Raw genomic sequence first — 72,089 nt, forward strand, 5'->3', positions numbered from 1 at the left:
CCGTCCCTGAGCTAGATAGCAGCCAACCATGGCGATATTGGAACAGGACGCTCGAGCAGACGGAGGGGGACACGTCCCACCGCGGCGCCCTGAGTTGGGATTATTCCGAACTTGCTCCGTGGAAAGAGCCAACGGAAGTTCCTGAACAAAGTTGGGAGCAGCTGCAAGGTCGCACCCATGCTGTAGATACCGGCATCTCGGCAGTGACGGGCCTGGCCAAGGGTATTCTAGCAGCGAGATCGCGAGTCGTTCAAGGAGACCCTCCGCCCTGGGGCCCCTTTTCCCCGGTGAGTGCAACGAATGAAGGTTCCGTGAGGGAGCAACCGGGGCCAAGTCGAATGCAACAGTTAGAAGCTAAATTGATGGATATGGAAGAAAGTTTGGCTCATGCCATTCATCTAATCTCAGCAATGGGAGCAGGAGAGAGACTGTCCCCAGAAGAGATGGCGGTGCAGATAGCTACACTCCAAAGTGTCATCTCCTATCCGGTGGAGGGAGTCCAGCAACAGTCGTCACCTACGGGAGAGGGGGACGCCTGCCCTGGCGAATCGGGAGAACAACCCAAGGAATTTCCCAAACTGCACGAAATTCCACCGAGAGGGGTTAACCCGGTTGAGCCACCCGGAGAAACTCCCACCGAACCTCCTAACTCGGGAGGGGATTTACCGCCAGACGAGACTCCAGTTGAGCGGCCTACGGAAGGGGAAGAAAAGCCAAGTGGGACACCGGTGATACCCCCTCATACTTCTCCAATAACGGTCCGGCCGGACCAATTGGGAGAACACCCGGCTCCATCCGAGGCGGGAGCCCCTCGTCAACCGCGGGAAACTGTCCCCGTCGGGCAAACTTCAGGGGACGGTCTACCAGCGCCACGAGGCCAGCTTTTGCTTCCCAGAATAACGACGCCTGGAGGGGCAAGCCCGCGCGGCCTTCCACCCATCCGGCCTTCGCCGCTGCGGCCCCTCCCGCCTCGACCGCAGCTCACACCGTTGCAGCAGCCACAGGACCAGCCCGTCTTACCACCCCCGAATCAACCAGGAAGGCCCGCACCACTACGACATCTCCAACCCCCTCCTCCGCGGCCGACCCCCACTCAACCACACCAGCCTCCTCCACCTCGACAGTTACCGCCGACGCCTCCCGTGTTACCAGCCAGACCAAGACTGCCACCACCTGCTCGCCCGCCACTGCAGCCTCCGGCCCAACCAAGACCACCCCCGGCAGCCCAACCACGGCAACCTCTGCCAGCACCGCCGGTGTTGCCGCCGCCAGTACAACCGCCACCGTTGCCCCAACCGGGGCCCCAGTTACCTCCTCCCGTGCCCCAGGCGCAATTAAGACTGCCAATGGACTTCTACCCAGAGCCTGCTCCGAGACAAGAACTCCCGATGGGCTGGGTGAAACTGGAAGCCACTTTCGATGGGGATCCCTCCAAACTAGGATTTTTCCTGGTGCAAGTGGTACAATTTTTCAACCGGTGGGGACACCTCTTCGGCAGCGAGGCCAGTCAAATTGAACATCTTGGATCCCGCTTACAAGGCAAGGCAGCGGACTGGTATGTAGGACTATACAATGTTGGGGCCCCAGAACTCGATACTCTCCAGGGGTTGGTGGATGCTATCCGAGCGCAATATGAAGACCCCTTAGAGGAAACCAGGGCCAGAACAGAATTGCAAGCCATTAAACAAGGCAGCATGTCAGCAAGAGACTATGTTACAAAATTCCGGCAATTGGCAGCCAAGTGCCCTAGGTGTGAGGAGTCCACCAAGATTATTCTGTTCAAGCAAGGACTAAACCCGAGACTTTTGGACAGAGCCCTTATGCAGGACAATCCCCCTACGTTGTTAGGTTGGATCCAACTTGCATGCGAAGTGGAGAACCGCATTCTGGAGGTCCGTTTGGTTGAACAACAACAACAAACGGGACAGAGAAGACCATTGACTTTACAGAAGGGAGGACGGGGAACTGGCTACGCCACCCGTGGAGCGAGAGATGCTAGATGGCAACAAGGGCTGTGTTTGCAATGCGGACAAGCAGGTCACTTTGCAGCACAATGCCCCTACCGGCCTGTGCAAAGACCTCCGCTTCAACTACGGCGTCCAACCCTTGCTCCGTTTCCTACTCTCCAACGCCCAATTCCCGCGCCACGAGCGAATAGAGGCCGCGGCGCTTCCCAAAGGCCTGCCTCAGAGAGAGGGCTGGAAGCGGAAGAAGTTATGGAATACGACCCCGCTTCCCCAACCGCAGAAGTCAATCCAGAAAGCCCCCAGTCGGGAAACGAGATGGATCTGTCGTAAAAGGGCCCAAACGACAGATCCGCCCCAAGCCAGTCCCTGCACGGAACCGGCCACCTGGGTCCATCTTATTCATGCCAGTGACTCTAATCAACCCAGAGAGACAAATGCATATTCGGGTGCAAGCCCTTATCGACTCGGGCTGTTCGAGAGACATCATCGCCCCAGCTTTAGTCAATGGACTGGTCTTACCAACTCGGGAATTACAAAACCCAGTAATCTTTGAACAAATGGATGGCACCAATATGAACCCTGTCACAACTGAGACCATCCCAGTGATCACAGGCATGGGACAACATTGGGAAAAGAGGTCTTTTGTCATCAGCTCTACTGCCAAGTACCCGTTAATTCTAGGCAGCAAGTGGCTATGTGATCACAATCCCTACATAGACTGGGCACAAGGATGTATCACCTTCAGTCATGCCAACTGTAAAAGTCACCGTTGGAACCCAAACTGGGGTGATGATCCAACTCATACTGAAAAGGCCCTTCTCACTCAAGAAGAAGTCAACCAAATACCCGAACCGTATTGGCCTTTTCTAAATGCTTTTTCTGAGGAGGAAGCTGATACTCTTCCCCCGCACCGACGAACGGATTGCGCGGTGGAAATTTTACCCGGAGCCTCACTGCCCAAAGGACGACTCTATCCCATGAGTCTCCATGAACGAGAAGAGCTCCGGAAATTCATCGACACCAACCTCCAACGAGGGTTCATCCGCCCAGCCAATAGTCCCCACGCCGCTCCGGTCCTCTTCGTGAAAAAGAAGGATGGGGGACTCCGACTGTGCACAGATTTCCGAGGACTGAATGCAGTGTCCACCAACAACGCCTATCCTATACCACTCATCCGAGACCTTCTCAACGTCGTGGCTCAAGGTAAGATCTTTACGAAATTAGATCTAAAAGATGCTTACTTCCACGTTCGTATCAAAGCAGGGGATGAGTGGAAAACCGCGTTTAATACGCCCCTCGGACAATATGAATACCTTGTTATGCCTTTTGGATTGACGGGAGCCCCGTCTGTATTCATGTCCATGATAAACGAAGTTCTACATGAATTTTTGTACAAAGGGGTGGTGGTGTACCTTGATGATGTTTTAATTTATTCAGACACCGAGGAAGAACATATTCAAATGGTACAAAAGGTCCTGGCCACCTTGATGAATAATAAACTGCCCATCAAGTTGTCCAAATGTGAATTCCATAAAACCGAACTCACTTACCTTGGGTATTGCATCTCCCCAGAGGGTTTAAAAATGGATCCAGCCAAAATACAAGCGATCCAAGAGTGGCAAACACCCACCACCCGTAAAGAACTGCAATCCTTCCTGGGTTTTGCCAACTTCTATAGAGACTTTATAGCAAATTTCGCCCAAATCACGCTCCCCTTAACGGAACTGCTGAAAACAAAAGATAAAGGGGACCAAGCTAAAAGACCCTCCTCCAAACTACAATGGACCCCCGATTGCCAAACTGCTTTCGAATGCCTAAAAAAGCAATTTGTAACGGAACCCATCCTCTCCCACCCCAACGAACAATCCCCTTTCATAGTGCAAGTCGACGCCAGCGATACGGCAATAGGGGGAGTTTTACTGCAAAAGGGGGAGGATGGAAGATTGCGGCCTTGTGCGTTCTTGTCTAGAAAGTTTTCGGAGGCGGAAAGGAATTGGAATGTGTGGGAGAAGGAGGCTTTTGCAGTGAAAGCAGCTCTTACTAACTGGAGGCATTGGCTGGAGGGGGCGCGATACCCTTTCGAGGTCTGGACAGATCATAAAAATCTGGAGGCCCTCCGAAGCCCACGCAGACTGAATGCCAAGCAATTGCGATGGGCGGAATTCTTTTCCAAATTCAACTTCACTCTAAATTATCTCCCGGGCAAAACTAACTTTTTGGCGGACGCCCTATCGCGCATGCCCCAACATAAGAGCAAACGGGAGGAGACGGTCGACACGGTCTTCTCGCCTACGCAACTTGGGGGCGTGGTAACTACTCGCAGTCGTGCCAAGCCGCCCCTCCCGGCCAACCAAGAGTGGAAATCGAAACTTAAAACTGAAGTGGAAAGGGAGGGGGATAAAGCTCCGCGAAACAAACTGACCCAATCCCCACAAGGGGATTGGCTAGCGGGGAACAAGTTTTATGTCCCTGACAGCCTCAGGCTGGAGGTCTTGCAACGCTGTCATGATGCTCCCACTGCTGGTCATTATGGATATTTGAAAACATTGCACCTAGTCCAAAGGCAATTCTGGTGGCCGGGCCTGCGCAAAGACATTTCCCAATATGTTAGTTCCTGCCCCGTTTGCCTCAGCGCCAAAACCAGAAAAGGAAAACCTCCGGGTCTCCTGCAACCATTGGAAACGCCAAACAGACCTTGGGAAATAATATCTATGGACTTTATCACTGATCTACCTATTTCAAAAGGACATAATTGTATTTTAGTCGTGGTAGATCTGTTCTCCAAACAAGCTCATTTTATTCCCTGTACTGCTATACCCTCCGCTCGGAAACTAGCGGATTTGTTTTTAAAACACATCGTAAAATTACATTCTTTTCCGTCCAAGGTGATTTCGGATCGCGGCGGACAGTTCGTTGCCAACTTCTGGCGGGAGCTTTTGAAAATGTTGAATATTGAGCAAGGAATCAGTTCAAGCCACCACCCACAAACCGACGGACAATCCGAAAAAACAAACCAAATACTAGAGCAGTTCCTTCGTTGCTACATTAATTTTCAACAAGATAATTGGGTGGACCTTCTCCCTCTAGCCGAATTCTCATATAACAACAGTGTACACGCTTCAACTGGAGAGGCCCCTTTCAAAATTGTCTATGGAGCTCACTTCAATCCCTTCCCGTTGGACGCTCCCCCTCTCCATTCCTCTAACTTGCCAGATGTATCTTCATGGTGGGGGGAGGCGGCGCAACAGTGGACTCTTATTAAGAAACACCTTGAAAAAGCCAAACTAGATTACAAAAAATACGCAGATCGCCATCGTGTGGCCGAATGGGATTTACAACCGGGAGATCATGTGTATATTTCCACAAAGAACCTAAAACTAGCTCAAACAAGCCGCAAACTAGCTCTAAAATTCCTGGGACCTTTTCCTGTGCGCAAGATAATAAATAAAGTGACTGTTGCTGTAACTTTGCCCAAGAACTTGCGCCATGTTCATGACACGTTCCATGTCAGTCTTTTAAAGAGAGCTCCCACCGATGACAAATGGCACATCAGAGCTCCACCCATTCCAACTTTGATTGACGATCAAATACACTATGAGGTACAACAAATTTTGGACTCTAAACTTAAGCGAAATCAGCTCTTTTACCTCATTAGATGGAAGGACTTTGATTCTGGTTACGATGAATGGGTGAACTCTGCACATGTTCATGCTCCTAGATTAACCAAAGCTTTTCATACTCGCTACCCATATAAGCCAGGGGGGGATCTGTTTTAAGGGGGGCAGAATGTCAGGTCTAGTGTATATCTAAACTGTACTGACTCCATTTTCTAATGCTTCTAGTGTTTAAGTGCTTTCTTCCCAGGTGCACCAGTTCCCAGGCAGCATTCCCACCGGAGGAGACTGTTTTGTCTAACACCGTTCCACCAAGCATTGGCCTTGAAGAGAGCAGCTTCCCAGGACTGAGCGATGTTGTTTTGAGAACTGTGGGGGGAGGCTAATCCAAATGGGGATTGTTACTCTGTACCTTATGCTTGCCCTTCATTGGTAACAATGATCATGTACCATCCTGATTCTCCTATTCAGGACAGTGGACTATAATGGACCTTTTCTGCAGTAAAGTTTCCTTTCTCAAACAATGGACTTGTGTTTGCTTCTAAAGGGAATTCTGTAGAGAGAGCCTTATTTAGCCACAGTCTGACAGTCACCAAAGGCCTGTCAAAACATCTTCAGGCGTTACCTAAAACTCAAGATTTAATGCCAGCTGTAGTGTGAAAATGGTTTCCGTCTTCTCAGTGAAGGCCTTTTTAGTCAGAACAACTGAGGTAGTTTCAGTTCCAAAACCAAGTCAGAAAGGAGATCAAAATGGGTCTGGATAATGTCTCATTCAGGAAAGAATGGAGCTGCACATCCATGCACCTGATAAAACCTTTGCACAGAAAGAGGATATATGCCAAGAGTTGTTACAACTGTCCAAAGAGGTCTTCTTCAGTCAAACTTTGGAAGAACCCATCCCTCACAGAAGCATTAGCTCATTCTCTGCTCCACTACAAGCTACAAAAAGCCTGAATGGGCAGGGTCTAGCACAGAGGGGTAGACCAACTCTTTCCAAACAATTTGTCATCTTTTCCAGGCAGCCTTGCTTAAAATCTAAGCAACTGCAGCAAAATTGGACTTTGGGATTGTCCTGCAGGAATGGTGGAGTCCAGATCAGAGCGAACTGCAGCAAATTACTTGCTTACAAGCTACAGCCTGTCATGTCATGATGAGTTGTGTATCTGGAGTGCATTTTTCTTACTGTGATTTTACTCGTACCTGACTGCTTATATATTGAAGACGGACTTTGGGCAGTGGTTATTTGGCGATCAACCATAGATCTGGAGAATAAAACAGGATTCCATTTGCTATAACACTACAGACTTTTTCAAATGTTTATTGAATTCTGGGGCCACAAGACCACCTCAGGTTCTGTTCCTTGATCATGACAACAATGAAACATTTATAATGGACTTTTTCCTCTAATATTTTGGATGGCTCCTCCTACTTCCTGAACAGTATAGCTATTCCAGGTGCCCTCAAATACCGCAATTGGTACTATTCAACATTAACAGTGCTGTTTTCTGTCCACATATAGAAACAAATTTGCTTCCATTTTAACTCCTTTAAAATACGTTCTTATTGATGGCTTTTTCTAATCTGCAGAACATAATAAAGTCAATCTCTCTTGGTGTGCACCACCACAGGTCTCTTCTTCCCTTTGTACTCCATGACCTGTGTTCTCTCTGCACACCATCCAAGGTTTTCTCTGAACCATCTGCTGTTACACTGCTTTTCCTCCACTCTCAAACTCCACAGGTCTCTCGGCATCCTGTGTGACTTCCTATTGGGATTTTGCAAGTGTCATTCTCTTCAGTCACGAAAGAGTTAATCTGTTTGTGTTTAGTTAGACACAGCTAGTTAGCATAAGACCAGTTAAATGTCCAGTTGTTCTTCCCGCCAGGGTAAAGGGGAGTTGCATACTTAATGAACAGATCTAGGATTGATTATTGGCTGACCAGGTTTATTGGCGGGGGGGGGGGGGGCAATAAACATTCTTTCCTTTTCTCAGGATGCCATTGCTCTCCAGTGAGTTAGACCATTATCTCCAGGGATGTAAGGATGTAGGAACTAAGTTAGCTCTTTATTTTATCTTCAATGTAATCTTTATTATTTTACCCTATATGTAGTAAACACTTATTTTAGAAGCTGAACACACAAGTGTCTGTGATTCTTTATCTGCTGTGCAAATTCTCTACTCTGCAACAACTAAATTTACCCAACACCTCCTTTCCTCTGTGTGCCATGTACAGGTCTCTCCATTCCCATCTCCTTTAGCTTCCTTCAGCTTTTTTCTCCTCATCCCCGTCTCTTTTCCTCCTCACTGGATTTTGTGGCAACAGCCTACCAGGCTATTTTTTTTCCATCCCTGAAACTCACATGACATGAAGAGAGCTTTAACTCTTGAAAGTTTATACCCTGGAAATCTTGTTTGTCTTATTGATCTTGGAGCTTGAGGACTGTAGTGCTTATGTACTGAATGAACTAAGTGCTGGGCCTACAGTGTCTTCCCCATCCTCACAAACGTTTGCAACACACATGGTTCCTGTGGGAGATGTGCAGGGGTTCCTCAGTGGGTGAGTGAATGTGGAATGGTCCCCTGAAAGTCTGAAGGAAACCACTGCTTGAGAACAAAGTGTGGCACAAAGAAATTACACTTAATGCACATGTTACCACCAGCCAAAGAAATCAACACAAACTCTCTCTTCCTTGTGTATTAGCTTGAACTGTGCTTACATGCATGTTGAATTTTTTGGCTCCTTTCATTTCCACCCAGCTGTGCTAGTTTGTGCCTAGCCAACATGGCTTGAAATAAGTTAATTTTTTCCATCAACTTACATTTCAAGATGGGGAAGAGGGAGAGAGAGAGAGAGAGAGAAAGAGAGAAAGAGAGAGAAGGCTAAGCCGTTTAGTAAAATTTGAAATCTTTCTCTTCAAAGCTAAAGTTGCACTCATGTATGTTCTTACCTGGGTGCAAAACCTACTGAACTGCACTGTGTAACATAAGTTCCATTAGAATTCATGAGATCTGATCTCAACTAAGGCTGTTTACGCACACCCTTAAAGGGACAGCCCACTCACTGAATGTTGCCAGCTTTTCCCCAGGAATCCAGACATCTCAGAGCTAAGCTAAAAGTGACGCCTGACACAGGTTGGACACTTGTCAGCTTCCCTGAAGTTCTGATGGGAAATGTAGGCATCCTGGTCTTGCAGCTGTAATGGAGAGCCAAGCTGTAAACCAGGACGCCTACATTTCCCATCAAAACTTGAGGGAAGCTGACAAGTTTGCAAAATGGTTGTGGTCCATTTGGTTTCCATTTTTTTGGTGCATTTTCTGGGAACGCACTTTCTGTGGTCACAGAAAAGGCACCAAAAAAAGGAAGCCAAATAGCCCGCAAACTTTTTGCAAATGGAGAGGTCACTAGCATTCCCTGAGAGGGCCATCCATTTAAGAGCATGTGGAAATGGACTAAATGTAGTTAGTAAGGGAGGGGGGAGTCATGGGAGCCCTCACTTGAGTATGTGTTATGTGCCGCCAAGTTGCAATCGACTTATGGCGTCCCCAGCAAGGAGCTTTCAAGGCAAGTGAGATACAGAGGGGGTTTGCCAGTGCCCTCCTCTGCAGAGTTTTCTTGGTGGTGGTGGTGACCCATTCAAACACTGACGGTGCTTTGCTTCTGAGATCCGATGAGACTGGGCTATACCATTCCACCTTCCCTTTTTCCTCTGGAGTACAGCCTAGAAAAAATCACCTCAGGGAGGGTCAAACAACTTATTGAGGAGGGAATATCAGAGAGATAATTTGACCCTAAAGAAGTGTGTGCGTGGGGGGGCGCAGTGGGCTACAGACTAGGGAAAGTTCTTCTAAACTGTTGCGTTCATGCTATTTCCATGGTCTGAATGGTCCCATGCAGGCTGTTATAAGCCCCAGTCAGGAAAAGGGCTCCTTTGCCTCCCCAGTCAAGGCTTAAAGAGGTGTGGAGGATTTCCAGTTGGATGTGTAGGGGATGAGTTAAAAACCTCACCCCCTCCCATACTGTGACTCCAATCCATATTGGGACTCTCCCAATGGCTGCTATCTGAGGCTAAATTTAGATATCAGAGGTATGCTTGCATGTCTTATTTGTACTATCAAATTTAGGAATGTTGCTTAAACTTCTAGTCCTTCAGAACTTGTGCCACAATAAATGTGTCAGTCTTCTAAAAGTGTCACAAACTCATTGTTTTTCCTAACTGCAGCCATACTTCTAAAGACATAAGTGGCTAACTATATTCTTTAGTTAGTAACCCAAAAGCAAATTTTTACAAGATTTTGTACCAATAGTCCTAAACTCTGCTTAAAATAAAAAGGGGGGGGGGAGAAATGAAATGAGCCCAGTCAGATGTTGAAAATATAATCATAAACTGATTTAAGTCGTATTTGGTGTAAATGTAAATATGCAGAACTCCTTTTGAAAAAAATCCTGTTAAAAACAATTTTACACACAAAATTTTATTAAGACCCATGACAACTCTTCTGGGCTACTGTAGGACATTTGGGGGGGGGCGGGGTGAGTGGAGGCAGAAATTTATTAACCAACACCCAAATTACACTTGCAATACTAGAAGAAGAGACAACTGATGATGGAGGAAAAGATCAAATAGGTTCAAGCCAAAATAATCCTCAAGTCCGCCATTCTGTTTGGAAGCTGTACATAAAGCCATCCTCTTTCTAAGGGTTTTTGAGGAGCCCTGTGAATTGTGGGTTATACTGCTGGTGAAACCGCACTTCCCACTGCAGATGGGTGCAATTTTTCCTCCTGTTTTTACTGGCACCAATATAATGGTAGGAAGCAGTGCCCTCGCTCAGATTTGGACTGAGATTAATTAAATAGTAATTGACTCACGGAACATAGGGCCAAACTAGCCGTTTTCTTGAGTAGAAACAGTGCACGTGTGGTGTGTGTGTGTTTCCCCTTTATGGCTGCTCTACGTGTACAGAATACTGTATGTGGAACATCCGAAGGGTGGAAATTACTCCCTGCTTTGGTGCTATCTCTGGTCAGGAAAATGGCAGGGAGGGGAAGACAAGATCCCCTCCTCATCCCACGTTACAATTCAATTAGAATCCCCTTTATTTTTAAACAAACAGTCTTTCTAGTTGCTAAGTGGCTGCAGGGAGAAAGAGTCAAGTCTGGAGAATCTGGAGTCAACTCTTTAAAAAAAATATAACGTCTCCTTTGGTCCTTATTGCTACTAAATGTAGTGATGAGTTGACTCCTAGTTTGGTTAGCTTTCAAAAGAGATTAGACAAATTTAGGGAGGAGAGATCCACTGATGGCTATTCACCCTAATGATTAAATGGCACCTCCACATTCAGAGGCAGAAACCCTCTGAGTAACAGTGTGGTGGGAAGACTTGTTTTCTCTGCCCTGATTGAAGGCCTTCTGGTAGGAGGTATCTGTAATATTTCTGGGGACACAGATAAGGCTCCCAGAATGAGGAGTTATATATTATCGTTGACCTAAGAGCAGCAGTTCACAAGCAGAGAAACTTAAAGGAAAATTGAGAGATTGCTGAAATTGAGGGCCAAGCTACACATGACGAATGACACTTGAACAGCAAGTGTATTTCTCCCTGTTCACTTGCCCTCCACTCAATCCACTTGCCATTCAAGTGTCATTTGTCATGTGTAGCTTGGCCCTGAGTTTATTTGCAAATCTGGACGACAGGAGCCCCAAGGGCTGAATCTGGACACAGGGTTTTTATCGCATTACAGATGCTAATTGTCTGCACTTCACACTCAGGCTCTATCAAGCTAACTACAACTTGCAATAGAGCTAGCTTCCTGACACTCTAATTTACAATACTCTTCCCACCCTCTGCCTGGATTATAAGGACTCCTTCCTTTTTCCACAACTCGCATCTGGCAAAGGGAGCTCTGACTCTTGAAAATTCATACCTTGGAAATCTAATTGGCCTTTATGGTTCTCCTGGACCCAAATCTTGCTCTATACCAACAACTTTCCTGCAACAAAAACAGTGAACAATCCTGCTGATGCAACTTAATCCTTCTTCTCCTCAGCATATGTGTAAAGACTTCATCCCCTCCACCCTTCTCTTTACCTCAGGATTGTCTAGAAAGTTTTAGGAGTTTCTGTGAAATTGCACTGAACTTTTGGCTTAATATATTGGACAGGATCAACTATATCACAGGCACTCCCACCCTCCAATTGGGATCCAGCCCACATTTTGCTGTATTTTGGTTGTAGACGGGGCGATAAACCCAATCAGAGAATCTGCCCTTCTTTCTTGTTTATTGCTGGTAGCTAAGTTACAGTTGGCAACAAGATAGAACTCCTCCCACCCTCCTCCCATTCTTTAAGGCTTTGACAAAGTGTGGGATTTTTCTTCTCACTGCTGAGATTACAAATAGGTTAAAAGTCAGTCTGGATTGAGTGAAACCAGTGTGTGCCTTTCTCATTACCTGAAGCCCATTTCCTGATCATCCCAGAAATCTTGATAGATCTTTCTAAGACTGTGGTCTTGAAGTTCATATGACATGTTGAAAATGTCCTGTGTGTGGGTTATGGCTCAGTGGTGTGGCATCTGCTTTGCATGCATGTCCCAGGTACAACCTCTGGCTAGAGATGGGCATGAACAGCAATACGAACTAATAAAAAAGCCATGAACAGCCCAATCAGCTGTTCACAAACAAGCTGTTCCTGAGGCCCCATTCTAAACAAACAGGTGGTTGTTGTTTGCTGTTCATCAAGCCAGACAATCTGGCACCTGCAGTCAATTACCTTGGTAACTGGAGGCAGGGACGGCCTGAATTCTGTCTGAACTCCTGCTGTTGCCCTGGAAACCCCAATCTAAGCCCAATTTAGCTTGATGGGCAGGTCTTCCTTTTGGGTGTGGAGCTCCACATTTGTTACAAGGAAGCAAAGAGCAGTGGGGAGGGGGGCTCCCAGCTCTGGTTTTGCAGACAGTGAGGGAGAGACAGCTGCTGTTGGCATTTTGAGAGAGAGATAGGGTGAGTGCATTGGAGCTTGAATTTTCTTTGTGTGTGGTGGGATAGGGATCTACCTCTTCAAGTTCCAGGGTTGCTGACAGGCTCTGGGCCAAGCTATTATTTATTACTGGTACCTTTTCTGCTGCCTGCTCAGGTAGGATTTCTGGGAGTGGTGTGGTAGGGATCTACCCTTTCAGGTTCCAGGGCTGCTGCCAGGCTCTGGGGCCAAGCTATTATTTATTATTGGTACATTTCCTGCTGCCTAGGATTTCTGGGAGTGGTGTGGTAGGGATCTTGATGGCTGGAGGAGAGCCTGCTGGCCCCCACGAACAATGAACAACGAACATGTTCGTGAACAGGTCATGTTCGTCAATGTTCATTGTTCGTGGATGGCAACGAACAATGAACACCATGTTCAGTTTTTTTCTGTTCATGCCCATGTCTACCTCTGGAATCTTTGATAAAAAAGGATTTGATAGTAGGTGGTGTGAAAGACTGAGGGCTGAGACTGGACAGCCGCTGCCACTTGGAATAGACAACAGTGATCGTGATAGACCAAGGGTCTGATTCGAAGAAAGCAAGTCCACGTGTTCATACGTCCCTCAGCACTGAACTAGTTGCCTAAGCCTTTCACAAAACATCTGGTGTTCCTCCAGTGCAATTAGATTTAAGAGTTTGGGCAGGCAGAGACCAACACAAACATTTTGACATTAGCAAAGATCCCACTGAGGTAATATGAAATAGCAGGCGTTGTTTTGACTAGATTTCTCTAATGAGCGGAGGGAATGGGACACATTTTAAAATAAGAATGTTTGGGGAAAATGTCTGCCATTTCTTTTCAATTCTAAACAGGAGGAAAGCAACAATGGCCAGTGCGGTTAGGTACAGATGTAAAAACTAGGAGAGGTTTAAGATAATGTAAACAATCCAGTAAGGAGGCACATAGGGAAATCTGTCAAAATAAGCCAGAAGGAAGCTAAAAGGATATTGTATTTAGAGAAGCACGGAGAAATACTCAGTGCTGAAGTTTGGTGGATATCTCCAGCAGCTGTAGTGGATTCGTTATACATACATATATAATCTATGCTGTAGTCCAGAGGGAATAAAGAGAAAATTGCTCCATTAAAGAAAAAAAATAAAAGAAGTGCAGCCGGGGCTCAAACAGCTGAAAAAGGAAAGGAAATGAATTGTTCATTTAGTTTCCTGGTAGAATGGAAAAAACTCTCAAACAGTAATTACTATAATTACTAGTCAGTAGTAAGATTGGGGTATGGATGGGGTTGGATCCAGCCAGTTTTTTCATTCCCTCTCACCTAATTTCCTCTCCTGTCCCAAATAGATTTTGTCCATACATGTTCCATGACCCCCAGCTTAACCTTGATAATATTCAAAGAGGAACCTTTCCACCCTTTTTCACCATTGGAAAAGCTGATAGGATCCAACCCACAGAAAGGAGGAGCAGGGGCAAAGCCTCACACACGAAACCATCACAAACAGAACCTTCTCTACATTTCATTCTACTTCACTGATCCAAAACATACCACCACCACCACCACAAAACATGGTAATGCTACTCGTTTAGATGGCTTTAAAAAGGACAATTAGAAACATTCACGGAGGGATAGGTCCATCAAGTGTTAACCTTAATGACTAAGAGCCAAGCTATAAGTGACGAATTACACTTGCCTGGCAAGTAAACAGACTCACGTGTATTTCTCCCTGTTCACTTGCCATTCACTGGTGCTCCACTTGATCAAGTGTAATTCGTCACTTGTAGCTTGGCTCTGAATAGAGGCTCATATTTTTCTTCTTCCTTCTGTAATCTTGTTTGTAATGTATGTATTTCAGATGGTGGTTGTTCTTTTTTTGTTTGTAAAATTAATTTAAAAAAATTAAAAAACCCATTGGAGGAAACATGCGAACAACAAGTCTCTTGTATGGCTCACCCTATAACAGGCTGAAATAGCTGATTAAAATCACAAAAATGGTTCCGCAGAAGAAGGGCTAAATGGCAAACCTTGTCTTCCCACTGCTCTGATTCGGATCTGGACCAATCACAGACTTCCCAGCCCTGTCTTTCTCCTTCTACCTCTCTTCCCTATTGTTTCCATGAACTCTCCTCAGGCCAAATATATGAAGAGATTTATGAGGAAGAAAGGAGCGGTATAAATGAAATTAAGCCTTGAACTTCACTGGCTGACTTTCACAGTGAGCTATCAAAATCATTAGGGTACTTTTGGAAAATAGAGATAGAAAGCTGAAAATCGGTATATGAGTAATCCAAGACATTTCAGGGCTCTTTGTGTGTTCAAAAGTACACACACTCGGGTTTCCCCAGAAGGGGCCTTGAAATCTCCTGGAATTACAACTGATCTCCAGACTACAGAGATCAATTTGACCAGAGAAAATGGCTCCTGCCAAGGGAGGACTGTATTGAGTTATAGCCCACAGGGTCCTTTCCAGACCTCACCTCTAAATTTCCAGGAATTTCTCAACATGAAGTTGGCAGCCCTAGCTCACATCTATGTAGATGGGAGTGATTGCACACTCCCTATCCCTGCCACTTATCAAATGCAGTTTCAGTTGAATATCTGCAGAGAGCTTTTCATTAGACATGGGCACAAATTAAAACTCAAATAAAATTTTGTGAATTGAGCTGATTCATGTATCATGAAAACGCGTTTCATGGGGCTGCATTTTTCACGAAATCCACAACTTTTGGGGATGATTCGTTCAATTCGCGAATGCTTTGTGATGCCGGGCACACTGGCGCCAATCCGTTGATTCTCTAAGCAACATAGGCCCAGAATGTCTGCAGACCTTTTGTTGCTGTGGAAACCCCAATCTCAGCCCACATAACCTTGATAGGCAGCTCTCCCTGCCAACCTGAGAGGTCCTATTCTGTATAGTTAACTGTTTAGGCCCTCCTATTCTGTTCTATGAGAGCAATGAGCAGGGGACAGATGGGCCTTCTGTAGCTATGGGAACACCAATCTCATCCCTCCAAACCCTGTTAGGCGGGTCTGTCTGCCAACCAGACAGCTCCTGTTCTTCTTGTGAGGAGGGGGTAGCCCCCAACAGAACCCATCTGGTGGAATTGGTGGGCACCTGTTAGGGCACAGGGAGAGTGCTGCAGGCCCCCCTGAGCCCGTGGCACCTGTGGCATCCAGGGAACAGAAGGGAGGCGGTCCGGTCCGTTGACCACCTCCTGGTCAATGTATTGCAAATATTCACCAAACTTGGAGGGTGGCTGGAGGAGAGCCTGCTGAAGTCTCCCTGCAAGTTTGGCATATGAAACCATTCCTTCTATGCACATACAGTATACTTACTTTTCAATGCCTGCACAGCCCTTAAGATTACTGGACGTATCCAAAGATAGGAAATTAACACCACCACCACCACCAATTTTCATTGGTTGCTCAAAACTCATTAAGTGAAGACTGTTTTACAACAGTGGAGGAAGAAATAGCAAGAATCTAATCATATTTTATGCATCATTCATGGTGACAAATACAATATTATTTTTAAAAATCTTTATGTAAATTCTGGATTTTAAAAGAGAAGAACTCAGACTTTCTGTATTTGAGCCAAAGATAATTACTGGCCATTTCTAATAAACATTGTGACAGAATAAAAGATTAGCTTTCTTACAGCTGAGAAAACTATATAACGCATTTAAATCTTTCAAGCAATGTGACATTTCCAGTTAGCCTGCAAGTACAAGCAAGTCTCGATAAACAATTGTATAGCAGAATACTTCCATGAGATAAAGTTCTCTGTCGGTCCTTTTCAGTGATAATACCTTGGATTTTTTTATTTTTTTCTTTGGGAGGTATAAAAATGTGTTTCCCAGTTGCCCACATTCTGTACAGTAGAATGAATCTTCCTGAAGACACTGTCAGTTTCACCTCCTCTTCTAGGAGGCAAAGAGGAAATAAACAAACCCTCTGAGGAGCAATTTTTGCAGCTCTGTAGAGAGGGGAAATTGACAGAGCCTTCCGATCTGTCATTTAAAACTCAGCTTCCCGGCTAACATTGCGACTCCCTTCACATGAGTGTCCTCGTGTAATTCATCTTTTGTAGTTTTGCTCTCAGAGATTTGAGAGCTATCCTATCATCCAAGGGTTATTCAACAGGCTCCTCCAGTGGATTGCAACCCATGCCTAAATTGTAGGCAAAGGTCCATCTCATCTGGGCAACAGGGCTTCTTTAAAATGACTATGGTGCTTAAGTTACTGGAGCCCTGGCTATTTCTAATCCAGGATTACCAAAACAGGAACCAAGCTTGGGATCAAGCTACAGGTTCTCAAGAGGCATGGACAGATCAACGTGGGTTACAGGCTGCCAGAATTTTCTGAGCAGAGTTCTAGATAGAGTTGTGAGGCATGGCATGGCAACCAGCAGAAGGCTGGGGTGGGGGGCACAGACATGAGGCCCCAGTGGTGATGGTGTGATGTCACTTCTGGGAAAAACACAGAAGTGACACCACTTCTAGCTAGGAATTGCTGGAAACTCTATAGTAAAACCCTAGAGTTTCCAATAATTCCTAGGGAGGACTGACATCACATCTGAGTTTTTCCCAGAAGTGATATCACACTGTTGCTCAAAGGCCACTTTTTAGATTAAATTTCTCCCAACAACTGCAGTGGCAGTGGCAGGAAATGAAAGCCAGGGGGTGGAGGATGCTCTGCCCCTGGCAGGGGGTCCAACTGATTAGAATTGCAAGATCTGTAATTACATGAGTCATTTTCAGTTTGTGACAACTAGTTGGGCACCTGCTGTTGACCACTTATGTTTCTTTCAACACTTCTTCTGAATGACTTGCAAAGATTTTGTGGAAAAATTAAGAAACCAGTATTTCTGTTGGCCTCAATTTATCTATGCAAGGGGGCAACTTTCCATCACAACAGAAATAAACAATTTTTACAGACATGGTTATGCAGCAACAGATTTGCATGTATGTTTTAAAAATGTAAGGCACACTGAGTTCCAGTTGGGATAGCAGGTTATATGTTTTAACAAATAAAGATTCTTCCCAAATCTTAGTAATTTTACTCACTTTTAAAGAAACTCAGCAGCAAACGTAGAATTTTCTTTCCTTTTCCATTGCTTAGTAAGAGAATATAGTGTTTCAGTGTTCTGCCAGAATCAACGTTCCCCAGCCAGTTGTTCAAGCTGAAGAAGCCAGTAGGAAAGGTTGATTCTGGCACGGCAGCCAATAGCATAAACCTGTCAGCTCTTCCCAACCTGCCCATAGTATTATGTATGCCAACCATCCATCTGCACCAGTTCTTCCCATACCCCCCCCCTTTTCCTATTGGCATGGATGCCGCTCAATCTCAACCCTACTATAACAGACATCAGGAAATGTGCTCATTCCAATGTCTGGATAATTTTGCTTTTGAATTATACGATGTTGGCGTCACCTGCACAGAATTACTTTTCTTTTCTTTTTTTAAAAAACTTTATGAAGAGGTTCTCAAGTGTAACAAGGCATTTATTAAAATGCAATTTATCCAGACACAATTCATTAATGTAATGACTGTTGAGTACATATTGCTAACATTTGGCAGGTCGCGCTACATACACTTGTGTTATGTTGATTTCTCAATTAAATATGCTCCTGTTCAGGGAGGAGCTGTGGCTCAATAATAGAGAATCTGCTTTGCATGCGGAAAGTCTCTGGTTCAATCCTCAGCATCTCAAGTTAAAGAAAATCAGGCAGTAGGTAATGTGAAAGACCTCCACTTGATATTCTGGAGATCCACTACCAGTCAAAACAGAAAATATCACCTTTGGTAGATGAATGATCTAATTCAGTATAAGAGAGCTTCATGTTCTCAAGTAGTTCAGTATAGTGGGCATGAATGAACAATTTTCATGTCATGCAAATGTTATAAACCGCCAACGGATTCATATTTGGTAAACTTCGGGAATTGAAGGGGTTGGACTTCTGTGCACAGAAAATTCGTTGTTTTTGATGCTGGGCAGTGTTTCATAGGTACAACCGTAAGATGGAAAAGAATGGAGCAGCCCATGCTTGGAGAAGGGTGCGGCAGAGCATAAGATATGTATGCAGAAGTCCCAGTTTCAGTTCCCGGTATCTCTCTCTTGTTAAAAGGACTGACTCATAGGTGATAATAAAGACCTATGTCTGGAGAGTTGCTGCCAGACAGAGTAGACAATACCAACAATAATAGACAAATGGTTTGTAAGGCTAGAGACTTTTGGACCAAAATATGTGCCGAGATGTCTTTGATACTTCGCTATAATCTTGCTAGAATTCCAGAAATGTTGTTACTATCTTTGCATTTGGAAGATGTTAACAGAAATGATAAGATATTGTTATATTACATGATAACAGCAGCTAGAATAATATATGCTCAGTACTGGAAGAGAGAAGAGATACCTGAAATTGAAGAATGGACAAGGAAATTGTTCCACATGGCTGAAATGGACAAACTAACAAGAAACTTGAATCTTCCAAAAGCATTTTTGGAAGATTGGAAAAAGTTGAAAAAATATATGGAAAAGAAATGGGATGTTAAGGGACAATTATGGTCTTTTGAGGGGTTTTAATGATACTAAGTAAGATAAGATATAGTTAAGATCTTTACTAATAACAAGATAATAACAATTTTAGTATAGAAATAATGTGTTACTAATAACGGGGGGTTGGAGTGCTGTTGGAAGTCAACATTGGAAAGGGGGGAAGGGAGGGGGTGGGGAAATATATTCATGGGAATTGAAATGGATTATATTTGTATCTTAATTTGACTATATATTGACCCATCCAATAAAAAAATTATTATATAAAAATAATAATAATAGACAAATGGTTTGACTCAGTATAGGGCAAGTCTATGTGTTGCATGAAACGTTGCATGCATTCAATTTCCTGGATGTGTTCTATGAAAACTGGATCAGGCCAACAAAAAGAAATTCCTAAATGTCCAGAAATAATTTGTGTTCCAATCAGGATCATGAACCAATTACTCAAATCAGGATCTTGCAGCAAACATTCTACAAATCTAAAGTATTCTAACATTTAGATATTCTAACTTACAGGATTTCCAAACAAACATGCCAATTATGATGGTAGCATTGGGAGACTATCAGGATTTGAGTCCGGTGGCACCTTAGAGACCAACAAAATCTTCAGTGTGTAAACTTTTGAGAGTCAAAGCTCCCTTCTTCAGATACCAGGAAATCAGTAGTCTGAGAGCTGTCTGGTAGGTGTCCCTTCGATTACTGCATATCTGCTTCCAGATGGATAAGTATCCACCAAATAAGTGTTATTATTTTGCTGTGCCCTTTGCTTGTGTGTATAAGGTGTTGTCAAGTCACAGCCAACTCAGGGCAACCTCATAGGGTTTTCAAGGCAAGAGATGAACTGAAATGGTTTTCCATTGCCTGCCTCTATGTAGCGACTCTGGACTTCCTTGGAAGTCTCCCATCCAAATAGTAACCAAGGCTTAGTTTCTGAGATCTGATAAGACTGGGGTAGCTTGGACCAACCAAGTCAGAGTCCTTTTGCTTATGGAAAGTAGTAACACACCAAGAAAGTTTAGGTTCAGATCTAATATTGCATTGGTTGGTCCCATATTGCCACTTGGAATTAAGCCATGGTCCCTTAGGCAACAGTAACAAAGCAAATGATATCTTTTAAAAAGTGTTTTTAATGTGTTGGGTGGTTAGGAAGCACACATTATGGAGAAAATATGATCCATCTTGGTCCCAGTGCAGTTATGTCATATATACATTGATTCTTGGGGCTGAAACAAACAAGATGTTGGGAGATGTATGGAAAGAGATCCCAGAATTTCATTTTTCAGGGTACAAAGTGATCTTTTGGGGACCCCATTTAGATCAAGACTGTGATGCCAGGGAGAGAGGGTTTAAGCCATTCTTGTACAAATTTCCTGATCTAAAAAAGCCCTAGGAAGTTGATATTTGCCCCATTGGGGAAATGGCAGTTTTGATTAGGGAAAATCTTGCTGGAAGGGGAGACCCTTTTTCCTTTCTCTCAATAGCCCTGAGACCTCATATGTCCAAAAAGGAACTTTTTTTAAAAAAAAACTGGTCACTGATCTCTTAGCACCTTGCCTGTTAGGGGCCTGGATAGCAATTCTTCAATCCAAAACTGAAGGGGAAAGTTTCATTCTTTCAGATCTATGCCTAGACTCGAATTCTTTTGTCCACAATCAGAACAGCTGTAAAGAGAAAGGAGAAAATGGTGTTTGCTAATAATTATTAATATCCCTTCACCCTGATCCAGAAACGCCCAGCTGGATACATCGATGTGGTGCCTGTTTCTACTCGCTTCATGCAAGTGACTGCAAATGCTCACCCACTAAACAGATGTCTTGACTTCGGGGTAGAGGGGGCTCTCCAGAAGGTAAAGGAAGTTTAGAAAAGGGGAAGGCCAAGCGCCTCCCCCCAAATCCAAGAAGCACCATATTAAGCAGGAATTACTGAAGGTATTTAAGCTCAATCCTTATACAGGACTGGCCTTTATACATTTTATAAAGGAGTAAACCAAGGAGGAGGATAATTAAGTGGCTGAGCTGCCATTTCCTCCTGCCCTTCCTCCCTCAAACGACTGGCTTCTCTAAAAGAAGCTGGTGGCTTTATGATTCCTTGCAGGATTCTTATAATGTCATGACCTTTGTGTCAAAATGAGCGGCTGGTTGTGGATTTCCCTTGTCCTTGAAAGCTATACTTTCTCCCAAGACAAAGAGTCTCTTTTAGATCACTGTTAGGGTCTGCCATGAGGTGGGAGCAGAAAATGGTGCAAGTTCAGGCAGTGAGTGTGCTGCTGACATTTTTCATTCCTCATGTCCCACAAGTATTTCTCTTTCAACAGACCTTCTGTGTGAGGCGGGAAAAGGAACTTTTCTTTTTTGGTTAGCTCTAATACATTTGAAAATTCCGACAAGGTTCCCAATTTCCTTTTAAGAAGTTGCTTTGGTCATCCAAAAATATTTTTTCACCTACCCTTTCTTTCTTTCCCCTCCTCTCTGTCTTCCACAGTAGAAAATGTGTATTGTTTCTCCCTGCCTACCAACAAATAATATGATGAAGATGAATTTTTCCCTTCAGTGTCCAGAGAAGGTCATCTAAGCTCTTTTGCCACAACAGAGCGCTTATGGTCATGCACCTCAGCAATGCTCAAGTGGGCAGATCTGCCCCCCCACAACTGAAGCATTTCAAACCCTTGCCTCCTCTTTGTAAACACTAATGACCTATTCATGAGGAGAAGAGTTTTGAACAAAAGGAACATTCAGACACGTAGCAGACTGCCAAAGTCAGCAGAAGAAGTGATGTAAATCAGTTTGAGAGGAAATCAAAGACATTTTGAGGAAACAAGAACATTCTTAGGTACAATATGTGGGCTAATTTTATCGTTTTAGGTCTTATGAACAGCACTTCTCACTGAGCACGGTTCTCAACATTTGAGACAGACATGGACCCTTGAGATGAACATGGATTTATGATGGAAGGCCCTTCCAAGCTTATGTTTGACCTGCTCTGCAAGGATATTAGGCAGCGTCTTTACCTCCTGTACCACCAGAGAAGATTTTTGGCTAACAACAGGAACTGTGTTACTAAGAGCCAAACTACAAGTGACGCCTGACACAGGTTGGACACTTGTCAGCTTCCCTTAAGTTTTGTTGGGAAATGTAGGCATCCTGGTCTTGCAGCTTGGCTCTCCAACTGCTGTCCAATGGACTTTTCAACTGTCACTTGTCCAACATTCTGCCAAGCTGCCTACATTTCCCATCAAAACTTGAGGGAAGCTGACAAGTGTCCAACTAGTGTCAGGCGTCACTTGTAGTTTGGCTCTAAGACATAGAATTGCTGTTGGGCTTTTGATAAAGGACAAATCAAGTAATGACCATGTGATTCTCCTCAGTGTTCTGAACTGGTCCATGATCCTAACTCTCCTTGAACTCTCATTCCTGCTATTCCTTGGCTGTCTGACTGACCACCTTCTTCATAGGCTCCTTTAATTTTACCTCTGCGATTCCTCAAAAGTTCAGGGCATCCACAGCAGAGGGCCAAACTACAAGTAATGAATGACACAGGTTGGACACTTGTCAGTTTTGATGGGAAATGTAGGCAGCTTGGTGGAATGTTGGACAAGTGACAGTTGAAAAGTCCATTGGGCAGCAGTTGGAGAGCCAAGCTGCAAGACCAGGATGCCTACATTTCTCATCAAAACTTGAGGGAAGCTGACAAGTGTCCAACCTGTGTCATTCGTCATGTGTAGCTTGGCCCAGAGTCAGACAAGTTTGAGTGTTGTGGTTCTCTCCTGGTGGAACAGCCTTCCCCAAGCTTCCATCCATTCACATTATGTGTAAAATGGAGCTGTTCAAGAGGCATTTTTATAAAGGGAACAGGGATGTGGTAAAACTGAATTTTACATTTTCCATACTGGTAATCAAGTTGTAGTTAATTGCTTGTGAATTTTTTAGGCAGTTTTCTTTATTTCTTCCCTTTGCACGGTGTTGTTTATTGAGTATTTTATATTGTCTTTATTCCATTGTTCTCTAATTGTGGAATACTGTTTTAATTTAATTGTTCTTTAATTGGCAGTCTAGTTACCCACAATATTATCTACATTGTGCCTCAATGAAAAGGGGGGGGAAGTAAAGAAATAAATATTAGCTTTGTACTCTCTTGGCCTTATTTGTATATCAGAAACACATGACTTGTATCCTACTACTCTGATCAGCAAAGACTGAAGCCTTCCTCCAGCCAAAGGGGGCTTCCTCCAACAGATGTAGCTCTTCCACAGGAGAAAGGGCTACATCCATCAAAGGATGTGTCTTTATACTGGGCCCAGGCTTCAAACTTTGCTAAGGACACATGATAGTGTTTTCCTGCCTGTCTGAATCAGTTCAACATAAGCATCTGTGCTGTCAATTTCTCACCCATTTCCTCAGCTTTCTGATCTTGCCCAAGAGCTACTCAACCGATCCTGCCATTTCATTGGATTAATAAGGCTCTAAAAAGGTATCACATGTTCATCTGTCTCTGATCCAGAACATTATTGAGGGGCACGGGGCCAAGATGCTGCATTATGCATTACCATGGATGATAGCAAGGGGACCAAGTTTGGTCCAGCTGTTTACAGCTGGATATTTGGTACAGAATCCCACTCACTTGGGATGCTGGGATGGGGAAGCTATTGCTTGTAGGGAGTTTTTCTTTTCTGTCTTTTCCAGTGGAAAGAGACATTCATTTTCAATGTGTTTCTGGTGTCAGATAGACTTGGGTTCTTAGGCACGCTTAACAATGTGTTGGACTGTGGCCATACATGAAATTCACTCACAAATGGAGATAAATGAACTGCCACATTCAAAACAATGGCAAAGCACCCTCTGGTCCTGTGATAGCAGTCATTTGTTTACACATATTTTCTAGGATTTTCCTGTAACCTTTTTTTTTTTTTTGCATTTGATGTTCAAGGGCAAAAGGTTTTGACCTTAGGCTCCTCCTTCCATGTATTTTAAAGTGTGGTGAAACAGAAAATAGAACAGAACACACATTTCCATTTTGTAGTTAGGTATGATCAGAGCCAGTGTGGTATACTGTGGTGCTTTGGCTAAAGTGTGCACAATGCCACAACATCACTTCCAGTTACATACCTAGAAGTGATGTCATGGTCTCATGGTGGTGCTCTAGGCATTTCCCAAATTCTTAGAGCATCTCCATGATGCAACTTATGGGTATGTAACCAGAAGTGACATTGTGCAACACCAATTGTCCCCAAGCACCAGTGGAAACCTGAGAGCCAAGCTACAAGTGATGCCTGACACAGGTTGGACACTTGTCATCTTCCCTCAAGTTTTGATGGGAAATGTAGGCATCCTGGTCTTGCAGCTTGGCTCTCCAACTGCTGTTCAATGGACTTTTCAACTGTCACTTGTCCAACATTCCGCCAAGCTGCCTACATTTCCCATCAAAACTTGAGGGAAGCTGACAAGTGTCCAACTAGTGTCAGGCATCACTTGTAGTTTGGCTCTGAGCCTGGTACTCCTGGCATGCCTAAAATAAACCTTGCTGCTTTCCTTTGAAAACAGGTGGGATCAGTTCTTTGTAGAACCTAGAGGATCTTCCTACAGTTATAAGCATCACCACTCAAAAAGGACCTGAATGAATAGGACAATGAAGGCTCTTGCTTGAGGTTCTGAAAATGGGGCTGCCTGAACATAATGTAGCTCTCCACATGTTATTTCACTGCATATTTCTGTTCTGCAAAACTGTTCCTTGGGCTGTCTATCAGTTTATGATAGCCCTCTTTTTGTTCATGGAAAATTATGCCAACCAAGAATTTTTGCAAAGGAAGACATCTTCTCAGATGGGATGCTGTCTCTCTTCTACTCTGATTTACATTCTACTCCGCCGAACCAGCTCTGTCAAGCCCATAGTGGCTGTGCGTCCCTTTGCAGAGTATACAGTTCCCATCTATTTCTTGTAAATTGGACAAGGCTGCATGTCCGGATGTGATGATTCAACCCTGGAGAATTTTCATTTGGCGTTTGCAGTTCTTGAAATGTCAAGGCCTATAAGGACTGTTGCATGGAATTGGCAAATGAGTGGAGAAACACAGGATCTCGGCATCCATGATACAGAATGAAATGTGATGAGATGTTTCCGAGTTACTTGTTTCCTGTCTTCTCCCATCCCTCTAAAGTACTCGAAACTTCACTGGGGCAAATACTGTTCTCATACACTTAAATCAAATACAAACTTTCAGTAAGAAACCCATTTGTCCTATATTTAATGCATTTGGCATTTGGGGCTGATGGTGGTGAGGAAGTCTCTGGCAATGTTCGACAGAGGATCACGTAACGCTGGACAGCTGTGATCAGAATCCTAATTCTGGTGGGGGACACAGCAGATGGGGACTGGGAACAGAAACAGAGGGGCTACGGCTCCCCAATCCTTAATAAATAGGCAGTGCTAACCAGCACATATGCCCTGCAGACAATGGGACATCTCCTTCTGGTTTCCTGTTTCCAAGATCCCATATTTAGTTGAATGGATTAAAAAAAAGTGGTAGCACTGCAACCCCAGATATATTTATGTGAGACTTCTGCCTTTGATCCATTTTGATCCAGCTTTAGCCTGGTTTTGAAACAGAGCACTTCATTGCTCTGGGGGATGACCTCCAGCCGCAAATTGACGTGGGAATGCCTCCTTGTTGATTTTATCAGTTGTAATTCTGGGAGAACTTCATGCCCCACCTGAAGGTTGTCAACATTACTCCCTAAAGAAACTCTGTCCCATCATTGTTGATCTTGAGATGCCCCAGAGAGGTCTGGCTCACATGCCAGGTTGCCAGCATCCAGGTGGGGGCTGGAGTTAGGCTGACCAGGTTCTCACTTGTGGTGGACAATCTCCTGGTAATTTAATGTGTTGCCCACTGCCACTCCAAGCAGTATAAGGAGGAAAATAAGGAATGGGGGGAAAGCTCTGTGTTAGTTACCAGCATGTCACTTCCAGGCACAACTCAGAAGTGAAAATAGTAGCTCTAGGAATTGCTGAAACTCTCTGGTTTACCATAGAGTTGTGGGGATTCCTAGAGCTAGTATTGTCACTTCTAGGTACAACTGAGTACATTGGTGATGTCACTTATGTCACATGCCCTCCACATTTCGGTCCCCTATCCCTCCTATAAATTGCCAGGTTTGGCCTGGCAACCCTAGCTGGAGTTCTCCTAGAATTACAATTGATTTCCAGACCACAAAGATCAGATCCCCTGGAGAAAATGACTGCTTTGGAGTGCGGACTCTATGACATCACTTCCTTGTTGAGTTCCCTCTGTCTCCAGGCTCTGTCCCCAAATATTCAGGAATTTCCCAACTTACACTTGGCAACCCTATTTACACGCAGAGGAGAACAAGCTAAAAATGAGACGGTTGAATACTGGTGGTATTGGATTGGGAACTGGGATCCAGTTCTGAATATTTTTTTGCATCACAGACACCATGCATATTGAAAACATGCATGTAGGAAGAAAGGGTTCTACCCCCTCTCTTTGCTTGCAGTACTGGTTTTCTGAGCACAGGGAGTTTTTAACAGGTGAAAATATTTCAAAATATGATCTTCTATAATCCTCAGCCTGTAGTGTGAAGTATTAAAATCCATTCTACCACCTCAGCATTCCACCTGCATTTATGAATCAGGATCAAAATCATTTTATTTTGCAGGGTGTTTTATGTACTTTGTATACAAGGACTGACCTTGGCTTAGGATTGCCAGCCCAGTGCTGACAGCTTCTGGGAGATTGGGGGTATGGGGGAGAAATCTGGCAAAACAGCATTGTTCAACACTGCAATGTCATTTCTGAATGGGTACCTGTAAATGATGTCCCCCTTTGCATGGCACACTAGGATTTCTCTGAAACCCTACAGTAAAAACCATAGAGATCAGGGAAATTCCTAGAACGCCACACATTGTGGTGATATCATTTCTAGTCATGAAGCTGGAAGGGATGTTGTGGCATCTCCCAGTGCCATTTTGCCCTCTATTTCCCTTCTGCTGGCCTATGGAGCAGTAGCAGGAGACAGAGTTCCAGGGTAAGAGGGCAACCTAGTTACTCAGCACTGGCTGTTGGTGTAGTGGTTAAGAGCGGCAGGACTCTAATCTGGAGAAATAGGTTTGATTTCTCCACTCCTCCACTTGAAGCCAGCTGGGTGACCTTGGGGCAGTCACAGCTTCTAGAAGCTCTCTCAGCCCCCACAACATCACAGGGTGATTGTGATGAGGAAAATAACAACACACTTTGTAAAACGTTCTGAGTGGGCGTTACATTGTCCTGAAGAGCGGTATATAAATCAAATGTTATTATTGTTGTTGTTGTTGTTATTATTATTTATTGTTTCTGTTTACCTTGGGCTTTATATAGTGGCTTGGATCTAGAATAGCATTTCCATGGACTCACGGATTTCAACCCTGCAGGGCATAATTTTTCTGTCTCTCCTCTCTCATGGCAGCGTGAAATGCCCCCAATGTTCTGTTCCTGTGAGTCCCCTGTTCTCCAGGAACAGGACTTTGGGGGTCGTTTCAGACTGCTTTGGGATGGGCAAATAAGAAAATCATGCTTTATGGGTCCTTGCAACTTCAGAAACACTAGATGAGATACAAGCCAATTTACTATAGCTAGCTAGCTAGCTAGCTAGCTAGCTAGCTAGCTAGCTAGCTAGCTAGCTAGCTAGATAGATAGATAGATAGATAGATAGATAGATAGATTGTTAACATTTCTAAGTTGTCTTGGATTTTTTTTTAAGTGGGATGTACGTATTCAAGTTAAGAAATAAACACATGGTTTGCAAGGGCCAAGAACATTTTGAAGTTATACAAAAGCTTCGGGACACCAGAAATGTTCGTAATTTGTAACTTTCATTACAACAATGTAATGATGCTTTTAGAAGGTCAAAAATCCTGGCTTGTTTGAAATCTCTGGGTGTTTGCCGTGGATCTTGGTTGGACCAGGATTTGGCTGAAAAGGTCACTTTTGTTTACCACTTAGTGACAAATCCCCCTTCTACAATGGCAGGCCTCCCATGGACTCCCGTGAGGTTAGGATTTGGCCCTCAATAAGTGAAAAAACCTCTTTTGTTAAGTAAGGCTTGGATTCTCTTTCTCGGTCCAGAAAGGTTGATTTATTGTACCACGGACATTAGCTGAGGCCCTTCCCTTAAACATCACTTTTGGCTGCGATATTTACAAGACTCTGAGGTGGGGGGCAGGGCACAGGCAAAAATCGCTGTCAAAGACACGTGCGGCCAGGGAGAGACTTTTTAATTCGGCTGTGCAGAGGCTTCAAAGTTAAATGGTCCTTTCCCCGTTCTGGAGACCAGAGGGGTAATTCCCTCAGGCAGAAGGCTATGTCCTCACAAAATCACACCTCTACACAAGCGCTGCTTGGCTGTGAGCCTGCTGATGGCCTCATGTGCTCTGAGGGTGCTCATGCATTGGTGTCAGCCACGCAAATGACGCTACATGATTCCGGAAAGTGAATCAATGCGCATGTTGCAGGACAAACCTCAGTGATCGCCTGATCATTGGCCCCTGTGCTTTCCAGGCTACAGTCTACAGAGACTGCATTGCAACTTTCACTGCCTTTCAGCCATGGAAACAATTACAGCAATGGCTCCTCCCATGTCATTCTTCTCAGACTAGATTATGGGACCAAGGGAAGGGTAGGTCAAGAAAATCAGTAGATTTATCATCCTGCGTGGCCTAGTGATATTAAAGAAAATAGGTTAGGCTGAAAAATAGTGACTGTCCCATGTCCATGCTCCTTCCCTGCTAACGATAACGATAACGATGACGATGATGATGATGACGATGACGATGACGATGACAATGACGTTAGTTTGTTTGTAATCTTCCTATTTCACTGGGACCCAAGGTGGATTACACAGTGCAAGTGCATACAATACAACTAACAGACAGGGAATTCACTGAGCAGAATACAATACAATTCACAGTTCGGATGTTCGATGAACAGATGTAATATTGTACGGCAGCAGAAAATTTGAAAAGAAGCACAAAGCCAAAATACAGACATGAAACCTTTCTGAAACAAAGCGTAACTAATTAATGCGACATCTATTACCAACGTGGAGATTATCTGGTAGGAGCACAGATACATCAGCAGACAGTACCCAATAGCACAGTCTATACTCCCTGTCCCTTACCAAGACATCTCTATGAGCTCTTATGACACAGCCCTGTAATCTGAGCTGAAAGCCGTCCTGAATAACAACAGCAACATTTATAGCTCCATAAGCAGTTCAAGTGCCACATGCCAGGTCATATCTGGCCTGATAACCAGTTGAAGACTGGGGCAGGGGGTGGAGACATGAGGACAGCCATTGGCAACATCATTATGTCACTTCCAGGCCTCACTAGGAATTTCTGGAATCTCTGTGGTAAAACATAGAACTTTCAGAAATTCCTAGAGAAGGCTGATGTCACTTCCTGGGAAAACCCAGAAGTAGTCACATCTGTCTAGGAATCACCACCCCAGGTAAAAGTTTCAACACTCTCAGAAATATACAGTGCTTTCATTCTGTCTACTATTGCCAGTCTTTTCACTGAGAAGCATCTGGTAGTTTTCCCAAAGAACCCCAGGTTTACCCAGAATACTGGAAAATAATTGGTGTAATGAAATGAATGGCATCATACTAGTCATTTTTAGAAGTCTGATTTTGGTTCTCCAGCTGCACATAATGCGAACGTGCATCATCTGGAATCCTGCCAATATATATAGTTGCCTTATTTTTGTGAATAGGGCAACCCACACATTTCCCCAAGTGTGCACCGCTTCAGTATATACAAATGCATATCCTCAAAAAACAGTGTTCTGGTTGTGTGTACTGAAGCTGGTAAATATGTGTGCAGCCCTATTAACATACAATGACGATCACATGTATTACTGAGATTGAGCTCATCCACATATTCAAAACAATGATCCCCCACTGGGGGGTGCGGTATTGAATAGGGGCAAGATTCTTATCTCTACATTTTAAATATTTTCTCCTCTGATCAAGTTGATTACATTTTGCATTGTATCTTTACATCCTGACTCCCTCCTTTGTAACACCCCTCCCACCTTCTGATTGGGATATAAGGGCCCAGGGATCTCCGTTTCTACTTGTATCTGATGAAGGGAACTTGACTTTCAAAAGCTTATACCCTGGAAAATCTTGTTGGTTTTTAAGGTGCTACTGGTGTTACCAGAACTGCTCTTTATTATAATGGGGAATTAGCTGCAGCAGTCTGTAACTATTAATATTAAGCGAGGATCATAACCTATGTTTACGGAGGTCCCGATCCCAGACACTCTAGTGAAAAAGAGGCAGACAAGGAGTAAGGTCCAAACACGTGTATTGGGTGTAGCGTAAGCCTAGCTTGCACAATCATACAAAGAACATACAAGGTCTAAGAAATACAGAGTAGGAAATACAGAGACGTTCGCATTAGCTGGTTCCCAACGATGATAGGGGGAATACTCACTTATCCTGGAGCGAAGCAGAGACGCAGCAGCGAGAGTGGCCCAATGCCAGCACTGGGACCACAGACGGACAGCAAGGAGGTCTGGATAGGGAATGGCCTGAGCACCGAGTGGTCTGGGAGACCAGCTTAAATACCCCAAAACGTACCCTGGGGCTGGTGCTGTACTTGGTGGTTCTCACAGATTAAAACAAAGGGTCTAATGGGCTACTGAATGGCTTGGATGGGCCACTTTGGTAATCAGATTGTGATAAGTGACACCTCAGGAAGAGGGGACAAAAGAGGGAGGGGGAAATCCAAGTGGGCTGAAAGGATGTTCCAGCGGACAGGGCTTGTCCTGATGTCATCAGCTTCTGGAATGCGGAGGTTTCTTTGAGATGCATTCTCTAAGTGCTTGGGATGGTCGGCACTTAGTTCTTCTCCGGGGCGGCTCCTAAGATATGCAGAGCGGGGCGAGGGGCTCTCGCTGCGGACGTGGTGTGCCCGCTTCGCCGAAATGGCTTCTCAAAGCAGTCTTCTTCCCAGGGTCTTCTGGCTGCCTAAGAACATGGATGCCGGCTGGGCATAGCTGGGGCTGGATAGCAGGCTGCCCGGTAGCGAGGGCAAGCTTGGCGACCGGCCCGCGGGAGGCTCCAGGCGGGAACTGACCAGGGAGCGCCTAGCCAGGCTCGCTGGAGGTTTCCCCGGCAGGCGCCCGGCTGCTAGCAGCGGCTTGGGCCCATTTGAGGCAGGCTTCCATGGAGGTAGGGGGAACAGCACACAAAACACAGTCCAAAGCAGGGAACAGGCACGGTCCGTGGCCGATGGCAATGCAGGCACGGGGCACACTTGTAACAGAGTCCAAACACACACTGGGAATTCCAGATATAGGTCAGGGCAGGGCTGCCCAGAAAGAGAGTCCTTTTGTGCAGTTACCCAAACATGGAGTCAGTAAACTACACAGTCTATAGCAGCAGCAAGGCAATTGACACGCAGGCAGGAAACTGACACGTGTATCAGAACACACACGTGTAAAGCAGTCTTTGGTGTAGCAGTAAAACAGCAATGCAGGAAACTTTAGCACAGTTCATAGCAGGCTTCAAAGCAGGGGAGGGGGCCTACTTGGCAACAATTCCCCCCCTCGGAGACCCCGGGACGTCAGGCGCGCGGGTCTCCGAACTTGACTTCAAAGGCGAGGTGGTCAGCAATGTCCGGTGGTCGAGCTTCGAGCGAAGAAGGAGTGGGAAGGGAAGGAGGGGGAGGCGTCACTCAAAAATTTAGTTTGGAGAACCACCTAACCGAATAAGTGCAATTTAGATCAGCCAATGGGCTGCAGGTCTCTGGGTTCACACCAGGGGGTGTGCTAAGTGCAATCGTCAGGATAAATAGCAATAATTCATAGCAATAGTAATTCATAGTAATAGGCAGCAATGATCAATTCATGCATATAAATAGCAATAATTCATAATTGTGTACATTGATTAATTCATGATTGAAGGTAATTCATACGGAATTCATGATGGGTTAAAAGCACTAAAAACCAGGGGCAATTAATATACATGGATCAATTCATAGGCATAAGATTTAAAAGCAAAGACAATTCATGGTTCAATTCATGAATGTAGGATTAAAAGCAATTCATACAAGGTAAAGTGAAATGTGCAAGCATGGCATAGACCAATTCATCAAGGGTTGAAAATTCATAGATTGAACAATTCATAGATAATTAAAACCATAAATACATAAATACATAGGATTAAAAGCAATGATTCGGGAGGTTAAAACCAATAAAAGCAGCAAGAGTAAAAGCAAGTGCGTGGAAATAATTCATGAGGGGTAAGCGGCGGAAGGGCTCATAGGGGACAGAAAAATAAACTCTGCAATTAAAACCAAATCAATATGGCTGGATTAAAATCAAATTCATAGACTAGAACTGCCTCGGCGGAGGGAGTTGGGTTAAGAAGGCAATTCAAAAGGTTAAAATCAAATTCATAGGGATAAAGTTCATGGGCGCACTTGCAATAGGTAGAGAGAGGGACTAGTTCGGGGCTAAATTCATGGGAGTAAAATTCATGAAAGCAATGGGAAGAAATTCATAAAACAATAGAGTAACAAAGATCACAGACGGCTCAGTCCGCAGTACAGCTGCTGGACTGGGTTGCATATCTACAAGAACAAGCAAGCTTAGTCCATGTGTTCCAAAACACACTTCCACCCCCCCTTGCTGTCTGCGTCAAACCGCAGAGCAGGGTCGATGAGCGGCGAGAAGGGCTTCGGACACACAGTTCTAGTCCTCATGGCGGTGGCGCTGCTGGCGGTCGCTTGGAGACGGGCCGTGGGCTGGGAGGTGGGGAAATATGTCCCCCCCTAGTCCACAAGAGGGCCTCGGAGCGGAGTCCGGCAGCAGAGCGTCCATGGGGCCGGTGCAGGATCCGTACACATAATAAAATCCAAGCATAGTTCATAATAACATAAGCAAACAAACAAGGGTTAAAGGAGGGCGCCAAGAATAACCATTAGGGCAAGAGGAGGTCTGGATTATAGCGATCCATGCGGTGGGACATCTGGAGTTGCTGGAGCTGTCGGCGGCTCCAACAGCCCAAATAAAGTAATGAGGCACATAATAAAACTTGAAAGGCCAAAATCACAACGATCGGGTGCAACGCCAAATTGTAAATTCCAGTGGCAGTGGGGCTCCAGCCAAAGAGGGTCTCCCACCACGAATGCTCGCCGGTGGTCTTAATCCGCTGGACCAGATCCAAAATCTCCTTTCCGTTGTGGGACACAACCAAAGCAGTGGTGTCCCCGTCCCTCTGGATGCTCTGGAGGGTGCGGTGGAGCTGCGGGTGTGCCAGGAGCTCATGGATTAGCTCCAGACCGATGCCAAGGGAGATGGGCTTCACATGTCGATAGATGGAGGGTGCCACCAGGATCTCTTCTTGGGTCCAGACCGGTACCGTGTAAGTGAAGTCGCAGGCTGCCACCGAAGACAGGTTGCAAAAGCAGCGATTGACTCCCGGGATCACGGGCTTGAGCTGGAACGAGTTCAAGACCACAAAGTCGCAGGCCGTTCGCACGCAGGCACATCCTTTCCCAAGGTAGACCACAGCGGAGCTGTTCTCCCGGACGACCTCGAAAGAGCACTCGTTGAGGGCGTCGACTTGCGGGGCTACACAGGGGTGATGAGGTGCAAAGGCTTGGTCTTGGCAAATGAAGCCGGTCTGGTCTCGATGCTGGCACCCTTGGAGGCTGACGAGCTGCCATCCGGTCGGGGTGAAGCGGGCCCAATGGTCGGGGTGGCGGGCGTAGAGGACTTCGGTATCGCTGACTTGGAGTCCCAGAGGCACGACTGAATACACGTGGAATGACTCGTGCGCACTGGCCGTTAATAAAAATAATTTAAGCTCCTGGGTGGTCGGTGAGAATGAGGAATTTACGAGAGACCACCAGGATTCAAGCTCCAGTTCTATGGGTGACAATTTGGGCATAATCAATCTTTTAATTTCCAGGGGCAAGTGCCCGTCCGTGGCTTGCCGAATTAGCCCCATGGCCACAGCCTGGTTTAATTGTTGGGCTTGCATACATGCCATGGCTATTGACACGTTGCGTTCAAAAGACTGTGTCCCTTTGAGCAGCAGAGAAAAATCTCTTTCAATTTGACTCTCCCAGTTAACTAAAATGGAGCTGATCTCGTGTTGCCCATTTGAAATGGAATTTAGGGACTGCACCACCGGTTTACCTAAGTCGGAGATGCTAGTCGTGACATGGGCAAACTTATTAGCGAGAGTCTCAATGTTGACCGAATCCATGATTGCTAAGCCTCCGGCTGCAGGAGCAGTCCAGTCGGCAATGCTTCGTCTGGCACGCAAGAGAGAGGGGGAGGGATCGATCCACAGTTGTAGCCATGCATTCCAACCCTTGCTACCGGCCTCCAGATAGGGAGCGCACTGCGGCAGCCTCTGGGTTACATTTAGCTCAGCCAAGTCTATGCGGATCTCTTTCAAAGACATTTGCGGGCGGACTAGAACTCTCTCTCGAATGTCAGTTTTCAAAACATGGGAGCCCACTATATGCGTGCCGCCTTGGCTCAATTGTTCATTGCTAGCAATCAAAGGGTCAATTTGGATGGTGTGGGTCTCCTGGGTCCGGATCAGTAGGGAATAATTGCCTGGTTCGTGAGTCAAATTTACAAAGAGCAGCCCAAGCCGGTGAAATTTCTCTACTAGGGGCTTGGTTTGGCATTCGGGCGTCTGCTGAACCAGTATCCAATCGGGTGGGCCGTGTTTGGCTAGGTCTTCCTCTTTCACAATCCAGGTCAGGTTCTCCCAGCGCTCTATAGCAAAGGAGAGAACTGCACCTGAAGGGGGCGTGATAGTGACTGATGCAGATTCAGTGGCAGTGGTGCCTAGTAGGATGGTCATTCTAAAGGGGTCTCCTGCCTTCCATACTGCGGCCGACACTAAAATAACTTCACAGTATGGTCCGAAAGCCTCAGTGACAAATGGCGAGGTTTCGAAGTTGGCAGGGGTGGTATATTTGTCTACCACCGGGACTGCGGTGGGGGCTGGCCTGATACGGGGAAGAAACATACATGGAATAGGAGCAAGTGGTGACACTGTGTCAGTAGGTGAATAGCATACTAATTCTTGGGACAGAGTCTTTACTCCCACACATAAAATAACAAGCTCTGGGGGTCGGATCCACTGCTCTTCGCAACTGCGGAAGTTAGTGCGGTCCGTGGGGGTGGTCATATTACTTTGCTGCACAACCTTGCAGACCATCATTTCATTTCCTGCCAGGGTATTGATACATCTCCAGTGGGGGTAGGGCATTAATTTGGACGGGCGTCCCTCTATTAGGGTGCCTGCCAGCACGAGCAAACACAGAGTAGCCAGGTGCCTCATCTCCTGGCCTTCCTTTCCTTTCTGTAGTGAAAATATCCTGGGGAGACCTGCGGATATAAGTACAGGTTCCCTGAGTTTATTGCAGCAAAAATAAATGAGGTAAAGGGGGAAAAAGAAAAAGGGAGAGCGTTTTTCTGCCAGCACTGTCTATTAGGTGGGGCTCGAACGAGAAGTCCCGGAGCACTAAGCGAGCCTTCCAGCTTGTTGCTCTGGGGAACTCCTGTACGAAGATTTCTTTCTAAAGCATGTATATTTCAAGGGGGAACGTCTTTACGTCGGGCTAGGGTCGGCTGTGCGTTAGGCGGGATTATGCAAACTCGCCCCAGGGGTCCCTGGGTGCCTAGGCTATGTGGCCTTCAGGTGCCCCTTGCTCGGTGGCGGGCTGCTTTTATTTTGCGGGCTGAGAGCTATCGGTCCGGCTCGGCCTGGCCTTGCCGTTTCAAAACGAAAAAAAAACTAGCGAGCGGTTTCCATTAACTATAAGGGTTGCTGCTAAAGGAGACCTTCGTTCTATTTTTCTAAAATAATTTTTAAGTAGGGGTGGTTAGGGTTGAAGGTATGTTTTATGATGGTTTGCTTTTGCTTTGCCTTTTTCCCTCTGCTTTTTTGCAGGACCTCATGTATGTATTTCGGCGGACCATATTTTTTCCTAGGATCAATTTTTGGAGGGACTCCCTCGGGAGGCCCCAATTTCATGTTAAAAGTAAGAAACACACAAAGCAAAAGCACACGGGCGTGGGCTATTTTCGGGTTGCCCTCACTTGGGAGGCCTGGCATGGCTTCATTATAACTTCAATATGTCTCCCCCCCTTCTTTTCCCTTGTACGGTACGGGCAAGGGAAAAGATTACGTGGGGCGGGCGGCTGCTGACGGAAAGGGCCGAAGTGGAGCCGAGGGCGCTCGGCGGCGTTTATCGAAAAGCGGCGGAGACGGCCGAGATCTGCCGGCGCCACTGGGTCTGGGTTATTCGGGGGTCATCTTGGCGCGGGGGATCCTGGCTATGTAAATGAGGCACGCTGCCCCTTGTGCGTGGCGAACGCACCCCAATAACATATTCCAGAGGGCACATATTTACAAAATACTGGCGGGTCTTTTACCTTTGCACTAAAGCGTACGGACTGGTGGCGCCGTATAGCAACTCACCATGACGAATATGAACATTAGTAAAAGAGGGATGTTGGGCTATCTGGGGGTCCTTTTCCAGGGGAGGCATGGCCCTCAAAGCCAAAGCCGACCATCATGCGAAAGCGTGGGTCTGGCAGGTGAGACCCCGAATCTACGTAGATGCGGGATCTTCACCAGCACGGCGGGTGAAATGTTTTCAAATACAGAGATCACCATTATTGGTGTGTCTCCAATATTGGAAATGCATTCACTCTTGGGCTAAAGCCTCTCCAAACACTTTCACACACAGCAAATCTCTTTTGCCTGTGCAATTTTTTTTTCCGAACATGCGGCTTACAATCCAATTAAGAATCACTCTCGGTGGTGGTCCTATTTGGCTTTGGTTGCCGTGTCTTCCCCAAGGGTCCCAACTGTGGGGCCCGCCTAATGAAGTTAAAGAATAGAACTGGAAAAACTTTTGACATTCACACCTATATCTACATATTCTACTGTTTCTTTTATACTAAGGCTAAAAAGGTCTGGTCTAAGGGGATACAGGGTATCTCTGGCCCAGGGTGAAGGGATATCTGGCGAATCACTGGGCAGAGGGGGGCTGGGCTGGTGGCGGCTCCCCCAGGGTCATACACAGGAGGGGCGGTTTGCAGCGGCTTCCCTTTCCATTCCTTTAATTGAGAGGCGTGAAAGTATTTTAGCCAAGTGCCTCCTGTCTTTCTCTGGATAGCTACCTGATAGACGGCTGGGGAGACTCTTTTCGTGATGGGGACTGGGCCCTGCCATTTGGCTGCTAGTGAATGCGCCTTTTGCGAGAACTTTCTATACAGAACGAGCTGTCCTTCCTCCCACTGCCTGGGGTTCCTGACCCATCCTAATTTGCGGTCCATATCTTTCTGAGCGGTGCCCAACTTCTGGGCCACTTGCATGTGGACGGCGTGTATGGATGAGAGCAGATCCTGGACCCAAGCATCATTAATCACTACAGGCTGCATGTTGGAAGGGAGCTGCGTATCTAGCCAGAAGGCTTCCGGGAGCTGCATTCTTCGCCCTGTCATTACCATATGGGGTGTGAGCCCGTGAACTGCGGTAGTGCCTCTGATGGCCATTAGGATTATGGGGAGTTTTTCATCCCAGTCTCTCCCGGAGGAGCGAACCATTTTGCGGAGAGCCTCCTTGAGGGTCCGGTTGGTTCTTTCTATGGCGCCTGAAGCTTGAGGGTGGCCGGCTATGTGGAACCGTTGCTGGATGCCCAGTGCTTTACAAAGCTCCTGTGTAACTTCTCCGATAAAGTGTGAGCCTAAATCGGAGTCCATGACTCGCACAATGCCCCATCTTGAAAAGACATTGTTGAACAGTAGTTTGGCTGTGGTGGCTGCATTGTTGCGCTTGCACGGAAACGCTTCGACCCATTTGCTAAAGGGGTCTATGACAGTGAGGCAGTAGCGATTGCCGCGAGCAGTGGGGGGAAGGGGGCCGATAAAGTCAATCTGTATACGAGCCCAGGGTCCATCAATTCTCTGATGCTGGAGGGGAGCTCTAGGTCCGGTGGGGTCTGCATTGACCATAGCGCAGGACAGACAGTTGTCCACCCATTGCGCTACTTCGGTGCGCATGCCAGGCCACCAACCAACCTCTTTTACCCTTTCCAGAGTCAGGTCCTTGCCTCGGTGTCCCTGCTCGTGGACAAACTGAATCAGGTCGGCCCTGACTTCCAGTGGCACTACCCAGTGGCGTTCGCCGGCTGCATCTACTGCCCAAACTATGCCTTCCTCTTCTCGGATCATTAGTCTTCCTGTCTGATCTCTCCCTGCGGTTAGGAGGTCAGTTATTTCTGGGTCAGATAGCTGTAGTTGCGCTAGGTCTAGTGTTCCCGTAGTTCCCTGAGCCTGGCTGCGGGCTTGTGCTCGAGTGGTGACAGGGTGTAAGGGGCAATCGGTAGCTGGTTCCAGTAGGGGAGCATTCTCAGTGGCGGCTGCCTTGGCTGCGAGGTCTGCCTGGTCATTCCAATAAGCGGTCTCTGAGTTTGTCTTCTGGTGTCCCTTGACATGGGTAACCTGCGTTGGGCCTGAGCGGGACTGAAGGAGTGCTGCTACTTGCTGCCATAGCTGTAGGTGGGCTACGGGTTTCCCATCGCTAGCTCTCCACCCCTGATTCTGCCATACCGGGAGCCAGACCGTGGCGGCTTTGGCCGTCCAATCCGAGTCTGTGTAAATGGCAAGCGGGCTTTCTGGGGGCTCAAACTCAAGCACTGCCAGAAGCGCTTGCACCTCAGCCGCTTGGCTGGAATGGGGGCGGGCTGGACCTTTGAGAGTACGGGCGTCGCTCACTCGCACGGCGCCGTAGCCTGTCCGGGGGGAGCCTCCAACGTGAAAGGAGGAGCCGTCACAGAACCAGCATGTGAAGCCGTTCTGTCGGGCTTCCTCTAGCGGGACTCCCCAAGTGACTGGCCAGACAACCTGCGGTGGCGGGTCCAGGGGGCACTCGTGCTCGGTCCCGGTTACCAATAGGCCATAGGGGGCTGGAGGCTCGGTGGTTTCCTTTTTGAATTCTACTCCGCGGTTGACCAGGGCCAGGGTCCACTGGGCTATGCGAGCGTTTGAAACTTGTCCGTCCTGTATCTTTCCCGACAGGATATATTTGAGGGGCGTGTGAGTGGTTTGCACTATTGTACGTGAACCTCCTATGATAAATTCCCAATGGGTCAGACTCCAAACCAGAGCAAGGCATGTCTTTTCGCATGGGCTAAACTTAGTTTCTACTGCAGTTAGGTTGCGAGAGGCATAGGCTACTACTCTAGCGGTTCCTGCTTGCTGCTGGGTGAGCGTGGCTCCTATGCTCTTGTCTGATACTGCTAACTGAATAAAGAATGGCTGGGTGACATCTGGATGGGCTAGGGCCGGGGCTGCGGCCAGACTGCGCTTTAGCTCGGCTAAGGCTGTCTGTTGCTCCGGTCCCCACTCCCAGGGGGTGTTCTTCTTGAGGAGAGCATAAAGGGGGCGAGCCTTGTCTGCAAAGGACTCGATGAAGTCTCGGGAAAAGTTAAAAGTTCCTAGAAGGGCTCTGAGGGAGGGGACATCGGTGGGTGCAGGCAGCTTGGAAATGACCTCCATTCGCTGGGCATCCGGGGTGCGACCCTCGGGTCCCAGGGTCAGACCCAGGTACTTGACGCTGGTCTGAACCAATTGGGCCTTTTCCCTGCTTGCCTTGAACCCAGTCTCGCGGAGGAGTTCCAGGACTTCCCTGGTGATTTGGCGGGCTAATTCTTCCGTGGGGGCGTGGACCAAAATGTCATCCACGTAGCTCAGTACGTGGGGCCTCGAGGAGGGTTGGAGGCGTTCCCACATCTGGACTACATGGGCATGACAAATACTGGGGCTGGAGTGGAATCCCTGGGGTGTCCGTTTGAATGCGTATTGCTGGCCGCGGAAAGTGAACGCGAACTTGTACCAGCAAGACTCATGCAACCGGATGGAGTGGAAAGCGTTGGCCAGGTCTATGACCGAGTAGAACCGGGACCCAGCGGCAATGGCCGTTAGGATCTCATTGTACTTGGCCACAACCGGGGCAACTGGAGGGGTGGTGGCATTCAGGGCACGGAAGTCGACCGTCATTCTCCAGGTCACTCCATCTGCTTTTAGAACTGGCCACAATGGGGCGTTGCAGATGGACTGCATCGGGAGTATGACGTCCCACTCAAGGAGTCCTTCTATGGTCTTGGCTATCCCTGCCTCAGCTTCTGCTGGGTACTTGTACTGTCTTTGGGGAGGGGGGTCCTTTCCTTCAATCAGGACGCAGGCGCCCTTCACTATCCCACACTCGGCCTTGTCTGTCACCCATACTTCGGGAAAGTCCTGAACCCAGGGGTCTCCTGTGATGGGGGCGAGAGGAAGGGGGGCCTTGAGGGCTGCGCATCGATGGACTGCATTAACGAAGTCTGGGCCTCCTGGGATGCGCCACAGGAGCCCATTTGCTAGGTCAATGGTCAGTCCCTCGGCACGGAAAAATGGCATGCCCAAAAGTCCATCATCTTCTCCCCGGTTTGCGCATGCCGAAATCCTGGTGGCCAGGTTCCCAACGGAGAGGGGGATATCCTGCCAGACCTGGGATTCCTGCATGCCGCCTCCAAAACCGGCGAGCTGCATGGTTGTGGGGGTCTGGGTGCCCTTCGTAACTAAGGTGGGCCGGAGTATATTAAGTGAAGCTCCGGTATCTATGAGGAGAGTGGCAGGCTTCTTCTTTTCCCCGGGAGTCCCGATCCCTGCCTTCACTGTCGGTCTCCCCCATGTGTCCGGCTTTAGTTTGGCAACTATGCCCACGGAGGGAGACTGGGACTCGGGGCAACCCTATTCTGATCCTGCACCCTGATCGGTGGAAGCGGCGCTTCCTCTAAAGGGGTTGTTGGGGCTCGGGCGTTCCCGAACCGCAGCTATCGGGGGACTCGAGAAGGGAGGGTCTGGCGGTAAAGGGGGCGCTGACGGAGGTACTGGGGGCTGTTGCTGGTCCTCCCACTCCATGATCGCCTTCATTAGAACGGACGTGGGCTTTCCGTCGAATAGCTCCATGTTCGCTCCAATGTTTTTGAGGCGCATCCACAGTTCCCAACGGAGGGAGTCCCTGGACTGGGGCGTGCTGCCGCGGTCCCGGTAGCCCTCGTGGTCGCCCTGCGATGCTCCCCAAGCGTTAGACTGATCTGGAGGCGGGTAGACCTGATGATTGTACGGGTGTGATGCTCGCGAGTGAGAAGGGGCTAGGGGCGCCTCCTGTAATCGGGGCTCGTGGGGTCCCTGCTGGGAGGAGGAACTGTAACTCGGGGTGGGCGCAAAGGAAACTCCCGGGCGGTAGTCCCTTGGCCCTCTTCCCCGGTTAAAGCTACTGCTCCTTCCCCTCAGGATCCCTCCCCTTGCCTCCGGGTACGGGCTGCGTCCCTGTGGTCGGTACTGAGAGTGGGGGCCATGGTTGGCATAGGTGACTGCACTTATCGGCTCGCTCTCCTTTCTACGAGAGGCCGGGGACTTCACATGGCGGATGGCGCCGGTCTCTCGCAACAGGCCAGCAATGCTCCTGATGCGGGATTCCAGCTCTCCCCATGTAATGCTCCCGGGCTCGACTCCTGCTAGGGCTAGGCGAGTGGTGCTGTTGAGTCCATCTATGACTGCCCTCCTGAATTCTAAGTCGTCGAAGTCCGGCATGTCGCTCAAATCTAAATCTACCTCGTCTGCTAGTTCGGCTAGGAGCTGTTTCCTGGCTAAATATGCCTCTGGATCCTCTCCGGGTTTTTGAGACTCTGCAATATACAGGGCCTTTAAACTCTTGGTGGGCCACAGGAAGGCGCACAACTCTTTCATGGCACCATACTGACTGCGAGTGGCTAGTCTCCGGTTAGAAATATATGCGTTGAGAGAGGTGACTATTTCGGGGCTGGCACAATGGCGGGCCAGCTGAGCTACATCGGAGCCACTGGCAGAGGGCTGGGACATGGTCACGTGTGCGAACCACTGTATAGCTGAGTCTCGGTTCAGGGGTCCCATGCGGTCCGCTATGGCTTGGAGCTCATCGGGCCTCCAATTGCGGGTCTCCTTAACTATTCGGTCTGTCTTCCTGCCATCCTCGTCTGTGGAGACAATTTCTTTGGTAGCTATCGGATGGAGGGGCTGTGGAGCTTCCTCGGGCTGGGGCGAAGGAGGTGACCAACTGTCGGTACTACCTTCGGGGAGGGCCAAGAGGGCTGCGGGATGCACGGCGGAGATTACGGCCTGCTGCATTCCCAGGTGGTGCTTTAGGGCCTCTAGCTCCCTCTTACAAGCGGAGTGGTCTGCAGAAGCTACCTTGGAGTGATTGTGCTCTGCCATGAACTGGGCGGCATGGGTTAGCTTAGCAATTCTTTCCTGTCCCTCGATTACTGCATGCTCAGCCATATCGGCACGAGCGGAGGCCGCTTCAGCCTTGTGCTGGGCGTCCTGAAGGGCAGTGGTTAATCCTTGTTTTTCCAATATGAAATTGACGCGTTCAGCGCGCCACTCAACTGCTTTCTCCTCATGGTCTCTCTCCTGCTCGGCTAGTTTGGCCCTGAGACTCTGGATTTCTAGATGCAGGGCGTCCTGTTCTCGCTTTGCTTTTTCCTCTAGCTCCTTCCTTTCTTTGTCTTGGGCCAATCTGAGCCTCTCTATTTCCTGCTCACTATCTTCCTGCGCAATATGTAATTTATTTATCAGGGACACGCTGTCCTGTAAGGCAGTATAAAGTGCCCAAGCTCCGTATCTGTCCTTCTTGCTCGACTTGGGCTTCTCTTTCTCACAAAAATCTTGGAAGGCACTTCTGACTATCTGGAGCGGGTCAGGTCCCTTGAAGGAACCGGCTTCCCAAGGGCAATCTCCCTTCTTAACTAGCCACTTCTCCAGGCGGGGCACGGTGGGGTTTGCCCGGTACATTTTTACTTTTAGTTTAAGGCTGATCTCGGGGGAGGTTAAAGAGTGGATCAGCGACAACAGGGGTGGGGTGATTAAAGCTGCTCAAGGGTTTTAACAACTTCTTCCTCTCTATGTCCCTTTTGGGAGGTTTATCCTTCCCTCAGGTCCTCAAGGGTTTTTACCAGGGGGTTTTAAGGTTCTACTTTTAGGTTCACAAGGGGATTTTTAAGGGTTCTACACTCGGCTCTTCTCCACCGGGGGAGAAGGGAAAATTCCTATTCCCGTTTCAAGCTTGCCTACAAGCCACGGGACCAGGAAAAGTTTACTGGCTCAGAGGGTGCTCTCAAGCTCTCTAAGCCCAAGAACCAAAACGCTCAGTGCTTCCAAGCCTCTGCTCAGAAGCTAAAGCTCAGGGGTCTCCCAAGCCTATTGCTCAGAAAACCAGAAAGTGTTCCCAAGCCTCTGCTCAGAAGCCACAATGCTCTCAAGCTCTCTAAGCCCAAGAACTAAACTCAAAGTGTCCCCAGGCCTCGTGCTCAGAGACAAACGGTTAAACTGTCTCCAAGCCTCGACCAAAAGACTAAATGCGCTCAAGGACTGCCTCTGCAAGTCCCCAAGCGAAAGTGCCCAGGAGTAAAGCTACAATACTCCCAAGCGGAAAAAGCGCTCAAAAGTTCTAACAACTCCCAAGCAAAAGGGTGCCCAAGAGTCCCACTGACTCCCAAGCGAGGTGCGCCCACGAGTCTGACTTACAACTCGCAAGCGGAAAGGCGCCCAAGAGTCTACCTTAAAACTCTTAAGCACGGTGCGGCCGGCTGCCGCGGGGCTTCAGGAACCTGGCTTCAGATTCCCAAAGCTAAACTGACTGAACAACCGGACTAACAATCCCTTCACGTTTCCTCCGGAGCGGGGATTGAAGCCTAAGTGCTGGCAGGAACGGGGTTTGGACGGACTTAGGAGAGACGGGGGAGGGCGGAAGAGAGTTTTATATGTGCTGCTTCAGGAAGTATATATATGCGTATATATCTAGAGCCTACTTCTGGGATCCCACCCACATAGACGCGTTTAGGCGGCCCGGAAGGTGGCCAGGAACTTCACCAGTTCAGAGGTCCTCACCCACAGTACACCGGTTATAACGGCTGGAGGGCCTCGCGGTGCACCACAAAAGGCAAGTAGTCCAAAGCTGGCTGAAGGAGGAAATGGGGAAAAAGCCAACCCACAAGATAGAAATGCTCGCTAGAGCCACACACACTCACACTTTTAATTCCCTGAGCTAAATTGCGCTCTTTACACAGAGGTCTGGAAAATTTTCCTCTAAGTCAGTTCGCTGAAGACACGCGTGTCGACTCACGTGCATTCACACGAACTGGGTTATGCCCGCATTCTCCACCAGTAAACTGTTACCAGAACTGCTCTTTATTATAATGGGGAATTAGCTGCAGCAGTCTGTAACTATTAATATTAAGCGAGGATCATAACCTATGTTTACGGAGGTCCCGATCCCAGACACTCTAGTGAAAAAGAGGCAGACAAGGAGTAAGGTCCAAACACGTGTATTGGGTGTAGCGTAAGCCTAGCTTGCACAATCATACAAAGAACATACAAGGTCTAAGAAATACAGAGTAGGAAATACAGAGACGTTCGCATTAGCTGGTTCCCAACGATGATAGGGGGAATACTCACTTATCCTGGAGCGAAGCAGAGACGCAGCAGCGAGAGTGGCCCAATGCCAGCACTGGGACCACAGACGGACAGCAAGGAGGTCTGGATAGGGAATGGCCTGAGCACCGAGTGGTCTGGGAGACCAGCTTAAATACCCCAAAACGTACCCTGGGGCTGGTGCTGTACTTGGTGGTTCTCACAGATTAAAACAAAGGGTCTAATGGGCTACTGAATGGCTTGGATGGGCCACTTTGGTAATCAGATTGTGATAAGTGACACCTCAGGAAGAGGGGACAAAAGAGGGAGGGGGAAATCCAAGTGGGCTGAAAGGATGTTCCAGCGGACAGGGCTTGTCCTGATGTCATCAGCTTCTGGAATGCGGAGGTTTCTTTGAGATGCATTCTCTAAGTGCTTGGGATGGTCGGCACTTAGTTCTTCTCCGGGGCGGCTCCTAAGATATGCAGAGCGGGGCGAGGGGCTCTCGCTGCGGACGTGGTGTGCCCGCTTCGCCGAAATGGCTTCTCAAAGCAGTCTTCTTCCCAGGGTCTTCTGGCTGCCTAAGAACATGGATGCCGGCTGGGCATAGCTGGGGCTGGATAGCAGGCTGCCCGGTAGCGAGGGCAAGCTTGGCGACCGGCCCGCGGGAGGCTCCAGGCGGGAACTGACCAGGGAGCGCCTAGCCAGGCTCGCTGGAGGTTTCCCCGGCAGGCGCCCGGCTGCTAGCAGCGGCTTGGGCCCATTTGAGGCAGGCTTCCATGGAGGTAGGGGGAACAGCACACAAAACACAGTCCAAAGCAGGGAACAGGCACGGTCCGTGGCCGATGGCAATGCAGGCACGGGGCACACTTGTAACAGAGTCCAAACACACACTGGGAATTCCAGATATAGGTCAGGGCAGGGCTGCCCAGAAAGAGAGTCCTTTTGTGCAGTTACCCAAACATGGAGTCAGTAAACTACACAGTCTATAGCAGCAGCAAGGCAATTGATACGCAGGCAGGAAACTGACACGTGTATCAGAACACACACGTGTAAAGCAGTCTTTGGTGTAGCAGTAAAACAGCAATGCAGGAAACTTTAGCACAGTTCATAGCAGGCTTCAAAGCAGGGGAGGGGGCCTACTTGGCAACACTGGACTTGAATCTTGCACTTCAAACCACCTGAAACTATGTACTGGGAGGATTGTACAATCTTGTTAAACATGGTTGGAATGCCAGTCTTAAATGTTTGAAAATGATTATTGATTAAATAGGATTAGATTGTGATTTTTATCGGCTGTGCACAGCATTTGTCCAGGTGCAGCATGGAAGCATGTTTCTTTAAGTGGATCTCAATAGCTCCACTTGTTCAGCACTTTTCAATAACAGACACAATTTTTGAGACAAAAAACCAGTTTGTATACAGCTGTGCTAATGATTGCTGCTTGTAATCAGAGGAAGTCTGCTTAGATTCCAACCATCTGGAAATATTGCAGCCTTCAGCAAAAAAACAAAAGAAACCCCACCTCATTTCACATAGTGGGGGACAAGTAGTGTGTATTTCAGTAACTATGCTATGAGTAGGAAACAGATGTCCTAAGGAAAAAAAAATAGGCTAGGCATATTAAATGTAAATGATGGTCAGCATTTCATTAAAGAAGAATGAACGTTTTTCACTTCCTCCCATTTTCAGCTCATCCTTTGCAAGGGGTTTGAGATTTTAAAGCATATGAAGAATTTATTAAGCTCTCTTGGCTTAGAGTTATCTGGCCTAGTATTGTGTACCCTAATGGACAAAAGCTCTTCAAGGATATTTCCCAGCTCTGATGTCTACAGTTACCAATAAGGTTCCCATTCCCTCAGTGGGGGTGGGGGATCCACCACTCCCAGCCTATGTCCCCCACCACCTCTCACCTGGGTGACGAGGAGGAAAGGTGCAGGAATAGGCCCAAGAACCCTGCAGTGCACTCCCACACACTGGAGCACTTCCGCGTCTCGCTGGGAATGATGTCATTTCTGGTGTGATACAGAAGCATTCCAGATCTAAGTACCCCCATCATGTTCTCCCACACTCCCAGGGCCAAGCTACACATGACGAATGACACTTGAACGGCAAGTGGATTGAGTGGAGGGCAAGTGAACAGGGAGAAATACACTTGCTGTTCAAGCGTCATTCGTCATGTGTAGCTTGGCCCCCAGTCCTTTGCTTTGAGCCCCAGGCAACCTGGCATCCCTAACCTACAGGTACCCTGATCTTAGACTACACAGAGCTCTGTAGATAATGACCAGCACTCTGAATTACGTCCAGAAACAAACTGGCAGTCAGTTAATATTTTTCAAGACGGGTGAAATGGATACTTACACTTAGAACTCACACATTTAATGATGATGATGATGATATTCAATTTATATATTGCCCTTCAGGACAACTTAATGCCCACTCAGAGCAGTTTACAAAGTATGCTATTACTATCCCCAGAACAATAATCATCCTGTGAGGTGGGTGGAGCTGAGAGAGCTCTGAGAGAGCTGTGACTGACCCAAGGTCACCCAGATGGCTTCAAGCGGAGGAGTGGGGAATCAAACCCGGTTCTCTAGATGAGAGTCCTGCTGGTCTTAACCACAAGAGCCAAACTGGCTCTCCTTGATTTTAAGTCTCAGCTTATCGGAACAATAACAAAGAGCTGGGAGATTTATAGCCATGATAAAGACACTCCCCGAAAAGTGACAGAATTGTATCCCAATAAATTTCCCATTGGGAATACAGTATTAAGAACTCAAGAGGAGCTCTGCTGGATCAGACCTGTGGTCCATCTAGTCCAGTATCCTGTCTCACACAGCAGCCAAGCGGTTGCTCTGGAGGGCAAACAGGGCCTAAAGGCCAACGTCCTCTCCTGCTGCCGCCTCCAACCAGAGGTTTGCTGCCTTTGGATACGGAGGCTCCCTTCAGTCACCATGGCTAGTAGCCATTGATGGACTCTCCTCCATGAATCTGTCCAACCCTTTTTAAAAACTATCTATGCTTGTAGCCTAGGGTTCCCATTCCACCGCCCAGGGTGTGGAATCCCCCAATCCCACCCATCTCCCCGTGCCCACTTACTTGGCTAGTGGGGGGCACACTCCCACAATGCGAGAGAGGGTGGCGGTGGCAGGAGTGGGCAGTGGCAGTGAGAGTGGGAAGCACCGATGAGAGTGGCCTGCTCTCGTTGGCACCAGCGCCATGGCCTGTTCTCACCGCTGCCCGCTCTTACCACGGCCCCTTTGTGCCAAATGAGAGCGGGCTGCTGCAGTGAGAGCAGCCCGTGCCAGCGAGGACAAGGGCTCCTTTGACCCGGGGGCACCCTTTGACCCCCATGTGATGATGTCAATCCAGGAAGCGATGTCATCATGCAAGCCGGGAGCTTGTGTGCACTGTGCACCCACGGAATTAAAGAAGCCAGAGTAAGTGCCAGTTCCCAATCCCCCACCGGGAGAGCCCAGGGACCTGGGGATCTCCCGTCAAGAGACTCCAAGTCCCTGGCAACCCTATTATAGCCATCACTACTTTCCTGAGCATGACTGTTGTATGCAGTTTTAGTGTGATTCACATGCTTTTGGTGCAGAAGGAATCCCTGCTCAGCTCACCACTTTAATAAATGTTCTGCTCATTATGGAGAGAGCACTCACAATATGAACAAGCTGCACAAATGGTGAAACTTTCATCGTTGTCATGCTTCGAAAGCATTTGCCATTAGGTAGAGAGCCTTGAAAGGAATCGGGCAAGGAGAAAGAGAAATATTGAGTGAATCTATTCTTCCAATGGCTCCTTCAGAGCTCCACAATTTCCCCCTCCTGCTTTGTGGTGCAGTAGAGCCCAGGTTTAGCTTTTAAGCCCCCTCCCCACACATTTAGGGATGATGTCAAATTTTTAATCTCTGCTTTTCAGTCTGAAAATTATTGTTCTAATGCCATTCCCCCTTTTATTTTTCTTTCTTTCTTTCTTTCTTTCTTTCTTTCTTTCTTTCTTTCTTTCTTTCTTTATTTATTTATTTATTTATTTATTTATTTATTTATTTATTTATTTATTTATTTATTATATTTATATTCTGCTCTCACTGCAGAACAGGCTCAGAGAGGATCACATCAGAGTATAAAAACATGGTAGCATAATAAATAAAAACATTTCCAGCTAATAAAACCCAGTGGCATTTAAATTGCATAATCCCTCAACAACCAAAACCCATGGGGCAGGTGGAAAACTGGTAGATGTTATACTAACCTGAGGGAACAGTGTCCCCTTCCTGGTAGGAGGCCGGTCCACTCACCTCAACCATCATACACCTGGCAGAACATCTCTGTCTTACAGGCCCGGCGAAAAGATAGTAAATCTCGCTGGACCTGTATTTCCACAGACAGAGAGTTCCACCAAGATGGTACCAGGGTCGAAAAATAGGGTTGCCAGGTCCAGGTTCAGAAATTCTTGGAGATTTTGGGGGTGGAGCCTGTAGAGGACAGGGTTTGGAATGGGGAGGGGCCTCAGTGGGGTATAATGCCATAGAGTTCACCTTTCATGGCAGCCATTTTCTCCAGGGGAACCGATCTCTGTCACCTGGAGATCAGTTGTAATTCCGGGAGATCTCCAGCTATCACCTGGAGTCTGGCAACCCTAGTCAAAAAGGCCCTGGACCTGGTTGAGGCGAGTCAGACGTTCCTGGGGCGAGGAACAACCAGCAGATGTTGATCTGCTGAACGAAGGGCCCTCCAGTGAGCATATGGTGAGAGGCAGTCCCACAAGTATTCCAGTCCCAGTCCACTAAGGGCTTTAAAGGTCAAAACCAAAACCTTGAACCTAACCTGGAATTCCACTGGGAGCCAGTGCAGTTGGCATAGTATCAGTGTTATATGTTACCAGAACGGAGTCCTAGTCAAGACATGCGTTGTTGCATTCTGGACCAGTTGCAGCTTCTGGAGCAGGCCCAAGGGCAGCCCAGCATAGAGTGAGTTGCAATAATCTAGTCTAGAGGTGACCATTGCATGGATTACTGTGGCAAGGTTGGGAGCTGAAAGGTAAGGGACAAGTTGCCTGATGTGATGGAATGATAATGGAATGTATAGTATAGTTTTGCATCATTTTCCATTTCCCTGCATTGAACTTTCCCTGCAAAAATTGTGTACCTTTTTAACATTGCTTGTGCACCAATAAATCTGCAACATACATAAAATGACACACATTGTTCAGATAAATACCATATGAATCACATTTAAAAATCAGTTTCAGCTGGGTAGTTTTGCTGGTCTGCTGTAGAAAAGCAAGATTCGAGTCCAGGAGCATCTGTAAGACCAACTAGATTTCCAGGGAATGAATTTTTGAGAGCCAAAACTCCTTCAGATACATTTCCAATGAACTTAACAAATCGGCAGTGAAAGGCTGAGAACTGAAACTGTTGACAAAAATATGAAAGAACATAAAGAGAGATGAAAAATGAAATGTTTGCTTATTGGGAATGCATGTTGCCAAAGGTTAGTGTTGGAATACAGCAATATCTAATATACGAAGAAGAGAAAGGTTGTTTCCATATGTCCTGGCATAGCGCTAGACAGACGCAATGAGGGCGTCTTCCGGGCGTGATTTCTAACATCATCACGCCACAATCCCGTTTTTGTGGTGCGATAACATCAGAAATCATGCCAGAAAGACATCCTCATTGCATTTGTTTAGTGCTATGCCAGGAAGTGTGGAAATGACCAAGATCTTGTACGGGACAGCAAGCTCTAAACAGACAGGACTGTAGGAGGAGCACTTTCTTAAGGATGTTTTCTCCTTTATTTATTTCATTATATTTTTATTCTGCCCTCCCCATACGGGCTCAGGGCGGATTACATCAATTAAAGCACATACTAACAATACGGACAAGAAAGTCACAAATTCATAAAAGCAGAATTAAAATTACAATTCACATATAAATAATTAAAAAGATATCAAGAGGGCAGTAACCACAGTATAATGGTTGTTGTGGATTTTCCGGGCTGTATTGCCGTGGTCTTGGCATTGTAGTTCCGGACGTTTCGCCAGCAGCTGAAACTGGCATCTTCAGAGGTGTAGCACCGAAAGACAGAGATCTCTCAGTGTCAAACTGTGGAGAACATGTTAGCAGGTAATTTATATCTACTCAGGAAGGTGGGTTTGGGTTGCGTCATCCTGTAAGGGTTTCCCAGGATGTGGAATGCTAATGGAGTGCTAATGCTTCCCTGTATCCTGAGGAGGTTCTTTTGCATATGGATATATGCTAATCTTCTCTGCGGGGCTATTGTGGGTTGTAGAGTCTTTTGTTAGCCTGGTGTTTTTTAGAACTGGAAACCATGCTCTATTCATTCTTAAAGTCTCTTCTTTCCTGTTGAAGTTTTGCTTATGTTTGTGAATTTCAATGGCTTCCCTGTGCAATCTGACAAAGTAGTTGGAAGTGTTGTCCAGTATTTTGGTGTCCTGGAATAAGATACTGTGCCCTGTTTGAGTTAGGCTATGTTCAGCCGCTGCTGATTTTTCAGGTTGTCCAAGTCTGCAGTGTCTTTCATGTTCTTTTATTCTTGTCTGGATGCTGCGCTGTGTGGTCCTGATGTAAACTTGTCCACAGCTGCAGGGTATGCGGTATACTCCTGCAGAGGTGAGAGGGTCTCTACTGTCTTTTGCTGATCGTAGCATCTGTTGTATTTTTCTGGTGGGTCGAAATACAATTTGTAGGTTGTGCTTTTTCATAAGCTTTCCCATCTGATCCGTGATTCCTTTGATATATGGCAAAAACACTTTTCCTGTGGAAGACTGTTTTTCCTTAGTTGTTTGATTTATCCTGGGTTTAATTGCTCTTCTGATTTCATTTCTGGAGTAGCCATTTGCTTGAAGTGCATGGTTTAGATGATTAATTTCCTCATTGAGAAGGTGCGGCTTACATATCCGTCTTGCATGGTCTACTAATGTTTTCATTATGCCTCTTTTCTGTCGAGGGTGGTGATTGGAGTTTTTGTGTAAGTACCGATCCATGTGAGTTGGTTTCCTGTAGACCTTGTGCCCTGCTGCTGCTGGCGAAACGTCAAGAACTACAATGCCAAGACCATGGCAATACAGCCCAGAAAATCCACAACAACCATCGTTCTCCAGCCGTGAAAGTCTTCGACAATATAACCACAGTATAACTTATCTTCACTCAATGCAACAAAATTCTAAAGACAAGAATGGTGGTAACATCCAGTGTGTGGGGGGGATTAAGTACTAATTTATTGACTCCCTCCCCCATATAGCTGGTGGAGGCCAGGCCCAGCCATAACCATATGCCTGGTGGAACGTCTCTGTCTTACAGGCCCGGTGAAAGGACAACAAATCCTGCTGGGCCCTGGTTTTGAGAGATATTGAGTTCCACCAGGCCGGAGCCAGGACTGAAAAGGCCCTGGCTCTGGTCGAGGCCAGGCAGGCCTCCCTGGGGCCACCAGTAGTTGTTCGTCTGATGATCGAAGTGTCCTCTGGGTCTGCAGAATGCTAAACTTTGACTATCCTTCTAGAGCTCTCTCCACTCTCATTCTCAAGCTTGCCAGGAAACTAGGTTTATCCCTCCACTTTCCTATAAAGCTTCTGTTAATCTTAAATCAATTCAGTGTCCTTACAGCTGCAAAGGCACTTTGCCAATAGTTAGATGTGTGTCTTACAGCAAGCACCCGTTGTCCCCAGTGGACCCTTCTTGCCACTACTCAGCTGGGCAGCAAGAGAAAGAAAGGGGGAGAAATGGGGGGTGGGTGGGTTGATGGGTAGTGTCATAGAATCATAGAATCATAGAATCATAGAGTTGGAAGGGGCCATACAGACGATCTAGTCCAACCCCCTGCCCAGTGCACTGGGCAGTGTCCTGCACTGACGTTACTTCCCATGCATCCCAGAAGTTATATCAGTGTGTTGCCGAAGATACTCTACCTGAATGCTAGAATGCTCCTGGTGATGTGCTGATGTAGTTTCTGGTTGCACTGGAAGTGATGTCAGTGCATCGCCAGGGACGCTCTAGCATTCAGGCAAAACTTTATAGTTAAAACCATAGAGTTTTATTCAAACTCTAAAACACCGCCAGCAATGTGCTGATGTTATTTCCGGTTGTGGGAGCGTGAAAAGGAGGGGCCTCTTACCTCTTCACTCTCCCTTTGGTTGCCAGCCCTGTCCTGGCAGCCCTTCCTCCAAGATCTTTTACTCAGTTGGGATCTGTTCCCTTTGCACCTCAAGCAGATCAAGATGCCAAAATGCTTGAAGAATGAGGCTACATCCACCCGTCACTGGATATCATTCGTAACTGAGCTGGCTCTTCCACAGAGGAAAATCCAATTGCAAATGATTGCTTTAGTGTGTAACAACTATTGTGGGGGACAGTTTATTAAAAGCAATTAAATTAACAGCATAGGGACACTCCACTACAAATTATGAAAAATTAAATGAGGTTAGGCCCCCTGCCTCCAGTCTAATAAGTGTTCTGAATTATTTTGAATGTATGAGTATATATATTTTAAAGAATGCTATTGGAACAATAGATCATTTTTATACATATTAACATTGTATAGATGTATGCTTCAGCGTTATGTTGTCTTTTGTTCCTTGGATGAACGTATATACTTTCTCCCAAATTTTAGCAAATAAATAGCCCTTCGGGGTTCATTGGATTGGAGGACAACCTCTGATCTCAACTAGAGATGGGCACGAACATCAATACGAACAAAAAAGAAAGCCAGGAACAGCCCAATCTGCTGTTCACGAACAAGCTGTTTGTGAGGCCCCATTCTAAACGAACAGGTGGTCATTGCAAGCCTTGTTCATTGCTGTTGTTGCTGTTCATCAAGCCAGACAATCTGGCACCTGCAATCAATTCCCTTTGCAATTTAGGCAGGGATTGTCTGAACTCTGTCTGAACTCCTGCTGTTGCCCTGGAAACCCCAATCTAAGCCCAATTTAGTTTGATAGGCAGGTCTTCCTTCCAAGTGTGGAGCTCCAAATTTGTTACAAGGAAATAACGAGCAGGGGGGAGGGGGGCTTCCAGCTCTGGCTTATTTTCCAGACAGTGGAGAGGGAGAGAGTTGCTGTTAGCATTTAGATAGAGTGCATTGGAGCTTGAATTTTCTTTGTGTGTGGTGAGATAGGGATCTACCTCTTCAAGTTCCAGGGCTGCTGCCAGGCTCTGGGCCAAGCTATTATTTATTATTGGTACCTTTCCTGCTGCCTGCTGAGGTTAGGTTGCTGGGAGTGGTGTGGTAGGGATCTACCCCTTCAAGTTCCAGGGCTCTGGGGCCAAGCTATTATTTATTATTGGTTCCTTTCCTGATGCCTACTCAGGTCAGGTTTCTGGGAGTGGTGCAGTAGGGATCTTGACTTGGATGATGGCTGGAGGAGAGCCTGCTGGCCCCCACGAACAGCCAACCACAAACATGTTCGTGAACAGGGCCATGTTCGTGGTTGTTCATGAGTCCCTGTTCATGGATGGCAATGAACAACCAACATCATGTCCAGGTTTTTTTTCTGTTCGTGCCCATCTCTAATCTCAACTGCCCCCAAAGAATGCTTTAAATTACAAAGCAGATCAACTCCTAAAGGATGCAAGAGTGTAGAAACTGAGCGTAGGATTATCATTCCCCTATTACGTTCTATGCTACAATCACCTGGAATAAGTTGACATTGTATTGGTCTCCAGCTAGACCTCCTGACACTGGCCTTCATTCCCCAATGTTACATCACAGGCCAGTAGGGTGAGAACTGGGGAGGGGGGTTCATTGTGCCAATGTGCAATGTCACTTTTGGTACAAAACTGGAAGTGATTTCAACATGGGATGCTGTAGGATTTGCCCAACACTCTGTGTCTAAACCCCTGATGCAATGATGTCACTTCTGGTTTTGTGCTGGAAGTGACGTGCATTGGCACAACTGTCTCTGTTCCCTTCTCCCAGGATCTCCTGGTGCTTGAGGTAGTTTGTGCCTGGGTTCTGCTCACATGCTGTCAGGGGTTCATGGCAATATGAAGGCAGCATGCATTTTCCTGCATGCTTTCAGGTTGCCCCAGTAGACAGAAACTACCACCTGCTTTTTCTGTGGGTGGATCCATTTTGCTGCCCTCCTGGTTGACATGAGGCTCCTCATCTAACCACTAGAGGGAATTGTATATTTTTAAATGACCACTCTTGGGTTTGGCCTTTCCTTTTCACAAATGCATGGAGGGATAATAACTTCCCATAAATGCTTCCAAACTCATTGTTCTGGGATCCTTTCGTTTTTTCCATTGCTCAGAGTTTCCATATTGCTGCCGGCCAAGTTTCAGTGCTTTGGGCTTCCTTTCTGTTTCTGCTCCAGCTCCATCCAGGGTGATAACTTAGAGCAGGGCAGGGATTGATTTATCGAGATGGATTAGGATGGATTAGGATGATGGCAGAATCTGGTATGAAATGAATGGCTTGCACTGCATTGGGAAATGGGAAGAACTGTTTCCAGCATCAGGGGTAAAAGGTGACAACTTTAAATGAGTTTTATGTAATAAAAATGCAAAACAGGGGGACAAGGATAACCAATGCAAAACCTTCTCACCAGATCAACAGCTAGGAAGACCTACTTGTTGTACTATCTTCCCAGGGACAAAGAGTTTGAATCCCCACTTTGGCACTGAAGTTTGCTGAATGACCTTGGGCCTATCACACAATCTCAGCCTAGCCTACCGCCTAGCCTACCTCACAGGGCTATTTTTGTGAGGATAAATGGAGGAGGGGAAAATGATAAGAAAAGCCACTTTAGGTCCTCGATAAATAAATAATATGAGAGATATTGATGCCTAGGCATGGCATGTGAATATGTGAGAGAAGAGACATGCAATGCATTTGTGCATAACTGAATAGCAGTCCTCACTCAGAATATATATATTTGGAGCTGCTCTGTAAATACCAGACTAGCAAGTACCATTAGCACGAAACTAGGCTGCTCTTTGTACAATGGTTCTTGAATGCATATTCTATTTTAGGAGGAAATTCTTCTTTTCCAACAGTATTGCTTTATGCTACTGAATTAAATTTTGTGCAGAGACTAGCTATGTGTTATGCACAAATGTTTGAAACAGCAGCCTGATGCCTTTTTAAAAAGCAACCTTCTTGTTGGTTGTTTAGAGGAGAGGTAGAGACACTAGCAATCGTAATGCGGAGGGGCCAGACAAGCCAGGAGATTTAATGTTAACTTAGGCACAGTTTATAGACATTTGGGTGGTCTGAGTTCACTGATCCAGCTTATGAAAGTTTCAAAAACATATGTGAGTTGTGTGTGTTATGATGTTCCCTCGTCTTTAAACAACAGAAATGGCACCAGAGGCATTTTTTTAATTCCAAAAATAACCAGTTTATTTACTTTAGATGGGAAAGATCAGGTGAATTGAGAGGTTGAACATTTCTGAGGTAATATCTGAGGTAAAATTAAAACATGCACAGACTTCAGTTCTTATGCTCTTCACGGATATTTAAATGCTGCTGTTTTGAGGCTTCAGTTCCCTTGTTTCCCCCAAGCCCTTTAGTAAGCTTTCTTTTAGTATTCTCTTTCTCTTCTGGAGTTAGGAAGACTGGTACCCACTTTCTAGTACCCTAAGTCCCCTTTCCTCACACACCAGTGCTTTCCTTCAGTTCCTAACTGAATCTGAAGGTCTCCACAGGCAGTTTCCAAACACACTTGACCAGGGATCTCTTCACTCTCCAGAGCTAACTCCCTGTTTGACTGGGTAAGGAAAATCTCATCTCCTTAGAAAATCTATCCTCTTTCTCTTGCCCATTTGGGAGTCTGCACCTACTGCCCAAACTTCCTTGCCAACTTTTCCCAGTTCTCTTGACAGTGTTAAAACTGCTCTCTATTAGGACTCTATCTCCCAACTCTTCACGCTCCATTCCTCTCTCCTAGGACTGGAAAAAGAAAACCCTCCACTGTCCAGCTCATGCTACCCAATTAGATGCCTTGGAGTATCCCATCGCTCAAAGCTCTCTAATTCTGTGAGGGATTAACCCTTAATAGTCCTGGAGCTGTGTGTACTGCGCTTTTTAAAATGTGCAGTCTGTCACGGTTTTCCTCAGTTCCCATGTGCAGAGTTCCTGCTCTGGAATGAGACTATGGCACTCATGGAGAAGAACCTTGAACTGAAACAATCCAGAGAAGGAACTGTCGAAGGCTTTCACAGCCGGAAAACGATGGTTGTTGTGGATTTTCCGGGCTATATAGCCGTGGTCTTGGCATTGTAGTTCCTGACGTTTCGCCAGCAGCTGTGACTGGCATCTTCAGAGGTGTAGCACCAAAAGATAGAGATCTCGGATAGCACCAAAAGACAGAGATCTCGTATGCCAGTCACAGCTGCTGGCAAAACGTCGGGAACTACAATGCCAAGACCACGGTTATACAGCCCAGAAAATCCACAACAACCAGAGAAGGAACTATTTCGCCCATTGCTGAAGACCATAGGCTGCCTCACGGTCTTATGCAATGGGCCAGTATGCTCCATCATGGACTGTTTTCTGTTCAGGGTAAAAGTGCAGGGGGAAGGCTAACACCCCATTTGCCTGCACGGTACAGTCCCAGTCCAGAATGGGATCTGCACATGTAAGTACTGAGGACAAGAGGAAAGTTACGTATAAATGTGAAAACTATGGACAGGTTGCGTCTGGGGTCCATACCCTGTGAACTCATTCTCATTGGAAACCAACCCTTGTGACATCAATATATTAGTGTGTGTGTGTGTTTGTGTGTGTGTGTGTGTGTGTGTTCAAAGTGCCATTAGGTTACAGTGGACTTATGGTGACCCCATTGAGTTTTCAAGGCAAAAGATGAACAGAGATGGTTTGCCATTGCCTGCCTCTGTGCCTGCCCCTGGACTTCCTTCAGGACTGGCCCTGCTTAACTTCCAAGAGCTGATGAGATCGGGCTAGTCTGGGTCTCCCAGGTCAAGGCATCATCAATGCATATAGTCAAAAACATAATATAACAACAACAACAACAACATTTGATTTATACACTGCCCTTCAGGACAACTTAATGCCCACTCAGAGCAGTTTACTAAGTATGTTATTATTATCCCCACAACAAAACACCCTGTGAGGTGGGTGGGGCTGAGAGAGCTCCAGAGAGCCGTGACTCGCCCAAGGTCACCCAGCTGACTTCAAGTGGAGGAGTGGGGAATCAAACCCAGCTTTCCAGATTAGAGTCCCACGCTCTTAACCACTACACCAAACTAGCTCCCATGATAGGTATCAAGATCCCATTAACACAACATTCCTTTTGATGTTTTATTGTTAATGGACCTTACAGTCCTATATGAGAGGGATAAAATGTACATGCAAATTGGACATCAAAGTTATGAAATCAGCAATCAGGAAAAAGATATTCAAAAGCTGACTATACGGAGAAGGACACCAAAGATGCTCTTTCCCCAGGATGACATTTGATCTGGGGCCAGTCCTGGCCCAAGAAAAGCTCTCTGAGCTTTTTTGAGGGATATGCCAAAGAAATGAAACAGCTCTTCATCTCTTATGCTGACCCAGCAAAGTGGGAGAGGAATTCCCACCTGTTTGGGATCACGAGTCAAATTATGACATTTGTGATTATTTGGGGTAAATTTCAAGTCTTTTTTTCTAAAGCTGACAGTATCTCTAAATACGGTCTCTGGAGTAATTTCCACTTTTAAATTCATGTCAAACTCACTGGCTCATTCTAATTACCTCTTCAGTCTGTGAAAAAACAAAGGGGCTGTACTGAAATGAACTTGCATGGATTTCAAATGGTGTTTTCAGATTATATTTGTAGGATTATACGAGCCATTCATTCCAAACACTGTTCAGAGTCCCTAGATACGGCTAATTGTCCTTCAGTGTGCATGCCAAACATCTTCATAAATATTCATCAGGCCCCAAGAAACGCCAAGATTAATTCAAGAAGGCTTTTAAAAAAACAAATTCTGTTTTTCATGCCTAGATATCTATCAAGCAACATGATATCTGGCTGGCTTTTCATTCAGTCTCAGAACTGAAACTAGACTGTCATTTAGCAGCATTTAATAAAAGCCACAGCAGGATCATTTTAATGTGAGGGCTTCAGTTTTGCAAACAAATGTGTAGACCAGATTAAAACCAAGCTAAGTAGAGAGGGACATTTTTTCCAGTGACATGTCACTGTTAATCATCTCTGGTTTGGGAAATTTCTGGATGTTTGGTGATGGTCCTGGAAAGGGCAGAGAGCGGAAGGGAAGAGGTGGGAGGGAACTCTGCAAGGAAGTGATGTCATAGAGTCTGGCCTGTGAAGCTGCCATTTCTTCCAAGGGAACTGATCTCTGACTGGAGATCAGTCCTAGAGAACTCCCATCAGACATTGAGCTGCCGTGGTAACCCTATTTATTTATTTCAATTTCTATTGTGTCCTCCCTGCACTGGCAGGCTCAGGAGGGATTACAATCTGTAAAGGCATTTTAAACTTAGATATTAACAGTTAAAACAACAATAATGCAATATAAATATTTAAAATGACAAAAGGGCAGCACAGAAATAGTGTTAATTCAGTTCAGAGTTTGTTATAAAGAGAGAGAGAGAGAGAGAGAGAGAGAGAGAGAGCATTGCACAAACAGCTAGGATTACCAGCCTCAAGTTGGGGCCTTGAGATTTCCTGGAACTATTGCTGATTTCCAGAATACAAAAATCAGTTCCTTTGGAGAAAATTGCAGCTTTGGAGAGCACACTCCATGGTATCACACCCCCGTAGAGTTCCCTCCCCAAAATCTGCACTTTCCAGATACCACCCTCTCTAGACACAGAGCCTCGCTACAAGTGACATTTTACACGTGAAGGACACTTGATCATTTTCGCAAGTCTTTCTGGGAACTGAAGCCCCTCTCCCCCACCCCTTTTCCTTCTGTTCCTTCCCCTCTCTGTTAGAATGGCTGCCTGAAGAGACAGAGAAAGCCTACGGCAACAGCAGCTTTTGCAAATCGTCTTGCTGGGGGAGGGGGGGAATGCTCTGGAGAAAGCTGAGAAAGTTGCAGCTGCCCGCCCCCAAAGATCGTTGAGAGCAGGCTTGTGACTGGAGGAACGATTTGCAAAAGCTGCTGTTGCCGCAGGCTTTCTCTGACTTTTCAGGCAGCGATTCTAACAGTTCTAACAGAGAGGGGAAGGACACCAGGACTTCACCGACATGTCGCTTTCTCCAGAGCATCCCCCACCCCACAGCAAGACAATTTGCAAAAGCTGCTGTTGCCGTAGGCTTTCTCTGTCTCTTCAGGCAGCCATTCTAACAGAGAGGGGAAGGAACAGAAGGAAAAGGGGTGGGGAAGAGGGACTTCAGTTCCCAGAAAGACTTGCGAAAATGATCAAGTATCCTTCACGTGTAAAATGTCACTTGTAGCGAGGCTCACAGTTATTTCCCATACTGGAGCTGGCAATTCTAGATAGTGTTGCTATTCTAATGGGAGTGGCAAGCAACTCCTGCCCCTGGCATCTGGGACCCACTGGACTTCTTTTCTCCAGCAGGAGCAAGGAGCAGCCATGGGAAATGGTGTTGCATAATGACATGTGATGTCATGATTTCATTTCCAGTTCGTACCTGGAAATAATATCACAGTGCTCTAGGAATTCACACATCAGAGATATTGGGGGGGGGGCATTTAAAAAACATTTCTGGGTACAAACTAGAATTGACATGATGTTGCCTGTAGGCAGACATCAAAAGCATAAAAAGACACCTAAGTAGTAAGTCTCAACTCAAATGTCTCAAACTGATTCCCCCTTCCGTTTAACACTTGGAGACAGTTGTGGCAGGGGCAGCTGCTGCAAGAAAGCAGTCTAATTATACCAGAAAGCAGTGTTAGTGTATCACTTGGATACATCCAAATTCACTTGGATGCATTTAGAGAGTTTGCTGAAGAGCAGGACATGAACCATACCAGTGACTGATTGAGGATTGTTTATTGTCAACTCGGTATCTAGGTGCACTTTAGTGTCTTTGAACTGTTAAGTTGCATCTGCACATTGCTGGATATTGCCCTATTGTTATGCTTTATCTGTCATTCATAACTGGATTTTCCCATCTGAAGAACTGATACATGATTGTTATAGCCCAATGACACTGCAATATCCAATTATGCGTATGCAGCCTTTGTGAAATGTAAGCTGAAAATTCCCTCAAGATACCTTTTTCCTTCTTGAGATACTTTTTCCTTCCTTTCCTTTCCCCTCCCTTTAGAATCATAGTAGCTGCAATTGGGCAGTGGAACTTATGTTATACGTATCTGGCCGAGAGAGTATTATTTATTTATTTATTTATTTAATTTCTGTTCTGCTCAAAGCAGGCTCAGAGCGAATTACAGTATTTTAAAATATACAATAAATAGAATAAAATTTGCAGCACTATAAACATCAATAACACATCAATTATAAAACAGCCACACACATTTTGCCCTACCACCTCAGACTAAATAACCCGCAGAGCGGGGTGGCCCATCATAGATGTTTACAGAACTCAAGGGGGCGTATATACTCCCCACCACCACCATGGCAGGAGGCCGATGATACTTCAGGTGGCCCACCTACCTCAACCACCGAATGCCTGGCAGAACATCTCTGCCTTGCAGACCTGTGCAGACCTGACGGAAGGAGAACAAGTCCGAATGGGCCCATGTCGACATAGACAGAGAGTTCTACCAGGTTGGGGGCCAGGGTCGAGAAAGCCCTGGCCCTGGTTGAGGCAAGGTGAACCTCCTTGGGGCTGGGGATCACCAATAAGTGTTTATCTGCTGAACGAAGCCGCTCCGGGGAACATATGGTGAGAGGTGGTCCCGCTGTAGTTTAGGGAACAAGCATAAGCAGGTCAATGCTCACAAGTAAATCTCATGATATTGAATGGGGATTACTCCCAGGGAAGTGTCCTTGGGACTGCAGCCTTAGTTGAGCATTATGTGAGTCATTCATGCTTCTTTCTATTTTTATTTATTTTAATATTTCCCCCCGTCCCTGGCCATGTTGCAAGCATGCATTTTAGAATGAAACCTCCTGAACCAGAAGATACAAAAGTCAACGGCATGAAAAACAAATCAGTCAGAGCACTGCGATGCTAATGAATTGCCTTGCCCTGAGCAAGGGGCTGCTCTGCATAAAGGATTTCTGCTGGCGCATTTGGCCACTTGTTAAAAATCCTCACAGCAAGTAATTCTGCAGTTCTCTTAGACATTTTGCAAATACCAGTTATTCCAACAGGATTCCAGCAGAACCCACACAGTCTGGGCCAGCGTGAAACACTCAAAGCATGCCCACCTCTGAGTCTGGACAGATTCCATGGCCTTACCATCCGTCCTCCACTGCTGAAAAATATGTCCATATTGCCAAATTTGAAGCTCTAGAGGCACTTTCTTGCAAGAAGGATTGCATTCCAAATGTGTTCAAAAACTCAGTTTTGACATCATGCTCGCTTGAAAGGATCCAACATAATCTGTTCTAGATCTATGATGATTATGAGTGTTTTTTTAAAAAGCTTGATAAATGAAAAGCCATGTGAGTGTTTTAAATGTTATATACTAGTTCATTGAACTTGGTACGTATGTATGTATGCCTGGCTTTTTTTCAGCAGGAACACAGTGGAATGGAGTTCCGGAACCTCTTGAAAATGGTCACATGGCTGGTGGCCCCGCCCCCTGATCTCCAGACAGAGGGGAGTTGAGATTGCCCTCCGTGCCACCAAGACGGCACGGAGGGCAATCTCAACTCCCCTCTGTCTGGAGATCAGGGGGCAGAGCCACCAGTCATGTGACCATCTTCTCTGAGGGCAACCCACTGAGTTCCATCACCTCTTTTCCCAGAAAAAAAGCCCTGCATGTATGTATGTATGTATGTATATGTATGTATGTATGTATGTATGTAATTTATAGTCCACCTTTCTCACTGAGACTCAAGGCGGATTACATAGTGTGAGATTAGTACAATCAGTGGCAAGGACAAGGGCAGGCATTTCCATACAGTGTCAAGAATATTTCCATAAACAATGTCATAAGGTAAACGAGTGCAAGTTTACAAAGACATAGTATTAGCAAGGACCCGGTATGGGGTTGAATTTTTGTCACATTGCATTGTTCAGTTTATCCCATCATGAGCTATCTTGTTTAGGAAACAGGGAAGAAAAGAAATGTAAGAAATAAATCAAGCTAACAAGCGTTTGCTAGCAGTGTCTTTGTTTTCTTTACAGATTTATTTAAATATTCACTATGTGTATCACAAGGCAGTTTCTAATTAAAAGCAGACCAATAAAAGCAACTTTTAAAAACATACTAAACATTAAACAGCACTAAAACCAGCAGCTAAGAGCCCTGTGGCGTAGAATGGTAAGCTGCAGTACTGCAGCCCAAGCTCTGCTCACGACTAGAGATGGGCACAAACAGCAATACAAACAAAAAAAGGCCACGAACAACCCAATCTGCTGTTTGCAAACAAACTATTTGTAAGGCCCCATTCTAAACGAACAGGTGGTCATTGCAAGCCTCCTTCGTTGCTGTTCGTCAAGCCAGACAGTCTGGCACCTGCAATCAATTCCCTTGGCAATTTATGCAGGGATTACCTGAACTCTGTCTGAACTCCTGCTGTTGCCCTGGAAACCCCAATCTAAGCCCAATTTAGCTTGATGGGCAGGTCTTCCTTCCAAGTGTGGAGCTCCAAATTTGTTACAAGGGAGCGAAGATCAGAGCGGAGGGTAGCTCCCAGCTCTGGCTTTGCAGACAGTGGAGAGGGAGAGACAGCTGCTGTTGACATTTTGATAGAGAGACAGGGTGAGTGCATTGGAGCTTGAATTTTCTTTGTGTGGTGGGATAGGGATCTACCCCTTCAGGTTCCAGGGCTGCTGCCAGGCTCTGGGGCCAAGCTATTATTTACTATTGGTACCTTTCCTGCTGCCTGCTCAGGTAGGGTTTCTGGGAGTGGTGTGGTAGGGATCTACCCCTTCATGTTCCAGGTCTGCTGCCAGGCTCTTATTTATTATTGGTACCTTTCCTGGTGCCTGCTCAGGTCAGGTTTATGGAAGTGGTCCAGTAGGGATCTTGACCAAACTTGGATGGTGGCTGGAGGAGAGGCTGCTGGCCCCTATGAACGGCCAACCACAAACATGTTCGTGAACAGGATCATGTTGATGGTTGTTCATGACTCCCTGTTCGTGGATGGCAACGAACAATGAACATCATGTTCTTTTTTTTCTGTTCATGCCCATCTCTACTCACAACCTGAGTTTGATCCTGGCAGAAGCCGGGTTCAGATAGCCAGCTCAAGGTTGACTCAGCCTTCTTCTGAGGTTGGTAAAATGAGTACCCAGTTTCCTGGGGGTAAAGTGTAGATGACTGGAGAAGGCAATGGTAAACCACCCCGTAAAAAGTCTGCCAAGAAAACGTCGTGATGCAATGTCCCCCCCCCCCCCCCCGGGTCAGTAATGACTCAGTGCTTGCACAGGAGACTACCTTTACCTTTTACCTATCTAAAACCAGCAGCTAAAATTTTGAAACATTCAGATACACAACATCAAAAAGAACAATAATAAAAGTAACACCAGCAGCCAAGAAGATAATGCACGTTTAAATGAAAGATGTGAAAAAGTCTTTTAAAAACTAGGTTATCACAACAGAAGGCCAAACGTGTCTGTCCCAAAAGGGCCTTTGATACTTAAACTGATATAGATTTGTTGGTTTTTTAACTGTTTTTTATACCTCTTCAAACAAAGAGCGACTGCTCTGTTTTATTTCCTTCTGCTTTAAATCTCACGTTTGGTTTTTTAATCTTGCTAATCTGAGTCCTTATGATTTATGAACTTCTGCTGCTTTTTAGAATGTTATAATACACTGCCTTGTTTCTATTATTTATGTGATATTTATAGCTTTTAGGGTTGTCTTGTATTGTTATTTATTATTCTAATAGTTAGTGGTTTATGGTTAAGATGTTAGCTACCTAAAATGCATTTTTGAGGGAGGGTTATATATTTCTTGAATATATGCATATCAGTCTTTAATAATTATCAAATAATTTAGGGAATAAAAAAGCTGGCACCAAAAGGTTAACAAGCATGGTGCTAGGTGGAGGGCATTTCACAGAAATGGGGCCATGACAGAGAAGACGCTGAGATTCTTGGGCTACTTTTTTGAGAGGGAAAGAGGGGGGGATATATAAAAAATAAGATAAATGTAAATAAATAAAAATAAGTAAAGCCTCTTCATACCTCTCAGACTCAACTAAAACAAGTTAAATGGCTTGCAGCACCTTTCCTCTGAGGCGCTCAGGGCAGGCCATAGGGTTCCTCCTTATTTTATCCCCACTTCAATCATATAAAGAGCCAGTTTGGTGTAGTGGTTAAGAGCGGGGGACTCTAATCTGGAGAGCTGGGTTTGATTCCCCACTCCTCCACTTGAAGCCAGCTGGGTGACCTTGGGCTAGTCACAGTTCTCTGGAGCTCTCTCAGCCCCACCCACCTCACAGGGTGTTTTGTTGTGGGGATAATAATGACATATTTTCGAAGGCTTTCACGGCCGGAGAACGATGGTTGTTGTGGGTTTTCCAGGCTGTATTGCCGTGGTCTTGGCATTGTAGTTCCTGACGTTTTGCCAGCCACAGCTGCTGGTGAAACATCAGGAACTACAATGCCAAGACCACGGCAATACAGCCCGGAAAACCCACAACAACCATCAATAATGACATACTTTATAAACTGCTCTGAGTGGGCATTAAGTTGTCCTGAAGGGCGGTATATAAATCAAATGTTGTTGTTGTTGTTATAAGGAAGTTAAGGTTGAAAGGCTAAGGTTTGAATCCCCACTCTGCCATACAAGCTCACTGGATGACCTTGGGACTGTCATACACTCTCAACATAACCTAATTCATAGGATTGTTGTTGTGGGGGAGAATAGAAGCCACTTTGGGTCCTCATTGGGGAAAACAATGGAGTATAACTGAAGTAAAATAAAAGCAAATGAATGAATGAATAAAATAATGTGTGACTGACTGTCTGCAAAAGAAATCTGCCGGTCACTGCCTTTTCTCAGACATTTTTTATTCTAATGGGGCTTACATAGGGGAAACATGAGAGACGTTTATATAGTTAACTCATGTTGTAGAGAAAGTGGATGGAGATACTTTTTTGCTCCTTCTCACATAATTTAAGAACTTGGGGCCACCCAGTGAAATGTGATTTATTTAATTTATTTTTTATCTTGCCCTTCCTCCAAGAGTTCAGGGCAACATATATCAGTTTCCTCTTCTTCATTCCATACTTACAAGAACTTTGTGAGGTAAGTTAGGCTTAGACAAAGAAAGTGATGGGCCCAAGATCTCCCAAACTGAGCTTCCATGGCTGAGTAGAGATTTCAACCTGAGCCTCTCAGGGCCAAACTGCAAGTGACGAATGACACTTGAACAGCAAGCGTATTCCTCCCTGTTCACTTGCCCTCCACCCTGCCGTTCAAGTGTCATTCATCACTTGTAGCTTGGCCCTAAATTTACTTCTTCACACAACATATAATTAATTTAGGGAATTTGTCATCACAAGACATAGAAAAGGCCAGGCCCTTAGGCAAATTTAAAAAGGGACCAGATAATTGTGTGGTGTATAGGTCTATGCAGAGGTGCTCTGAAGTTGTTTTAAATTTTTGATCAGTCGAATTCTGTGCCGCTACGCTGATATTTATAATTTATAATTGTATTTTAAATGTGTAAATGACATGTTTTTAGAAATGTTAATTATAATAATTGTTTTATATATTTTAACCTTTATGTATCCTGTAATCTGCCCTGAGCCTGCTGGAAATGTGGGGAGGGTGGAATAAAAATAGAAAATAAATAAATAAATAAATAAATAAATAAATAAATAAATAAATAAATAAATAAATAAATAAATAAAAATCTATCAGTGACCATTGGTCATGATATAGAAAAGGAACCTCCATTGTTCAGAGGTTGTGTAGTTCTGATAACTAGTTGCTGGGAAACAACAGCAGGGGAGGGCCTTGGTGTACTTGCCAGTGACATATCATTGACCATGGCTAGAAACTAGCAGCTAAACTAATGATCTAGTCCAACAAGCCTCTTCTTATGTTCTTAAGCCCCTATGCTTGCCTCTTGTTCTTGATGTCCATCAGCTGTCAACCTTTTCCTTTTAATTGTAGGTCCCCCCCAGAAGCAAAACATATCTAGTGTTGCCATCCTCCAGGTGGGTCCTAGATATCTCCTGGAATTATAACTGACCTGCAGACTAGAGAAATCAGTTCCTCTGGAGGAAATGGCTTTGGATAGTGGACTCTGTCAGGGCTTGCTGCGGCTGCCACTGGGCAGGGCGCCTGGCTCTGACGTCAAAGGGATGTCAAAGATACTGCAGGACCATGCTCTGTGGAAGGAGGGGTGGCATACATCACCTAAACTACCTCTCAGTCCACTCGCTGGCCTGCTCAACCTGACCCAGTCCTCCCCCTTGGTCTCTGCCACCTTGCCACCTTGCATCACTCCTACTCAACCCACCATGCCCTGTGGGTGGATTTTCCTTATATCCTACCCCTCATCCCAGGCTCCACCTGCCAGGCCACACCCCTCCTTTGCCTTCCAGCATTGTCCTGGGCTGCCTCAAGCAGTTGCAGCTGGGGTAGCTGATTTGGCTGCATTGGCCTGCTACAGCTGTGTCTCATTGGCTGTCAAGCCTCTCTGGCTGAGCTGATTGCTGAAGGCAGGCCCAGCTGTGGCCCCTTGGCTGGCTGCCCAGCTTCTTCAACAGAATGCCTTAGACAGCTCCACCTGGAGTTGTTTTGCTCCTGGCATCCCCTGAGCCAGGTTATTGCCTTCTAGCTGGGCTGTAGGCTGGGTTGTGGCTCTGAGCTGCTGTGGTTGCTTCTCCTCCCTGGCTGGTAAGGCCTCTGTTTGGATAGCTGCTGGGGCCCTGTCCCCACTGCCTTTGTCCTTTCCCTCTGCTCTGACTCCTTCAGGGTTGACCCCACTCTCCCTGCTTGGCCCCCTATCCTCCCACTGGAGGGTGGGGCTAGCTGGCCTCCACCTGCCCCTTATAGCCCTCTGGGGCTTGGGAGCTTCTCTCCCTCCCTCCTGTGTAGGTAGGTCTTCTCTCCCTCCCTCCTGTGTAGGTAGGTCCAGGCCCTGGGGCTCTGCTGGGGTGGCTGTCTCCTGGCTGTCTCCCGTTCTCTCCTCCCGGCAAGTCTGGGGGCCATGCTGCAGACCCTGGACAGACTCCACAGCATTCTAACTTGCTGTGGTCCCTCTGTTCCCCAAACCCTGCCCTCCCTAGGCTCATCCTCCAAATCTTGAGGAAGTTCCTAACCCAGAGATGGCAACCCTACCTGTCTTCTGTGAGGGCCACTCTGCCCAAGGTATCTCTTCCCTGTGCTCTTGATTAGAGGTGGGCACGAACTGGAAAAATACCGAACTGGGCAGTTGGTGGTTTCTTGCGTTTCACAAACCATGAACCACGAACTTGCCCTGGTTCGCTAACTGGTTCGTTTGGCTTGTGAAAATTTCACTTATGGGGCAGCAAAAGGTCAATTCTGGGGCAACAGAAGGTCAATTCCTGGGCTGCAGAAAGCCCACCCCCCCCATTGCCTAGGAAACTGATTGATTGGTGCGAGGCTGTCTGCAGTGACAAACTGAAAATGAATCAAACAAACTGGCCTAAAGTTCGTGGCGGTTTGTCAGAAATGGGCTCTACCAAACTACCAGTTCACGAACCATGAACTGGCTCAGTTCGTGACGAATTTTGGTTTGTGCCTGCTTCTGCTCTTGATGCTTGAAGACATATTGACTGGCTTGGGTATAATGGCAAGTCATGTGTGTGTGTCTATGTGTGTGTAGATTAGAAATATAGTTTGTCACTATACTAGTGAGGGTGATAGTTTATCTCCTCTTTGGCGTAAGATGTAATAAAATGGCTGACTAAAGACATTAATTTACTGATACTAATTTACTGAGCAGTTTGAATGGGACCTTGGCCTTCCTTATGTTCTCCCCATGTGAATCCCACAATGGAACTGGCTTCTGTTTCACAAACTATGGGATATCAACCCGCAGATCTTGCAACTATGTAGAGATGTCATTGTTTGGATGATGGCTGGAGCCCTAAATATCCAAGAAGAAATACTCTCCCCTGTTGAAAATAGGGTTTAAATCTGAAAGACTTCAATTACAGCAGCTTCGGAGCAAAACAGTTTATAGAATGGAGCAGGGGGGCGGAGAAAGCAGAGCTGGGTGTTTTGCAAATGCAGGCTGAGGTCATCTACATCTTTCCCCCTTGCACTGTAATCAGGTCTTTTGCGTACTTCTTGCTGTTGGAGGCAAAGAACGTCATGGGGGCAGAAGTAGGCACTTAGATATCAGCATGGAGACTGTAAAAAACTCTAGTTAAAATAAAGACATTTGGAAAACAGTGAACGTGCTTTGGCAACAGAACAATGCCTGGGCATGCTGTTATAGTCGGATACAGCACTGCATAAAAGTAAAAGTATCTTCCTCTCATCTCCTTGCAGCAAAATGGGCATTTGTGATTGATTATTCATGTGTTTAGATTATAGGTGCTAATGACATTTATTGGACATACGGCATTGGGAACGTTGACATATGTTGGCTCATTGTTACTGTTTGCTGTGAGGGAAAATGTGCCAGTGTGACTGGGTAACCAACCCAATGGAAAGTAGGCTAAACCCAATTCACACATAATGTCAACCCGTGCATCTGACGAAGAGAGCTGTGGCTCCCGAAAGCTTATGCTACAATAAAGTTGGTTAGTCTTAAAGGTGCTACTGGACTCTTTACTAACCCATGCTTTGGCTCTGCACCAACATACCCCACGCTTCTGAATTTCCTCCTTCTTCTCTCCATCAGCCTCTCTGATTCTATCCATTTCTCAGCAAACCAGAACTTGCCATTATATCCAAGCCAGTCAATATATTTTTTTAATTGCTTCCCAAACCAGAATTAAAAACCATGATTAAACTAGCCTCATTCCCTTAATGTATCCCAGATGGAAAAAATGAACATAGAGGGGGAGTGAGGAGTATATAGGCTGTGATCCCTGCCTACATGTGATCAGCAGATAGAGTTGCCAAGCTCCAGATAGGACCTGGTGATCTCCTGGAATTACCACTGATCTCTGTGGACTACAATGATCTGTTCCCCTGGAGAAAATGGCTGCTTTGGAGGGGGGAGTCTGTGGCATGATACCCTCCCCCCCATCCCGCCAGGAATTCTCCAGGAGTTTCCCAGCCCAGAGTTGGGAACCCTATCAGCAGAACATGGGCACTGAGCAGTGTTTGAACTTTAGCGATCATGTGATGGCAGGGGCAAAGCCATTTCTATGCATGTACTTTCCACTTTGGATATTCCACTTCGGATACGTCTAATGAATAGGGCTACTGTGGCGTTCAATTACGGTTTAAAGTTTTTTATTTAAATGATTTATTTATGACAACATTGATAGTCTGCTTTCCTCTCTTATCATACAATGCTCATCGTTTGCCAGATTGGTCTGTATCAGATTTTAATTTTTGCAACCTATACCCTATTGTATTCTTCATTGAACGACCTGGCTGTTGCCCATGGCCGTTTTCACACTACTAACCTGCTTCCGTAATGTTGTGAAACGTCGCACAAAAAACGCGGAAGATAGCGTCTTCTCACGAGAGTTTTGTGCAATGTCGCGCAAAACTCTCGCAATGTCGCGCAAAACTCTTATGAGAAGACGCTATCTTCTGTGTTTTTTGCGTGATGTTTCACAACGTTATGGAAGCAGGTTAGTAGTGTGAAAACGGCCCATATTGACTTGTACGGCGTAATCTGCCTTGAGTTGCAGTGAGAAAGGCAGACTATAAATAAAAACAACAACAAAAATATAATTGTGGAACAGGAAGAAGATGGGGAAAGGAACATAGATGTTTGCATGAAATTCCCCTTTGTCACAGGCAAGCTGGGGCATTGGAGAGTATAAGTGACTTCGTACCTGGAAGAATATGTGTTTTCTAGCCCAGGGTCCTTAAGGTGCATTACTGGAGCTGGTGTTTGAAGTGCAATGGGCAGAAGCTCAGGCAAAGACCTATGCTCAGGCTCCAAGAATTTAAAGCTGGCAAGCCTTCATACTTTCTGCCAGTTTCAGAGGCAGATGTTGCAAATCCCTCTTCCTTTCTCTAACTGAAAAGGATTTTGAGGCCTGAGTACACACCATCCTAGATAGCTGAATGATATAAGCCCTAGGATTATAGTATAAACCCCAGCCCTGAGGTTCTTCATCCGACCCAGAAAGCAGGGGTTTGCTATCTATAATCCGTGCTATTAACCAGAGGTTGTAAATATGCCAGGATGATAGAAGGATGCAAAGAGTGTATCCAGTCCAACGACCTTGTATTTTGGACTTGAACACCTAAACTTAAATCATTCCTAGCAGAGTTTTGCCCAGTTTTCTTAAAACTCTCTAAGGAAGGGTAGTGCTCATTAATATTTTTACCTAAAGACTCTTCAGACAGCTCATTTTTTAATTCCAAACTTCTCTAATATGTAAGTAGTTAGAAATGGGGGAGACCCATTCAAAAATTGTGGAAGGGCAGGAATTGGGAGTGGACTTTTTTCCTCTTCTTTAACCTTTCCTCTACACCAGACACAATACATATGATTAAAGATATCTATTGATGGAAGCAAGACTGCTGAGTAGGCTTGCCCTTCCTCCAGCAAGCTCCGTTTTCCACCATTGCTTGGAGCAGTGGTGGGAGAAAAATAAAATCAACACCAAGTTGCTAACATTGGAAGTGACAAAGGTTAGCTCTAGGAATCACAGGAAACTCTCTGGATTTACATGATTCCTAGAGCTACCTGGTTTCCTGTGATTCCTGATGTTGTAACATTGATGATGGTGCCATTATACACACGCTCCCTTGATCTCCCCCCCTCCCCCAGGTCCTCCCAGTGGTTTCTGAGAGTCATGTCACCAGACAAACTCCTTATTCAAGTCACCTGACTTGTCCAGCTCTGTGGACTCCCAAGGTGCCCTAAGCCTTTGGAGTTCTGTCTCCCTAACCACCCCACCAGCAGCCCTGGGAGAACAGTCTTTTTTCCTCTTGATCAGTTGCAAAGCTGGAATTGAAGGCCTGAATTATTTGTGTGCTTCATATGAGGTTCATGAGCAATTCTGGAGCATGGAAAGATTGCAGTGGCCTCCAACTTCCCACACATGCCTCCACAAAGCTAGAAAGATATCTTTCTACATATGTTGGGTCCCATATCGACTTCAGGATGTTGGCAACTACCCAAACTTACCACTTGTGACCAGTGACCAGAAGTCATGTTAACAGAGCAGGACTGATAATCATAACTCATGTGATAAAGTCATCTTCTCAGTATGAAGATCCTGAGCCTTCTTCCCAAGTTTTCTTCCAAGTTCTGTTTTGCTTATCAATATCTTATTTATGC

Source organism: Eublepharis macularius, chromosome 7 (genome assembly GCF_028583425.1).
Source record: "Eublepharis macularius isolate TG4126 chromosome 7, MPM_Emac_v1.0, whole genome shotgun sequence".
Classification (NCBI taxonomy): domain Eukaryota; kingdom Metazoa; phylum Chordata; class Lepidosauria; order Squamata; family Eublepharidae; genus Eublepharis; species Eublepharis macularius.